The following is a 72,089-nucleotide window of genomic DNA, read 5'->3' on the forward strand; positions in this document are numbered from 1 at the left end:
TTTTAATTGCCAATCTCCACTTCTTTATTGCCAGTTACCTGGAACCCGCATTTATTTCCAGAATGGTCCTTTGAGTCACCTGCTTTCTAAATACGGGGACATCCCTGAGCAAAAGATGCTACCCCAGAAAGAACAAGCAAGTATATTCGGACAAATGACTTGTGCAGCCTGGCATAAAAAATCTGCTGTGCCTAGCTGTGCTTCCTTGAACTAATTATGGCAACTGATAGGAACCTCAGTGCATGACCGAATGTACGTGGCGCTCACTCCGTGTACAGTCATGTACCGGTGTCTGGATATGTATCTATAGGCATTTGCACGCACATGTTTATGTACACGTATCTATATGGTTATGAAACGCTGCTACCCACGTCAAGTTACCCTGCAAAAACCCGTTGGGAAAATGAACTCCCGACAGGATTTATGCTGAGTGGGTCATGTACGTCCAACTCATCACTAATTCACCCTTTCCTGCAAAACACAAATGAGAGGCAACCCTGAAGTGCGATGACTGGAGGAGACAGGGCATATGATAAAAATGCTCAGTGAAAAACTGAAACAAAACGGCAAATCATACTACACCACACCTTAAATAGTCAGTTAATGTACATTAATGTTAGCACAGGAAAGAAACAGGCCTCTGTGGATCGTTGATGGAGAGCCATGCATGGGAAATACTATGCCCTCTCGCCTGGTCCCCTGCTTCCTGTCCAATCTCCTGTCTCATCTCTTCCCCTTTTGCTCTTGGGGGCCCCAGGCACAGGGGGTCCCCTGCAGTTATTCAAATGCTGCGCATTCTTTCGCTCAGGGGTCCTTACAAACACCATTTCACTCCTTCCTGTGGGTGTGGCTTCATTTGAGTGATCTTTTACAGTTTAGACTAAGAGGAGCTTGTACATTGGTTTTAATTGTCACCTTATCATGTATGACAGTTCTTTGAAACGTTTACCAGTTTGTTGGGTCAAACCTACTGTAATAATAGCATTGTCATTTTCATCTGTCTTGTATAAAATACTAGCTGATGATAACATTAGTGGGCTTAAATTTTTGAATTAGGCTTGCTTCTCGGAATAAATTGTACTTAAAATTGTAATGGGGGTTTTAGACTCTTAAGATATGGTTAGAATCATTTACCTAAATTAATTAGGATGTTTTTATCATGTCACATTTCTTATTTTAATTATTTATTCTTGAGAGGAAGAAAGAGAGAGAGAGAGAAAACTGACGTGGGGCTTGAACTCACAACTGTGAGATCGTGACCTGAGCCGAAATCAGGAGTCAGACGCCTAACCGACTGAGCCACCCAGGAGCCCTGTCACTTATTTTTTTTTATTTAGAAAAGCATTATGTAAAATATGTGTCAGGTATTTATTTTATTTTTTAAAATTCCGCACACAGCGTTCTGTTAGTTTCAGGTGTGTAACACAGTGATTCAACAATTGTATATGTGACTCAGTGCTCATCATAAGTGTACTCTTTACCTCCTTAGGAATTTTTTTTGAGTTTATTTATTAATTTTGAGAGAGACAGAGACAGCATGAGAGAGGGAGGGGCAGAGAGCGAAGGAGAGAGAGAGAATCCCAAGCAGGCCCTGCATGGGGCTCCAACTCCCAAAACCATGAGATCACGACCTGAGCGGAAACCAGGAGCCTCGGGCTTAACTGACTGAGGCATCCCGGTGCCCCTCCCCTTAGGAAATTTTACATCAAAATTTGCAAGTAAATTGCGTGTGCGTTTTTTAACATCTTTGTCAAGTTTTCATATCAGTTTACATACGAGTTCCAAAGCTTTCCATCCCTGTCCACTTCCGTTCAAATAGCTTTCATCCTTCCCCTTGCATAGTTTGAAGGATTCACAAATCATTGAGAACTGCTCTTTATGGGAGATAAATCTTTCAGTTCTTCCTACAGTAAATGGCCACTTTTATACTTTGCCACCAATTCTGATCATGTATAGTGTCCTTGAGATGCACACATTTAACCAAAAATTCTGAATTATTTTACATAGCACATTATATAGTTTAAGCATTATTGCGTGTATGTGTATATATATACGTACACAACTTATATTTATATGTAAATATATAAATATTAAAATATATATAAATATATAAAATATAGATATATGTATACATATGTGTGTATATATATAATATACGTGTGTGTATATATATGTGTGTGTGTGTGTGTGTGTATATATATATATATATATATATTTTTTTTTTTTTTTTTCCTGGACAGATTTACCTGATGAAAAACCTGAGGCACAGACAGGTAGGTAAATGTTTGTCCCAGGTCACACACCTGGTAAGCAGCAGATACTGGATTCTGCTGTAGGCCAAGGGGTTGCAGACCACATTTTCACTGTTGTATTATGCTGCCTCTGAATGTGCATTCTCAGTGCCATTATTTTACCGTATGTCTATCTTTATACTTATTTGATATAGCATCAATCTAAGGAGCATGAGCTATCCTGCTGTTTTGGACGGTTTTCTCGGATTTCTAATAATTTTGCTTTATACGTTTCAAAGGCATGGTATTCGGTACATAAAACTTCATGACATTTATGTCTTTCTTAGACATTTGTACCTTTTTCCTTACAAAATAATTCTTTTTCCCCATCTAATAATTGTTGCTTTGAGTTATACTCGATCCCTACAAATGTTGTTACCTGTCGAAACGTATTTATCTTTGTCCGGTATCTATTTCTAACTTCTCTGCTCTTTTAAGTTACAAGTGACGGTTCTTGTTTTCATTATCTGAGATTCTTAGTCTCACAGCATCTTTAGAGTTTTTATTATTTAATTTTATGCCTTTTAGCTCTTTTTCCTCTGCTTTTACTTGTTCAGCGTTTCTAGCTCTATCTCCCCCAATTATCCGGGAATTTTATATGATAATTTTTCTGTTAAAAACATTTAGTATTCAGTCACGTTCCTAACACCAATGATACTAATGAAAAGAACGCGGGCATCCTAGCCCCCGTCTCTGCTCTTCCATGGCCAACCTTGTGAGAAGTTATGTGTGTCCATCCAGTCCCTTTCCTGGCACTTTACTGATGTTTATGAACACATGTCTCTATTCTTTTCCTCGTAAACAGTATTAATTATGGCCATTTTTTTGGGGGGGGCATACTTGGTTTATTTAGCAGTGTGGTTAAACACAGCTCATTCTTTTTAATGGAAATAAATAATTTGTGTGGACATTCATTCCAAAATTAATTTAAACATTTTCTTTTTGATGGGCATTCAAGATGTTTCCATTTTTTTTCTATTACACACAAGCCTACAGTGAACGTCTTAGACTATGCAATTTTGTGCGTGCGGTAACCAGGATGCTTTCATAGACCTGAGATCTATGCCTTCGAAGAGGGCTTTGTGCTCAGAAGAGGTCCCTTTTTAGTTTAATGCTCTGCTGTCGCTAAATTGAAAAATTTTTTAAAGAATATTTATTTATTTTGAGAGAGAGAGAGAGAGAAGGTGCATGTGGGCCAGTAGAGGAGGGGCAGAGAGAGAGAGGGAGAGAGAGAATCCTAAACAGGCTCTGCAGGTCAGTGTGCAGCCCGAGGCGGGGTTCAATCCCATGAACTGCGAGATCATGACCTGAGCCAAAATCAAGAGTCACATGCCTAATCGACTAAGCCATCCAGGCACCCCGCTATGTTGAAGTTCTTAATCATATTTAAACAAGGTTCCTGAGTTTTCCTTTTGCACGGGGCCCTGAATTTAAGTAGCCAGTGACGTGGTAGTCTTTCTGCAAGACTGAAATAGAATTTCCAGGTCAAGGGGTGCGTTCTTCTACGATATTTTGTAGGTCCTGTCCAACGGCCTTCTTCCATGCAATGCCCACCAACACAAGGTGTTTCACGGTCCTCTATTCATATTAAATTTTTTGCCAACCCAATGCACGCAAAACATCTGATAGTTACTACCTCATTCTTCACTACTATTCCATTGTCACTTAGTTTGTTCTCCCTGAAGAGTAGTGCAGGTGACATCTTAATACACTCGGGTGAATTGCCTTGGACCCTCCGTGTCTTTTAAAAGTTTTGATTGAGGTAGAGTTGACATCCAATGCTACCTTAGTCGACGATGTATAACACAGTGATTTGACAAGTCTCTACGTGAATGCTGTGCCCACAAGTGTGGCACCATCCAACGCTATTCCCATACCACTGGCTATATTCCCTGCGCTGTATTTTCATTCTCCTGACTTACTCATTTCCTAACTGGAAGCCTGTACCTCCCACTCCCCATGCACCCATTTTGCTTATCCCCCCACCTCCCTTCCCCTCTGTCAGCCACCAGTTTGTTGTCTGTATTTATGTGATCCTCAGTGTCTTCTTTTTAATTTTGTTTTTTCATTATTTGAAGAGAGGGAGAGCAAGCAAGCAGGGGAGGTTCAGAGAGAGGGAGAGAGAGAGAACCCCAAGCAGACTCCAAGCCGGTAGCACAGAGCCCCACTTGGGGGCTGGAACCCAGGAATTGTGAGATCACGAACTGCGGGGAAGACAGGATTCGGATGCCTAACCGACAGGCGCCCCCTGACGCTCAGGGTCGTAATTGTTTTTCTATGCATGTTGTATCTCTCACCTTTGTGATGCTCGGTGACAGGAAGACGCTTGGTCCTACTAGGTGCCGAGTGCTCGTGCGCGGGTCTTGCAGGTCAGGGAAGAGAAGGATCTGGAACAAGCTGGGTGGCCGGAGACGCGGGAACACAGTGGCTGGATCTTGGGAGTGTCAGGCATCTGCTTCATTCCAAGCCCAAACTTAACAGGAAGGCGCGTATTCACCCCGAAGGCAGGGCCGGAGGCAAGCCTGGCTGACCAGCTGGGCTCTCCTCCCATAAGGGACACCTGGGAGCCTTGCAGGCCGGAGGAGCGGGGGACCCCGCCAGGCGTGTTGCCACCTTCAGGCTGCCAATCTCAGGACGGTTTAGAGCTGTGGGAGCCGCGACGCAGCGGGCTGTGCAGACGTTTGGGGCGTGCCCTGGGCGCCAGAGGCCGGGCCTCTCCCCGCCCCCACCCGCCCCCGAAGGTTCAAGGACGGCCGGGTGGGGGTGTACTGCGCAGGCACGCGCTGCTCAGGTCGCGGAGCCGCGAGCGTGACCGGGGAGGCGCCTGGAGAGGCCGGGTCACGGAAACCGGTCGGTGGGGTACCGGCTTCTACCTGATTCCAAGTCCAAATCGGGTAAGTGTTCACGTGCTACCCGAAAGCTGGAGCCTCGAGGGGGCTGTGGTCGGGGAGGGGGGGCGCCCGGCGGCCCAGTGCGATAAGCGGTTAAGCATCGGACTTCAGCTCTGGGTCCTGATCTCACGGTCCGTGGGTTCGAGCCCCGCGTCGGGCTCTGCGCTGACCGCTTGGAGCCTGGAACCCGCTTCGGTTCTGTCTCTCTCTCAAAAATAACAAACCTTAAAAAAAAAAAAAAAGGAAAGAAAGAAAGAGCTTTGGTTGCATGGGGTGGTGGGATGCCTCCACCCAGAAGGGTAGAGATGTGTTGGGGGACCCACCGCAGCTCCACAAACCCCCACGACCCCAGCGGCCCCGGGAGAGTCGACAGGGTGCATACTGCGCATGTGCGAGCCTGGGCTGCCCGGGGCGCCCAGAAACCGCCAAGCTTGCGGGTGTAGGGAGAGGCCTGGCCCCGGGTCTCTGAGGGGGCTGGGGGCCGTGGGCAGGGGGGTTCCAGGCGTCTACCCAATTCCCAGCCGTCTCTTGCTCTCATGTGCACATTGAACCTAGAGCGGACCTCGCAGCAGGTACACTTGCAGGTGAACTTCCTTGCCAGGGTGGGGCCTGGCTGACGGGCGCGGGGACCAGGAGACCCCTGGGAGCCTTGATGGCCGGGGAGGCTAGTCCAAATGGGGGCCGACTGGCCGACTTTAAAGCAGCCCCCTCAGAGGGACTTACGGGGCGGGCTCCCTCTGCCCTAGAATTCCTGCAGGGGTTTGTTGTAGTCGTTGTAACCTGGACGGGGTGACTTCATCTTTCTTAGCCTCGGTTTACGTATCTGTCCAATGGGAATAATTGCGGTCCGGCACTCAGGGGGCTGTTGTGAGGAGTAAACGAAATCTATATGGTGCTGACTTTTCCCAGCCACAGAATTTAGCGAGTTTTCTCTCCTCCCAGTTCCTAAAATGGCTTTTTTCCAAACCCTTTTTTTCCTGCTGTTGTAAAATAGGGTGGAAAGCAAATATACATCCATCTTAGAAGTAACCAGAATGGGTGGCCCAATTTCGCTTTTACCTGGGAAGGCATGTTTCAATTGTAGAAAGCATATGCCCTCTAGATAAAGGTGATAACCCAGAATTTCTAAGAAAAGCGGAAGGGGGTGGGGGTGCAGGGACCTGCATTTTGAAAACCGCTGGCAGAGATTCCAATATAGGTGGTTCACACACCACCCTTGAGAAGTGCTGTCTCGGGAGCCGAGTTTGACCTAATAGTTTCTGGTGATGTTTAAAGGACAATAACAAAACAGGTAACTGCTTTAGAGCTGCTTGAGTTTGCCTTTCCAGGTAAATTGGCAAATCCTCTTCCCTCTTCTTACCACCTGCCTTTCCACCAGTCTCTATATGATGTGTGTACTTTAGATATTCCAGACCTTACAGATTAGTACCGTTTGCTCATGCTGCTTTCTTTCTTGGAATGTCATATCCTCTGTTTCTCCTTCAGGCAAGCTCCTGCCCATGCATCAAGGCCCTACCCAAAACCTCCATCCCCTCTGGGGGGTGTTTACTGCCATCATCAGGCAGGATCCAGTGTTTTTCTCTTGGTGTTTTTATAGCCCGCAGCACTTGTCCTGTGAATTAAAATCTTTGTTTATATGTATATAAAGCACAGGATTATGCATATATATATCTCAGGATTAAGCTGTGGCCTGCTTGAGGGCAGGGACCACAGCCTGTTCATCTTTTTATTTTTAGCATCTGAGGTAGAAAATTGCCACCGATGCGTAGTCTTTACCTGTGCTGACGGACTGTGGTCATCCGTCTATTTTCCACTTCCACGTTAGGACTCATGCTCGAATTTTCTCCCTGTGCTGTAGTTACTTCTTTTCTACTCAGGGCTCTGATGCTAACAAGCTTGTTTCCAACATAGAGGACTTGCACCTGCTGTTCCCTCTGCCAGGAAAGTTGTGCTCGTGGGGCTTCTTGTGGCTTATTTCCTTCTCATTCAATTCAGTCTCTGCTCAAATAGCCCGTCCACGGACAGGGCTTTCCTGGCCACCCATTCTGAAGCGGTCACTGCCCTACAGATCACCCTCTAACCTTGGCCTGATTAATTTTCCTTATGGTACTCCTCATCTGAAATTCTCCTCTGTGTGTGTGTGTGTGTGTGTGTGTGTGTGTGTGTGTGTGTGTGTGTGCGCATACATATACATATCCTTTCTCCATAGAAAGGACAGCGGCTTGTTCATTTTTGTAGCCTTAGCATAAAACAAGGACCTGGTGCAGATAGGGACTTGTTGCATTTCGTTGAATCCGTAACGTTTGCTCTTTTGTAGACAGGAATCCAACGAACGATCCAGTCTCTGTAACAGTTACAGTAGATGCTTGGTGCCCAGGCAAACTTCCCTTAACCACAACCCACTCCCCCAGTTTCCACTGGCTGGTGAAGGCTCACAGCTGTCTCCCCTGAAGACTGGGAGTGCCCGGAACGGGAGATTATACATTTCTTCTCCTGGGGCCGACCGTAGCCAATAGCTAACTGGTGTGGATGTGCAAAAGGCCAGCACCCCCACCCCGGACTTTAGGCGCGGGTGTTGCCGCAGTTTATTTATGTCTTACAGCCCCCTGTGGAAGAGGTCACAGCTAGGATTTCCAGAGACCCCATCTGGATTCCTCGTTTCTTCCCTGCCCCTCCATTGTCCTCCTCCCTTCTCTTTCTCACAGATTTCTCTTGAGAGCTCTTGCCCAGTGAATCATTTGTATCTGAATCCCTGTCTCTGGTTCTGCTTCTAGAGAGCCTAACCCAAGACAGTGGTGTTCCTTGGCGGCATGTAAGACCAGAGTCGGTGTCTTTGTTCGTAAGGGGGTTGCAAAGTAAAAACACAGCCGCAGAGCTGTCAGGAAATCTACCATGGATGTTTTTCACGTCCTGGTGGCCAAATTCCCTGTCTCATGTGAGGTAAAGCAGTTCCGATTCACACAGTTCTAACTTTGGCCTCCAGTATCAGCGGCCTGACTCGTGGGCTATTTCCTGATTTTCTAAGTGCTAAAGGCCTTGAGGTTATTATTTTCTTCCGTAAACACTACGTGCCTGGCACTGAGTTAGATGGAGGAGTTTCAGTGTGAATAAGATCGGCAGTCTGGAGGCGGAGTCCCGACGATCAAACCATCAGTGGTCGTTTGCTCGATCTCTGCTTGGGACAGTGTGGCTCTGAGTCAAGGCTCTGGGGCCAGAAAGCCTGGTTCTAAATCGAGGTTCAGGCTCTTCCCGGCAGTGCGGCTCTCCACGTGTGTTTCAACTTCACGAACCTCGTTTTTTCTCCCTCCGGAAAACACACCTGCTTTATCGGGCTGATCTGAAGACTCAACCACTCAGCCTGGCAGGTGATAAGAGCTGAGTAGGCGCTGGCAGTGAGTGCTGGCACAAGAGTCTTTGTCCCTGAAGAACTGTGCTTCGTCTGGTAGTGTGGCCACCGTTGCGGATTCCCCACAAATCGAGAAATCGCCATTGGACCAGGGGACGGAACATCTGGGAGCTTTTGGAGGTAAAGCCTGGAATATCAGTGGATTAACATAACCGTATCTATAAATGTATTGAAAAGCAGGCACGTGGGGCGCCTGGGTGGCTCAGGTCGTGATCTCGCGTGATCTCGCGTGATCTCGCGTGATCTCGCGTGATCTCGCGTGATCTCGCGTGATCTCGCGTGATCTCGCGTGATCTCGCGTGATCTCGCGTGATCTCGCGTGATCTCGCGTGAGTTCGGGCCCCGCGGCGGGCTCTGGGCTGACGGCTCGGAGCCTGGAGCCTACTTCCGATTCTGTGTCTCCCTCTCTCTCTCTGCCCCTCCCCCGCTCATGCTCTGTCTCTCTCTGTCTCAAAAATAAATAAAAAAAAAAAGTTAAAAAAAAAAAAAGCAGACACGCTAATTATAGCACTTGTGGTTTAGATGGCATTAAAAGACCATTTGTAACAGGAAAATAATCAAGAGTTAAAAAGGACTCTTCTGCAGATTTGAAAACAATGCTTCATTTTATTTTAGCAGCGGCCTCCAGAAAATAGTTGCAGGGGGAGGGTCATTTGTAAGCCTCTGGTCTAAAGTCTATCTCAGCCGTGAGCCTTGTTTCTGAAGGGGAAACTAAGGATGGGAATGACATCATTGTTCAGATAATCTTACTTTCCATACTAGCGAAAGCCATGCTGCTGTGCATCCGTGCCTTGCTCATCAATTGCTATGTTAATTGGGTGAGAAAGCTAGTACTGAAAGACAAGAAAAATGTTTCGTTGAAGCCTGGATAAATAAATCAGAGTTCATTTTTGTTTCCAGTGAGAACAAACCATTTGCCACGCTTTTCATCTTGACTTACAGCTTTTCACTTGTGCGTTATCTAAACGTGTGCCCGGGAGGTGATCCAGTCTATCCAGATCCACAAATGGGGAAAGCACTTTTCCAGAAGGCAGTTTGACCCCTAACCCTGGGCAGGCAAGATGGAGACCCTTCGGGTCTCGGCGTTTGTGCTGCATAAGACCCATGTGCTGCATCGGATGCCTTTGTTTTTTTTTTTCCCTGCTGCAACACTCCAAAGAAATGTATGGTTTTCCTTAAGAGGAGGGGATTGCATCGGAGAGAATTCTGCTCTCAGAAAACAAAGCGCTCTGTTAAGACTCAACATCTCGTTCCTACTTGTCCTCATTTCTGGAGTCAAGAACTCGGTCCTAATTTGGAAGGCATAAGTTATTATTATCAGAGGCCTGCCCTCCATGCACCCTGCCTCCCTGGGGGCATCCTGTACTACTTAGCTTTGGACACAGTGGCTACTTTGTGGTCGCTAGGGTTATGTCTGCATCTTCAACATCTACGAAGTGGCTGATGGCAGGCTCCCTCCCTTCCCTGGAGAAGGGCAGCATTCTGCCAGTCTCTGCTGTTACCTGATCTGTTTCTCTTTGAGGACTCCTGTCTGAGGGACCAGCTGCTCCTCTCGTCCTCCTGGGCTTTGCACACAAATTAAAAGCTGAGTAGCTATGGAACGAAGACTATGGCAATAGCTAGAGCTGGTGAGTTATTGAGCTCAGGAGGCCAACTGTAGTTCTTTGAGTTGGAATAAATACCTAAAACTTTTAATAGGTTCTGCTGCCTTTGGCCCTGCCTATTACAACATACTTGAAATTAAACACAGATTTGCATTTCATTTGGGGAAAGTTAGAGCCCTGAGGACCCCACTTGATGATTTCCTTTTCTCCCCCCTCCCTCTCTGGGACGAAGCCTTTCCTGAGGTTAGGCTTGCGTTCCCGTGAATTAATTGCGAATCTGTGTTTTCACTGTGTCACTGTGTGCAAAGATCTCTTCCGTATCTGTCTCTCATGCCTGCCCACTGAGGTTGTAACCTGAGGACAAGGGTCGGACCTGCCTTTTTGCTCATCTCCCTCAATCTCTAAACCCTCGCAGGTGGTTTTGGATGAAACCATCATTCTTTATTGCTGCATTAATTTATAAAAGAAGGAAGGTCAGTTTCTTAAAATTGAAATACAGGGGATGGATATCAGTTTTTTATTTTTAATTGAAATATAGGTGACAAACAACGTATTAGTTTAAGGTGTGCAACATAGTGATTGAAGAATTCTGTACATTATGCAGCGTTCACTGTGGGCGTCACCACCACCTGTCACGTACAACGTTGTTACAATATTATTGACTATATTCCCTATGCTGTACTTTTCATCCCTATGATTTATTTCTTTTCTAACTGGAAGTTTGTACTTCTTAATCCCCTCCACCTATTTCACTCGTCCCTCCACCCTCCTCCCTCTGGCAACCACCCATTTGTTCTCTGTATTTATAAGTCTGTTTCTTTTGTTCATTTGTTTTTTCGATTCCACGTACGGAGGAAATCCCACGGCCTTTCTCTGACTTAGCTCAGTTAGCCTAATACTCTCTAGATCCATCCACGTCGCAAGTGGCAAGATTTTGTTCTCTCTTTATGGTTAAGTAATATTTGTGTGTATGTGTGTGTGTGTGTGAGAGAGAGAGAATACCACATCTTCTTACTCCATTATCTATTGATGGATAGATCAATCAATAAACCAAGGTTGCTTCCATATCTTGGTTATTGTGAATAATGCTGCAGTAAACATAGGCATGCATGTGTCTTTTCAAATGGGTGTTTTCATTTTCTTTCGGTAAATACCCAGTAGTGAAATTACTGGGTCACGTGGTATTTCTACATTTATTTATTTATTTTTTGAGGAGCGTCCATAGTGCCTTCCACTCTGGCTGCACCAATTTATAATCCCACCGGCAGTGCACAAGGGCTCCCTTTCTTCTGCATCCTTGCCAATCCTTCCCATCCTTGCCTCGCTATTTCTTGTCTTTTTTATCATAGTCCTTCTGACCGGTGTGAGGTAACATCTCATTGTGGTTTTGATTTGCATTTCCCTGATGATTAGTGATGTTGAACGTCCTTTCATGTGTCTGTTAATCATCTGTATTTCTTCTTTAGAAAAATGTTCGGGTCCTCTGCCCATCTTTAGATTGAACTATTTGTTTTGTTTGGTGTTGAGTTGTATGAGTTATTTATATATTTTGTATGTGAACCCCTTGTCAGATGTATCATTTCCAAATATGTTCTCCCATTTGGTGGGTTCCTCTTCATTTTATTGATGGTTTTCTTCACTGCGTAAAACCTTTCTAATTTCATGGAGTTCCAGTAGTTTATTTTTGTTTTTGTTTCCCTTGCCTCAGGAGACAGATTCAGAAAAATATTGCCAAGACTGATGTCAAAGAGATAATAGGTCTGTGTTTTCTTTTATGAGTCTTCAGGTCTGACATTTAGGTCTTTAATCCAGTTAGTTTAAGAAAGGGTGTAAGAAAGTGGTCCAGTTTCACTGTTTTGCAGGTAGCTGTCCAGATGTCCCCAAACCATTTGTTGGAGAGACTTTTACCTGTTACGTATCCTTGCCTCCTTTGTCATAGGTTAATTAGCCATATAGGTATGGCTTATTTCTGGGGTCTCTATTCTCTTCCATTGCTTTATATGTCTGTTTTCGTGCCGGTGCCGTGCTGTTTTAATTACTATAGTTGTTTAGTACAGTTTGAAATCTGGGATTATGATACCTTCATCTATGTTCTTTTTCAAGATTGCTTGAGGAAAAGGGTCTTTGTGGTTCCGTACAAATTTGGGGGGTCATGTGTTCTAGTTCTGTTGAAAATATTACCGGTATTTTGATAGGGATTTACTGAATCTGTATATTGATCTGTGTTGCATGGACATTTTAATGATATTAATTCTTCGAGTTCATGAGCATGATATAACTTCCCATTTATTTGCATTGTCTTCAGTTTTTTCCATCAGTCTTACAGTTGACAGAGTACAGGTCCTTTACCACCTTGGTTAAATTTATTTCTAAGTATTTCATTCTTTTCAATATTATTTTAAGTGGAATTTTTTTTCTTTTTTGCTAGTTCATTATTTGTGCATAGAAATACGACAGATTTCTGCGTATTGATTTTTGTGTCCTGCGACTTTACTGATGTCCCTAATTTGTTCTAATAGTTCTTTGGTGGAGTCTAGGAGTTTCTCTATTATCTGCAAATAGTTACAGTTTTACTTCTTTCCTTCCATTTTGGATGCCTTTTATTTCTAGTATAACTGCGGTGTCTAGGATTTTCAGTACTATGTTGAATAGAAGTGGTGAGAGTAGACATCCTTGTCTTGTTTCTGATCTTAGAGGAAAAACTTTCATTTTTTTACCATTGGGTATGATAGCTGTGGGTTTGTCTTATACGGCTTTTATTGTGTGGAGGTATGTTCCCTCAGTATCCATTTTGTTAAGAGTTTTTATCATGAATGGATATTGAATTTTGTCAGATGCTTTTTCTGAATGTATTAGATTATCATAGGAAATTTGTTTTTTGTTTTGTTAATGTGGTGTTTGTGGTTGATTGGTTTGTGGATACTGAATGATCCTGGCATCCCTGGAATAAATTCCACCCACCATGGTGATTAATGTGTTTTAAAAGTCAGCTTGCTAATATCTTGTTGAGAGGTTTTGCATCTATGTTCATCAGGGATATTGGTCTGTAATTTTCTTTTTTTATAGTGTCTTTTTTGGTTTTGGTATCAGGAGAATGCTGGCCTCATGGAATTAATTTGGAAGCATTCCTTCCTTGTCTAGTTTTTGGAATAGTTTGAGAAGAATAGGTTTTAATTCTTTAAATGTTTGGTGGAATTCACCTGTGAAGTCCTATGGGCCTAGAATTTTGTTTGTTAGGCGTTTTTGATTTCTGATTCAGTTTTGCTAGTAGTAATCCATCTGTTCATGTTTTCCATTTCCTTCTGATTCTGTGTTGGAAGATTATTTGTTTCTAGGAATTTATCCATTACTTCCTGGTTGTCCAATTTGTTGGCATATAATTTTTGTAGTAGTCTCTTAACTACCTTGTGTTTCTGTGGTGTCAGTCTAACTTTTCTTTCATTTATTTTGAGTTCTCTCTCTTTTTTTCTTGGCTAATCTGGTTAAAGGTTTATAAATTGTGTCTTTTCAGATAGCCAGCTTAGTTTCATTGATACTTTCTACTGTGTTTTAAGTTGCCATTTCATTTGTTTCTGCTCTATTCTTTATTATTTCCTTCCTACTGCTGGTTTTAGGGTTTTTTAATTTTTCTTTTTCTAGTTCTTTTAGGTATACATTTAGATTGTTTGATATTTTTCTTGTTTCTTGAGGCAGCCCTGTATTGCTATCATCTTCCCTCTCAGAACTGCTTTTTCTGTGTCCTAAGAAATTTTGAACCACTGTGTTTCCATTTTCATTTGTTGTCAGGCATTTTATTTCTTCTTTGCTTTCTTCATGGACCCATTGGTTGCCTACTCGTATGTGGCTTTCTTGTTTCTTCTTACGAGATGATTTCTAGGTTCATAGTGTTGTGGTTGGAAAAGTTTCTTGATACGATTTATAATCTTATTACGTTTATTGAGCCTATTTTTGTGGCCTAATGTGATCCATCCTGGAAAATGTCCTATGTGCTCTTGAAAAGAATGTGTATCCTTCTGTTTTTGGATGCCATGTTCTGCGTATATCTCTTAAGTCCATCTGGTCTAATGTATCATTCAAAGCTGCTGTTGGCTTGTTGATTTTCTGTTAAAGTCCCTTACTACTATTGTATTATTGGCAATTTCTCCTTTCATATTTGTTTCATATATTTACATGTTCTATGTTGGGTGCATAGATACTTACAATTGCTATAGCTTCTTCTTGGATTGAGCCCCTTTTCATTATGTAACGTCTCTTGTCTCTTTTTTTTTCTTTTGTCTCTTGTTATAGGATTTGTTTTAAAGTCTATTTTGTCTGATGTAAGTGTTGATACTCCAACTTTTTGTCTGTATCCAATTGCACGGGATATCTTTTTCCATCCCTTTACTTTCGGTGTGTGTGTGTGTCCTTAGGTCTGAGTTGAGTCTTTCATAGGCAACTACAGTCACCTATGTCTTCTCATTTTTTTAACCCATTCAGTCGCCCTATGTCTTTTGATTAGAGTATTTATACCATTTACACTTAAAGTAATTATTGACAGGTATGGGGTTGTTGCCATTTTGTTAACTGTTTTCTGGTCATTTTTGTAGTTCCCTGTTCCCTTTTCCTTCTCTTGTTCTCTTCCTTTGTGGTTGGATGACTTTCTTTAGTATTGTGCTCAGATTTCTTTGGCTTTATTGTTTTGTGTACATATCACAGGTTTTCATGTCTTTTTCCCATTTCTTCACTGGATTACTTGGGTTTTTTTGGTGTTGAGTTTGATAAGTTCTTTATAGCTTTTGGGTACTAACCCTTTATCCGATATGCCATTTGCAAATATCTTCTCTCATTCTGTCAGTTGCCTTTTAGTTTTGCTGATCATTTCCTTTGCTGTGTAGAAGCTTGTTTATCTTGATGAAGTCCCAGTAGCTCATTTTTGTTTGAATGTGGCCTCCTTTTTATGTCTTTAGTTATGGAGTCGGCTTTGTCAGCCTCAGGTTGTATTCAGAGTTAGTTGCATAACGTCTAGTTGATCTCTTCTGTGTCTGTGGGATGAGGTGAGCCCAGGATCCTCCTACTCTGCCATCTTCTCTCTCCAGATGATCAGTTTTTGAGTAATGGCTACATGCATAGCTACGAAAAACACAAAAGAAAGTCAAAATAAAAATAGCTTTATATATCGTTATTGAAGACTCATTACATTTGTGGCCCGTGTTCTAAATTATTTACATCTAATGCATCCATTTACCCATGGAACTCTCTTTTGAAGAAGGTTCTATCATTATCCCCATTTTTCAGATGAGGAAACTGAGGTCTAGAGCTAGGATGTAAAAGAGTTGGGGTGAAAACTCTGGCCATTTGGTTCCAGAGCTCATGCTCTTAAATGTTACATAGTTTAGAATTTTAGTCTACATGCCTTTGCCTGATTTTCAAGAATTTTATTTTTGAGACAAGATTTATAAAAGAAGTTAAAGGATCATTCTGAGGTATCCAGTGAATCTCAATCAGGAAAGTGTAAGTAGATTGTTGGTACTGAAAAAGAAGCCATGGAAGCTGGTAGCTTCACAGAGTAGGGGCAGGGGGATTTTGTGAGTGGGCAAAGCAGAAGAAAAGGGAAAAAATGATGATAAGGGAAAAGAAACCATTCTGTCTACTCCCACAGAATGTGTTATTTCTGGGGAGGACTGGAGGGATGGGCACAAAAGGATGAATGGAACTAAGAAGGCAAGGCCAGGAACCAAAGAGTCACATGGGAAAAGATCACCCCTAAAGGGGCATGGCTGAATCCCCATTGGGCACCTGTTGTTGCCTGATCAAGTGAGACCTTTGCTTGCTGGGGCCTGGCTTCCGGGTACCCAGAGGCATTTTTCTGAGAAGGATGGTGACAAGAAAGTTGGCTTCAGAGAGGCTGTGGGTTCCAGTTAACATGCTATGACTCTGCCATGTGAGGAATTGGGAGGGGATCACCGGGCCACCAACCCAATACAAAACTGAGGCTCTAAAAAACTGAGGTACTGGGATAACCAGAAAATGGGCAGGCTGAGGATTCTGAGCTTGCCCCAGCTAGGGCACAGGCAGGGCACTAAGGCTGTGGCTTGGCTCTAGGACTGAGGAGTAGGAGACCCTGAACCAAGGCTTGACGAGAAAAAACATATTCTGAAACCCTTATTTGGTCAAGCGGGTAATGAGACCTCTCATGTAGGCTAATGTTTAGATAGTCAAATGGATCTGAAAATAGAGAATTTGAAGCCAGCATGAGTTCATAATCCACGAGACAAATGAAATCATGATGTTACAAGTAAAGGTGGGAGAATAGGTGAGAACTGGGACACAGACGTATATTTGGAGACTTGACTAGGATGTGGGACCTATGGCTAGAAATCATTTTACAGGGAATCTGAGGCACTTCCATGAGTGGTAAGGAAGCTGTTAGGGATGATTTGGGGATCATTGGCCAGAGTTTGGCAATGATACTGTTTAAAAGGTCCAGATATACTGTGGGCTTTTTTGTAAATTTGTAAAATTTTATAATAAAATTTTTATTTGTGGAATTTATTATCAGTTTTCACGTGGAAATATTGTTATTTGTAAAATGTATATATCTATACACGTCTTAAGATCGGCTCTCAGAAGGAAGATCTTGATAAAGGTATTCATCTGCAAGTGATTAGTGGTTTCCAGAAGAAACCAGTAAGGGAGAAAGGGGTAGGGTGGAAGAAAGAACTAAGCAAGGTCTTGGTGAAAGACCAGCTCTGGACAGACTCTTAGGGAGCCCAAATTGCAACCCAGATCTGGCTTAACCTGAGATAAAGGAGCCTGACTTTTGTACCCCTGTGCCAGTTCGTCATTGGCCTGTGGCCGCCCAAGGCAGAAGGAAATGGGTAGAAGAACATACAACCCCGGAGAAAGCAATCCTGCCTGAGAAAAGGCACCTGGGAGCCACTCACAGCCCACACTCACATGGCTGGCAGCGTGTGCCTAGGAAGGTGCCTGGATAGGGTGCCACTCACACCCACTGTAGTACATGGGCAAGTGCATGTGTAGGTGCGGGAAGGGCACTGCCTCTATTTTCTGAAAAGCTCTTGGTGGAGATTGTACCGAGGAAAGGGCTGGAAAATAATGATCTGACTCCATGTGTTGGAGCGTGGCTGACCTTGGAGAAGCGACCTTCCCCTTGTTGCATGCTTTCCAGGGCCTGGTCCTGGCGGGCCTTGCAATATCCCTACTGTTCAGAGCATGCAGACGCCTCCCTTAGATTTGCTCACACCTCTATTATCTCCTACTGTAAGCCCATTTCCCCCCACCCATTGGCCTCTAGCCACTGCCAGCAGTATTTGCTCATCCTCTCTCAGCTTGTTTGCTCCCTCGGATGAGCTATTAGATTCACCTTCAGCACTTCTGATTAGCGTTCAGTTGTTTTTCCTCACAGGCGACTTTAACACCCTTGCTGGAATCCCGTTTGCTAGAGTGTAGGGAATAGGCAAGTTGCTTCGATACCTGGCGAATCCAATACAGCTCTAGACACAGAGGGAACCGTTAACCGAAGTCTGTAGATGTATTTGTGATAGCCTTCTAGTCCTCAAAGACTGGATACGGATTTTCTGCATGTGCTCCGTAAGTTGAGAAAGCTATGATGCAGCATTCATTTGGGAATGAAGTAGAGAAGAGAGGCTAAGGTGTGTCCCTATTTCGGACTAGCTCCACCCCGCTTCCCCATACAAAGCGGGTCAAAGATTGCTTGATGTGATAGACTATTCAATCAGACCAACAGAAAACCTTCCTATTTAGCCAAATCGTACTGCTATGTTAATTCTGAAATAGCACCCGAAACCTTAATCAAAAGGAACGATTCCTTAAATTAACTTGAAAACACTCTACTTAAACTTCTGCTTTCCACAAATTAAAAGGCAGGGATTGGATCTACCCCTCTTGCCTGAAACAACTGAAAGCTCAAACAGAATATACGAAGTTGTGTTTGTTGCTGAGTGGACGTCAGGCGGAGCAGGGCAGTGATTCCCGAGAGTCCAGGAGAATGGTGAAAAATTAGGGGAGCTCTTTGGCTGGCTTGGGCTTACCAGCTGGACAGTTTCTAGACCACCAGGAGAGGAAACCCACATGGAGCCTAGGACTCCTTCTGATGGATGAGATGCAAAGATGCCCTCATCTGTCATCTTCATTTGAAGTCCAGTGGGGCCAAAGCGTTTAGTTTGCAGAACAGAAAGACAAACGCAAGGAAACAGTCACAGAGATCTACACAGGAACCCCTTTTAGTCTTCAACTGAGTTCTAATCAGTGCATGGATATGAGGCAGCTGCCCAAAGTCAGGGAAAGAACCATTTGAAAAAAAGAAGAGATTCTCATGAGCTTACGCAGGTCCAGGCTAGAAGAATTCATAGTCCTACCCAGGAACCTCGTAATTCATGGGGTAGAGTACTCAGAAGGCTGTTGCCTCAGTATTGCTGAAAAAATCAGCCCCAGATCAGAGGCCATTCTGATGCTGGCTAAGAAAGCTTACAAATAAGTCTCGAAGGATCAAACTCTTTTCAGATAACTGCGTCCTTGAACAAAGATCAAGAATATCTACAGGATTTCACAAATGTCTAGTCCTCAACTATGTAAAATTTACATTGTCTGACATCAACAAAGAATTACCAAGCAAGACAAGAAGCAGGAAAAAATTTATCATGAGGAGAAATTTAATCTATAGAAATAGATGCAGAAATGATACGGTTGATTGAAATAGTAGCTAAGTATATGAAAGCAGTTATTATATTTAATCTGTTCAGGAAGGTAGAGAATTTATTGAGATTAGGTAGACACAAAGCAAATAGAAAAGAGAACTGTGTCAAATTTCTAGTGATAAGAAATGCAATGCCTGTGAGGAAAAATGTACTAAATGGGGAAAACAGCTGATTAGACATTACAGAAGACAATGTTAATGAATGGAAGACAGCAAGACAAGCTCGCCAAAATGAAACAGCAAAAAGGCTGGAAAATGAACAGAGCCTAACGAGTGAGCCGTGGGACCACTTCAGCCTTACATGCATTAAATTAGAGTCCTGAAGGATGAGGGTAGGAGGAATGGAAAAACATTACTCAAAAATATACAATAGGCTATTAGTCATAAAAAAGGAAGTCTTGCCATTTGCAACATCATGGATTGATCTAGAGGATATCATGCTAAATGAAAAAGTCCATCAGAGAAAGATAAATACCATATGATTTTACTCCTATGTGGGATTTAAGAAACAAAAAATGAATGGAGGAAAACAAAAAGGCAAACAGACTGTATAGAGAACAAACTTGTGGTTGCCAGAGGGAAGGTGGGTGGAGGGATGGATGAAATAGAAGAAGGGGAATAAGAGTAAAGAATCGAATCATAATACTGTACACCTGAAACTGATGTAATACTGTATGTTGATAATACTTGAATTAGAAAGGAGAAATAAATGCCATTTTTTTCCAAAATTTGATAGAAGCCATAAGCCCACAGAACCTCAAATAACCCAATTATCAACATGAAGAGTCACACTAAGGTATCTCTTAATTTAATTTCTTAAAAAGCAGTATTAAAGTGAAAAGCTTAAAAACAGAAGGAAAATGGCGTGTTCATACAGAGAAATACAGAGAAGATTGAAAGTAGACTCCTCATTAAAAACAAAGCAAGAAAATGGTGAAGCATGTTTTTAAGAAGAGAGAGAAAACATGTGAAAGGAAGCTGTTAATCTAAAATTCTATACCAAGTAAAAATATCTTTCAGCAGTAAAGGTGAACCAGACTTTTTCAGACATAGAAATATAAATTTATTCTCTACAGACCTGCACTACACAAAATGTTAAGGGAAGTCCTTGAGACAGAAGGAAAAGGATACAGATAGAAATCCGAATCCACATAAAGGAATGAAGATAACCAGAATGGAAATAATGCATCATAAGTAGAAAGATAAAAAAAGATCTTTCTCATTTTTGAATTACTAGTAAAGATAATTGTTAAAAGTAAAAATAACAGCAATGTAATGTGGGGGATAATACCATAAGTAGTAGTAAAATGTATCACAGAAATATGGTATAGGCCGGGAGGGGAGAAATAGAAGTAAATTTTCTTCAGTTTCACACCGTATGTGAAGTGGTATAATGTTATTTGAAGATAGAAGGTGATAGGTTAAAGGCATATAGTATAAACCGATAGCAATATGGTAAAAAAGAGATATAGAAAATAAGCCAATAAAAGAGATAAAATCAAGTGATACAAACAATGAATACAAAAAAAGAGAAAGAAGAACAAAAAAACAGACGGGGAAACAACGAAGTGGTTGATTGAAATTCAAAGAAATATCAATAATAACACTAATATAAATGCTCTATACACAACAATTAAACGTTAGAAATGATCAGATTGGATAAAATAGTAAGCCCCTACTATAGGGTGCTAATAAGAAATTCACTTTAAATGTAATAAGAAAAAAATATGTTAAAGTTAAAACATTGGGAAAACACAATGCTGATAGTAATCAAAAGAAGCTGGAGTGGCTATATTTAAATGATAAAAAATATATTTTTCAACAAAATATATTAGCACGGATAAAAAGAATCATTTCATAATGATTTCAAGAGAATATACTAATCCCAAACTTTTATGTACCTAATAAAAATTACAAAACGCATTAAGCAAAAACTAATATCAGTGAAAGGAGAAATATACAAATTGATAATTATTTTCAGAGATTTGTAACTCATTTTCTCAGAAATTATTAGTGAACGTAGACTGAAATCAGTAAGGATATGGAAGACTTGAACAACATGGTCAGCCGACGGGACCTAATTCGCACTTGTAAGTACTCCATCCAACAAGAAAAGGACACAGAGTTTTGAAGTACACATGGGATATTTACTAAGACAGCCACATTTTGTGTCGTGAAGCAGATCTCGATGAATTTAAAAGTATTTGAAGCATACAGAGGGTCAAGTTAGAGACCAACAGCAGAAAGTTCCCTAGGAAATCCCTAAAATTTAGAAGCTAAAGAAGATATTTCTAAGTTATCTATGGGACAAACAAGCAAACAAAAACTCAAGGAGGAGACAAAAAACCATACATAAAAATATGTGATATGCAGTTAGAGCAGCATTTGGAGAGAGATTTATAGCATTAAATATTAGGAAAGAGGTTTCAACTCAGCCACCTCAGGATTCAGCTTAAGAAAGAAAGAAAATAAGAGAAATTGGACCCAGAGCAAGCAAAAAGAAAGACAAAAGGAAAATAAGAATGGAAAACAATGAAATATAAAACAGAAAAACAATAGAGAAATATCAGTGAAACAAAAATCTAGAGTTTTGAGATCATTAAAATTGATGTACTTGTACTCAGACTGATCAAGGGAAAAAAAGATACATAAATTAGCAATGTCAGGAATGAAAAAGGTGACATCGCAATAGATTGTATAGATATTGAAAGAATAATGGGCAAATATTATGAACAACTTTATGGCATGAAATGGCAGATTCTTTGGAAGACAGACAGCCAAAACTCTCTCAAAAGGAATAGATAACTCCAGTGCCTCTGTTCTGTTAGAGAAATTGAGTTCCAGACACACATGGCTTCAGTGGTGAATTCTACCAAACATTGAAAGAAGGAAGTAATAATAATTCCAAAAACTTCTTTTATAAAATTTAAGGGGAGAGACTACTTTGCAACTCATCCCATGAATCCGGCATTTTCCTGATAACAAAGCCAAGCAAACACATTATGTGGAGAGGAAGCTAAATACTTTAAACCTCATTAACACAAAGTACAAATTCTCAAAAACATTTCAGTCAATTAAACAATATATAAAAAGGAAATGGCATCCTAAGTGAGGTTTCTCCCAGGAATGCAAGGTTAATTGAACATTTGCAAACCAATCAATACAATTCACTATATCAAGAGACTGAAGAAAACAAATGGGATCATCTCAACAGAGAACAAGTATTTGGCAAAATCCGTAATCCATTCTGGATAAAAACCCTCATCAAGCCAGGAGGAGAAGAAAATGTCCTTAACTTGAAAAAAGGGCATCTACAAAATGCCTGTAGCTACCGTCCTATTAAACGGTGGGAGACTTAATGCTTCCCTTGCAGAATAAAGAACAAAGCAGGAATGTCTCCTTTTACCACTTTATTCAACGCTATACTGGAGATCCTACCTTGTGCAGTGTGCAATAAGAATGAAATGAAATGCATCCAGATTGGAAAGGGAGAAGTAACATTATTTGAAGACGTGATTGTATAGAATGAGTGTACCCTTACTTACAAGTTTTCAGGAGATGAGATGAATATTCAAAATTACCTGTATTTCTTTATCCTAGAAACAAATGATTTAAGAGTGAAACTTAAAGATGCCCTTTACTGTAGCATCAAAAACTTGAAATTATTGGGGAAAGTCTTGCAACAACTACCCTGTTTCTGAGTTAAGTACCCTGGACAGTGACCTGTTTTCGGCAATCTTCCCTCATTCACAGTCCAGAGGGCTCAACGTTTCTTTCCTGACCGCTCCATCAATACTGTGCTCGTCCACATCACCAAAGCCTTCCGTGCTGACAAGGATATTTCCTCATTTAAAAAACATTGCCATTCTTTGTTAATCTCTTTATTACCTTTTGTTCATCTCTTTTGGTTCTTTTAATACCGTCAGACAAAAATTTTCATGAATTTCCTGGATTCCATTTCAGGTTCTCCATTGTTATGTTGTTTCCTGTTTCCTTTAACAAGCATTTGCAGATTTGGCCGTTGAATTATATGTGTTGCATTAAAAGCTGAACTCATCAGGTGCCTGGGTGGCTCAGTCAGTTAAGTGACTGACTCTTGATTTCCGCTCAGGTCATGATCTTGCAGTTGGTGAGTTTGAGCCCCGCACTGGGTTCTGTGCTGACCGTGCGTAGCCTACGTAGGATTTTTTTTCTCTCTCCCTCTCTCTCTGCCCTCCCATGCACTCTCTCTCTATCTCTCAAAATAAATACATAAATAAACTTAAGAAAATGGACGCATATTATAGGGAGGATGCAACAAGAATAATTTATATTCTAAGGAAACATGTGAATTCTCTATGAAAATGTGGTAGGGCAATGTGGAGCCAGGGTGGCATTGCACCCAGTGGGAAGAGCATGAACAAAATATGAATACATAAGGCAGTTATGTGAGTAAACTATTTGGCCTTTGGTTGAGGCCAAATATTGAGGTATTTGGCATCTAATTCATAGACTTTCTGTCTAATGCTCTACCTGCCATGCTGCTAGATGTCAAATGTTTGAATGACTCAAACTCTATCCTGAGTTCATATTTAATGAGCTCCTATAGCCACATTCTGAACCTCACAATCACTGAAATCTGTTCCTTTGCTTCTGAATCATAAATGTAGATGTTCCAGTTTCTGATCACAATTTCCAGTCATTTTAGGCTGCTCACCGAGTTTCCATCTTGCCCTCCACTCTTTGACCTCACCTTACCCCCTGGCTGCTCTAACTTCTCTCTTTTACGTCTCCTGTTTTTATTTGCTTACCTGTCCGTCCTGAAACCCTCAAGCCATGGCCTCGACCTCTCTTTTGCCTTTGACAGTGTTCTCAGTTTTCTCATCCCTCTGGCCTTTTGGTGCATCTCTGCATATGTGCTCTGGCTTCCAGTGTCCCAGAACTGATCTGACTTCTGCAGAAGTAAACACCAAGAAGGATACACCAAGTAAACTCACACACATACACAGGCATGTGTCTATAAACTAGCAGGCCATCTTATTCTGTGTGTGGATGTGTGTGCACGTGTGTGGTGCGTGTGTGTGTGATCCGTGTGCAGTGTTGGGGCTACTCATGTTCTCAATCCAACGTCTCTTTTCTCCTGGTGTGGAGACATCTGCAGTTTTGCGATTGGAGGATTGTGTGGTTAGTATGGTGTGCGAGCAAGAGTTTTGGTCTCTGGGACTGGAATATTTTGTGCCAGGCAGGCATTTTGTGGTCATTTCTCCAGGGCACCCACTTGCCTTAGAGGACTGGATGGACGCGGACAATATTTGTCTCCCTAACTTTCCTGTTTTCCCCACTGTTTCCTGGCCTAGCCAGTTGCTGCTTCTTGGGCCATTCATGTTTAGATGTATTTCTACCTTCACTCGGGATGATGCCACATCTCGCAGGCCTTGGAATCGTTTTCTCTCTTTAAGGCAACTTTCCCTATTTCTGTTTTGAACCATTACATGCCGATTTTTTTCTTTTGGTGCTTCTTTTCTAAATTCTCAGCATCCTTCATATGGCTGCTCTCAGGTACCGACTGTCGCATAACAAATATAAGCCCTTACACACACACATGCACACACAGAGAATATTCACCAATAGTTACGCAAACAAATATGTTCGGTGCAAAAAAGATGAGGGGTATCACCGGCTACATATTTTATGGCAGCACAGACACGGATGTCACCAACTTAAATGACACCGTGAGTCACAAGAAGCTAGTGGTACTAAAGGAAATAGGGGATATTTCACACTGTTTGACAAGCTATGATTGCAGCTCATGCTCAAATGCAGGATAATGACAGTAATGTGCCCCAACTAGAGGGAATGGATGCTCCCCTTTTCCCTCATGGTCTGTCCCCATATGCAGCTGTCACTGTCCCTCATGCAGCAAATTGGAAGCAAAAGTCTGTTGCAAACGAACATCGAAAGAACGTAGATAAAACTGGGGACAGGAAACTCTATCCCTTAAGACATTTAATGTTAAAAAAAAAAGTCAGACACTCCCTGGACTCCTGGCTCATAAAACGTTTGGAGGACCGGTTCAAACCCACATCTGCTGAGAACCAAGTCGGCGAAAAGTGCTGTAGTGAATATTAAAGAGGAGGCTTGGATAAGTATGATTTGGTCTTTGATAGAAAAAATGCTCACAAAGAAGTAGTTGATAAATAGATAATTTTAGAAAAAAATCCATATCAGAAGTATACCGTGCACATACAATTTATCCTAGAGAAGCAGATCCACGTTTTGAGATTGGACTCTACTCATTTTTCTCAGGATTTGGTCCCCAGATCTCCTTCTGTATAACTAACAAGAGAAGAGAAACTTAAGTCATCTCCCTGTGGGCTTCATAGATGTGATCTCACTTTAAGTCTTTTGGTGAATTTATACTACATGAGCTAATCCTCAATTACATAAGCTCGAGAAAAGAGCCTTTAGGTGGCAAGAGAAGTGATGAGCTCTGTCCTTCCCAAAGAAGCAATGAGACCATTTCTAATGTGCGTCCTATAACCACTTACAAAGGAATATAGATTGTTTTCCTTCAACCGCATAGCCCTGATTTAAGAGCCGTTTGAAAGTTCAAGGCGTGAATCATTCTTGTGAGAATAATAACACAGGACTGCCAAAGAGAATATAAGGTTCAAGTGCCCTTAAGCTTAGGACATTTGAATCCCTGTCAGAAATGGTCATATGAATTAAAGCACTGGTCTGTTCCTTATTGTATGAAATAAATCTCTATCTTCCTGTCACGTACCTGCCTACCTACTTACCTACTTACCTACCAACCATGTGTGAGAGGATGTTTCTGCATTGCTATAGAGGATGGAGTTTACTACAAATCATCTCTTCTCTCTGGAAAATTTAATCTTGACTTTTTTTTTCAATTCCTATTGAAGTCATCTGAAGAATATTGCTGAGAAGCATGATCTAAGAGGGAGTTCATTCTTACGCTCTTTTCTTTGGTCCCTCATTCACTCATTCACATGGGACCATTCGGGCTCAGGGGGCAATGATCCAAAGACATAGTCTTTGCTCCTTAGTAGGTCCTAGAGTAGCAAGTTGGATGGATAAATGATACAGGTGCCATTATGCAGGTATTAGGCTGGGATGAGACTGTGGGAGTTTATCCAACGTCATGTGACATAAGTGGATGTCATGTGCAAGGTCCTGTGACATAAATATCATGGATCGTTTAAGAAACAGCTAGTGTTTTAGAACTTTTGAAATATTAGAGGCCTAATGTTTCAGAGGAAAGGTAGGGATCAGATGATGGTTGTGTTTTGTGATCTGATAAAACTGAACAGAATCCGTGCTGAGGGTAACAGGAGCCTTGGTCTGATCAGAACTGCAGTTGGAATGATCCATCTGTCGGCAGGACGTTGAACTGATAGGAGAGTAAGGAGGGGGAGACAGAGACTGGTCAAGAAGCCATTACAATATCCAGGTGGGAAAGATGGAGGCCTGAATGCAGGCAGTGACTGTGGGGATGGGAAGGAAAGAACCTGAAGGACGTTGAAGAGCTGAAGTCAACAGAATGAAATGACAGATGGAAATGGGAGGAAGGGGCATTTGTGGTGCTTTGACTGACAGCTGACCAGCATTCTGGTTTAGTGGCAGAAATGGTCTGGTTTCAGTTTTGATCCAAGGCATGAGTCCTTATTACATTTAATTGGTGCTCAAAAATTTATGAAAAATGGGAGAGTATTTGTGATGTACATGTCACCTGGGTACTCATGTAGTCCTTAAAAATAAATCTTTTTCAGGACTGTTGATGCTGTTATTATCCAGTGTTTCTGATGCGGAAGGTGAAGCTTAAGGTCATAAATAACCTTCTTAAGGTCACATAGAGCGCATAATGCTACACATGTCACAAGCCAGTCCTTCCCTTCCTGCATGAAGAAGCTTCAAATAACAACAGCAATATTAATAATAGAGAAAACATTGAGCAAAAGGCATGAGAAGTTTGTAAAAGAAATATAAATGGCAAATTAACATGAAAATAGCTTGAACTTCACAATTCAAGTAGTACAGATTCAAAATATTTTAGTGATGTAGTTCTCACAAAGTGCAAATTCAAAGAAAAGGATGTATAGCTCCTTTTTTGGTTTATCAGGTAGGCAGGAATTTTTTAGAAAATACATGCAACATTAAGCAAGTCTGGAGATGTTATATATATGGGGAGATAATACTCTTTTAGCATCAATTTTTTGAAGTATGATAAGTACAGTATATGAATCCTAGGTACATGGCTCTGTGTATTTTCATAAAGGGAATCCATTGTTTTAGCTGCCGCTCACATATGCAAGAGCGTGTTGACAGCATTCCAGAAGCTACCCAACCCCCACCATCATCCTACGCAAGGTCACCTCTGTATTTCCTTTAACATTATAAATTCATTTTACTGCTTATGGACTTTGCATAAATGGAGTCACATTGTCTTGAATGCCTGTTTGCATTCAAGATTATGTTGATGAGTTTTCTCCATGTGCATGTGGCACTATTTTGTTTCACTGCCATTGCTATATAGTATGTGTTTGTGGGACTATGTCATTGTTTTATCATTCTGTTGATAACATTGGGATCATTTAACATGTTTGAGCCTATTTTCAATAACATCCTAGCATATGTTTTGGTGAATAAGGGTGATTTTCTATAAAAATAGAAATTGAATTCAGGATCTCGGGATAGCCGTATCTTTAGTAAATAGTGACAGTTTTCCAATGTGATTGTGCCATTTGCAGTCCGACCCGTACTGCAGTAATTAAGATACTGTGATGTCAGTACAAAGACAGACATGCTCTGTATGCTGTAGTATTGTCAACCCTTGGAATTTTTGATATAAATCAAATGGGTATCGAGTGGTATAAAATTGTAGTTTTAACTTTTTTTTCATGTTTATTTTTGAGAGAGAAAGAGAGAGAGCATGAGTGGGGAGGGGCAGAGACAGAGGGAGACACAGAATCTGAAAGCAGGTTCCAGGCTCCGAGCTGTCAGCACAGAGCCCGATGTGGGGCTTGAACTCATGAACTCCGAGATCATGACCTGAGCCAAAGTTGGACACTTAACCAACTGAGCCACCCAGGTGCCCCTAAAATTGTAGTTTTGATTTGCATTTTCTTGTGACTAATTGATCACCATTTCATACGCTTCTTGGTAATTTGGATATCCTCCTGTAAGTGTCTGTTCACGTCTTTTACCTTTTCTGGATTGTGGACCTTTTATCTTCCCGATGGCAGCGTATCTGTGAGTCCTTTTATGAATATGTCTAGTCTAAATATCTTCTTCCATTCTTTGGGTTGCCTTTCCAATCTCTTCATGGAATAGTTTACTGAACAAACCTTCTCAATTTTAATGTGACCTAATTTTCAATTTTTTCCCTTTTTGGTAAGTGCTGCTTGTTTCACGTTCAAGAAGACTTCATCTATCCCAAAGTCATGTATCTATTCTCAAAATTTTCTTCTGAAACCATTATTATTTTACTGTTCGTATACAGATCTCTCTGGCATTGATTTTTATGTCAATCAATGGTGTCAAAATTCACGTTTTTCATACGGATATGTAATTGACTCAGCACCATTTTTGGGGGTTTCTTTTGGGAAAAGACTACGTTTCCTTCACTGTTCTGCAGTAACTTCTTTTACTTACATCAAATGTTCATATATTTGCCGCTAGAATATTCTGTTCCACCAATCTTTTTGTCTGTCTTTGTACTGATATCACAGTACCTTAATTACTGCATCTTTGGAGCAAGTCCTGATGTACGACTGTATAAATCCTCTAACTTACTCTTAGGTCTTCATCTTTAAGATTGTCATAGATACTTTGGGTAGTGTGCATTTTTATATAATTATATTAGAATCAGCTTGTCAACTAAAATTCACCTGCTGAGATTTTGACCAGGACTTCTTAGAGACTCTAGATCAACTTGAGGATGATTGACATCTTTGTAACATGAGTCTTCGTATCCATGAATTTATATAGTCCTCTGTTTATTTAGATGGTCTTTAATCCCTCTAAGAAATGCTTGGTGGTGTTCAGTGTAATGATATTGTACATCTGTTATATTGGCGTCTAGGTATCTGATGTGTTTTTAATTATATTGGATTATATCATTTGTTGAATTTCATTTCCTCATTTCTTGTTTATGTATAAAATTGATTCGGTATGTGGCTCTTGTATCCAATGATTTTGCTAAATTCACCTGCCAATTCAACTAGTTGTAGATTTCTTTGGATTCTCGGAGTCTTTTGCTTTATAGTCGCTTTATCTGTTTCCCTGGGGACGTTCGGAAGTTGTAAAAAATGATTTTGCCATCCCTGCAGCTAATAGCTCCTACCCTTTTAATGGTATTCCTTTGCCTAATCATCTCTATGTTGAATCCTTGCATTTCCTCTTTGAGATCTCATTGCATTGAGGCCATGCTTTTTTTTTTTTTAAATTTAAATAACTTCATGATCTGTTTACCATCAAATTTCATAGTGCGCTGTTCTTGATATAAATACTTCACTTGCCTTGAGCTCAGAGAAAGGCTTCCTGGCTTTTCGTATGGTGAGCCCATAGGCCACAGGTATTTTTGAGTAGTGACACGGTGTTTATATTTCGAAAGCACTTGTAGAACTGTTTGACAGCCACTGTTTCTGCTTCCTCACTTCTCTCCTTCCTTCCTTCACACATCAGTACATGGCACATGTCTCATATACCTACGTCATCTTTCTGCCTTGTCAATATGTAGTAGCAGAGAGGATCCCCCACCCCCACCCCCCGCCTCGGGAGTTTTGGGGAAGCTTTGCTTCCTTTGCCAAATCTAGTCTGCGCTTCCTCCTCTGGGCTTATACTTTCCCAGATCCAATGTTTATGGCATTATAAAGTCGTTCCTCATGGAAGAGTTCAGAGGAAGGGCTGAATTTTAGCTTATCAAAGACCTAATTTTATTTTCTGCCCTCTATTTTCCTGTTTCCTTGGTTTCAGGGAGGACAGGAAGACAGAGGCATCTCTACTGTTTCTAAATATAAGTTGATTATTTAATTTTGTATAAAATATTATACAGAAATTCCATCCTTTATGTGCAGTACAAAAGTCATTAAGACTGGAAATGATTTGGAAGATGGGAAGGGATAAAAATAGCACTTTGTAGGTTGGAGGCTTAAAATGACAAAATCTCCTTGAATTATCTGGAACTCTATTAAATATGTTTTTCACTGTTGCTTTATACTGTTCTGTGAGACACAAATGGAATGTTTCTGAGAGATTCAGAAAGACATTTTAAAGTTCATACTGCCCTGTTTTACTGACTGATCTCTTTTTATTTGTTCCCTGTGTGCAATTTCTGGTCACGTAAACATATCCATTTGATGCTGAAATTTGAGACAATCCCTTTTCCTTTAAATGCTTGTTGATCTATTATACAGGAAGATGGGTTTTATCTTTCCATGAACAGATGGTGAACAATTCGATCTGGTTGAAACTATTATTCAACTCTTGCTTCAGCAAGAGCTACATGCCATTTGGAAAACTTACCATTCTTTTGATTTCTTGAGTCATTAAATCCATGGTGCCGATAGACTCCCAGGTTACTGGCATGGTTACCAGAGATTTTGGCTGCAAAGACTTAGCTTGTGTCTATAGTTTTTACTCACAGCAATGAACGCATTTTGTCCATTCAAAAGAGCGATGCATACCAGTATTTATCCCGAATTTTTGAGTGAGGTTGACTTTTTTTTGTCCCAGCTATCCCTTTTGATTCTAGAAGTATATCGAAAGGAAAAGGCATGGCTACATGAAGGAATGAGTATAGCCTTTACTCTACACGGCCTCAGCATTGGGCTAAATATGGTATAGATTTTTATCACATTTTATCCTTACAACTTTCAAAATAAGATTCTTGGGTCCTTGTTTAAAGGTGAGAAAACTAAGGCGTACAGATACTAAATGCTTATTCAAGGTCAGACAGGCTATGAGTGGAAATTCTGGAATTTGAACTCAGGTTCGCCCGATGTCCAAGTCCATGGCTGGCCTCCATGGAGAGCTCTCTCAAGTCACAGTCAGCTGCTGACTAGGTAATTCCTCACAGTCTGATTCCAGAAGCCACTGTCTTAGCTGTTCTCTCCACTGCCTTTTTGGGGAGAGGAGTCATTTGTCCTCGTCAAGTATTGGCACGGTGCCCGGTGCGTGGTAGAGACTCGATGTATGTTTGTCTCAGAGTGAAAAATGGAAGACGCTGGCATTATTGATTTCTGTTTACCCAGTATGCTTTGCTCCTCAAACCAGAAAATAAGTAGGCAGATAGATATTCTAAGGTTGTTTACTCCTTTTATTTCCTTGTGTTTTTCTATTTTGCTTTCTGTATAGTAAAAATCTAAAAGTCTATGTAAACAACAAAGGCAAAATGTTCAAAACGATGAAAAAAATCACCCACATAAAAGACTGCAAGGTGAAATAATGAGACTTCACTAAAAAAAAAGATTTCTTTTTATAGACTGATATGCCAAATTTAGTAGCGAAATGTAAACACTTCACACGTTTTGGAAGTGCCTGGGTTTAGAAAGGTGAGATGAAATAATCTGCAAATCCATTAAAGTCTAATTACAATGCTTCCTAATCTGAAATAGCTTCATGGGATCTCAGCTTTGAAAGAGAGTCACCTGTTACTCTTCATTGCCAAGTTTATTAATTCACGTAATACGAACTAGACTCTTTTGGAAAGTGTTATAACCATGTCCTAGTGAACAGTATCTTCCTACATCTTAGACTGTGCTTGGCACATAGTAGTTCCTCAATAAATGCTTGATGATTGAATATTAAGATAAAATTTTAAAGAAGAATGCTATATTCAACTTGGATTGCATGGGATCAGAATTATAGGGAACAGTCAGTAACACGTAACTAATATTTATTACAAATACCAGTATCAGGTTAAAAGTGCTTTACAAGCACTTTTTAATTTATTCTTCATGACGTTTCTATGAAGTTGTACTGATTTTACAGTCATCTTACAGAGGTGGAAATTATGACTTAGAGAAGGTAATTGTTCATGATCATACACTGTTGGTATGTAGATGAGCCCAAGATTCAAAGTCCATGGTAACCACTCAGTGTAAATCAAGCTTCTGTTTTTTATCTTGGAGATCTTTCTTCCCAGAAATTGACAATCATTACTTAGACCGAAAAGGTTAATGTGCCAGCAAATAAGGGCCAGAGGTTACGATGGAGTTTGCAACGTAGCCAAAAGGGAAATATTAAAATAAAGCCCGCCAGGACTTTATTATAGGGGGAGGGACACTGGGGTTTAAATATCAGTGTCTCTGTACAGCTCATCCTGAGGGGTTTTCATTGAGTATCACGTCAATCTGACCCTGCCAATGAAGTTCGTCAAATCGGTTACCAATGTTCACTCCCATGGATGTGTTCGTCCTGCAGACAAAATACCCCTGGTGTTTGTTTCAGGGGAAGGCTGCTTAGAAAATGCGTGCATTTTCTTTCTCCCTGTGTTTAATTACCAAATCAAAATGTTTGTCGTGCTTTAGATAGTCATTTATTTACTTACGTGATATTTATCCGGTGTTTTATGTATTCTAGATGCTGGATATACATTGCTGAGTGACATGGCCGTGGTTCCTATCATTACAACCTAGCGAGGAAAACAGATAATAAACTAGCAAACAAATATATAATTATGAATGCAGTGACTGTTGAGAAAGAAAGGATCCGAGTTCAGTGGTTTAAAGGAGGGCTTTAAAAGGAGGATTTTGGGGTGCCTGGGGGGCTCAGTCGGTTGAGCGTCTGACTCCAGCTCAGGTCATGATCTCAAGGTCCATGAGTTCGGGCCCCACATCGGGCTCTGTGCTGACAACTCAGAGCCTGGAGCCTGCTTCGGATTCTGTGTCTCCCCCTCTCTCTGCCCCTCCCCTGCTCATGCTCCGTCTCTCTCTGTCTCAAAACTAAATAAAACATTAAAAAAAAAATTAGAAACTTAAGCACATAACGTGATTTCATTTTACATTACGTTAGGGCCTCAACCCTTAGCAAGGTGTCACTAAGAATATACTCTCATGTTTCTGGTCCAGGCCTCTCTGTTCTTTTGTTTCATCCTGGTCCCCCTTGTTGGGTCCTCCTGCCCCAAACAGTCCGCGTCCGGGGGTTCATGCTGGCCCAACGCTTGCTTCAGATAGTCTCATTGAATATTTCTTTGAAAGTAGGTGCTTGCGGTTGCATAAAACCAAATCTTTGAACTACACAGCCTACCTGTAGCCATACTTAGGTAGTATTTGTTGATGGCTCTGAGCCATTTTGCACTCTCTTTCAACAGTTGTATCAGGTAGGTCCTCACAGCCCGCAGTTATAATGGGGACAGTATCTTGCCCAAGGGGCCAAGATGAAGACATCGAACATAGGTTATTCTGATTCCGTTAGCTGATGTCTCTATGGCAGGGATGCTGCCTCCAATGTACATATATGGCCTCGTAAAGCAATTGCATTACCGCCACGTGGAGGGATGTCTAGGATAAACAGAGGTGTTTCTTTGTATCAATAATAAACAGAAGCTCTCACAAATTATTGCCAACATATCATATCCTATAAATCTTCGGATATGAGATAACCAGTGCCTTGTCTGCACTCTAATTTACAGACTTTTTTCTTTTGCAAGGATGGGTAGCATTTGATGGTCCAAATATATCTGTGAAGAAAACATCAGACGTACAGTTCCCATGCATTTGTGCTCATCAGCTATTTTGGTTTGTGAAAGCACTTCAGAATCTTACGGCACTGTGGGTGATATCCGTCCTGGAAAAAAAGTAGTTTGGGCCTTCCGAAGTTATTTATTTTGCAAGTTATGTCCGTACGAAGAGGAAGTCCGTTCTGGCTGTTCAACCGTGCTGCTCCCCCGGTTTCTCATCATTTCCCTAGAGGCGAGGCTGAGAGGCCGGAGCCCCCCGGAGGGTTTGCCCAAGAGAGGGGCGTGGCCAAGGAGGAGCATCGAAGGAAGAACCCAGAGAGCAGTGCATGGGGTCAGGTGTGATGAAGGCTGAGGCAAGCCCACTGAGAGAGCGGGAAGGTCCAAAGACAGGAACGTGTGAGGGGCAGGTCAGGGTAGGCAGTTCGGGGCTGATGTCACGAGCAAGGAAACATTGGCACTGACTTGGACAGGGCGCACGCGGCAAAACCCAGTGCCGGGCCTGCTGGCTTGGATTTGTGTAGGCCCGGGAGTCCCTCCTCTCTGTACGATACTTCCCACTTCCCCTTCTGGAATATGTTCCCCAGAGATTGTGAGCTGAAAAAGAGATACCACATTCTCCCCGCAGGTTCCCGTAGATCGTGGGCGCGGTCTGCCGGAAGTCGATCATTGCCATTTTTGCAAAGGACCGAACAGAGGGACAAACCAAAAAGGAAACAGTTCCTTCCCATTAACATCGACTGCCTGTTTCGTGGGGACACCTATCCCACTCACGCATCTCCCGGGGAACAGCCATAGTAGGTAGCGCTCAGCCCTTGGGGATTGCTGGAAAGACTAAAGAAGCACATCTAGCGTTTGGCAGAAATTGGGACTCTGGCTGCAGCCCAACTGGTTCGGTTGCCAGGAGCGTCCTATCTGTGGAGGCACTCCCGAGGGACCTGTCCTAATCCCTTGTTCACTTGCCCCCTCCCTCAGCAGGTTCTGGGAGTAGGCCCTATTCACACGGCCTTGGGGGGCTGTGGACGTGCCCAGTAGCACTTGATGGATAAGTGAATGAATGACTTTGTAGGTTCAGCCAGAGAAGAATCACTGAGGACACCTGTAAGAGAAGTACAGAACAGGAAGTGAAGGTGACGAGGGAGGGCCTTCCTGCCTTTCGTGCGACGTGTGGATGAATTTGGCTTTCTCTAAAAGATGGCTGACGTTACGTGATTTCGATCCCAAAATGAACTGGCAAATCCTTCACCTTAGGAAGAGCTTTGCTGATGTTAGCTGTGCTTTTGTTCTGTACACATGTTTGTTCTGTGTTTCCCTAAAGCCCCAATCAAGTTGTTTTTCTGAACAGGTCGATACTGCTTGCTCTGATCCCCTGATTCCTTTTAAAGAGGGCCTATTTGCCGGTTTTGTGATCACGGACCGTCACTTAGAGAACTGTTCTTTTTATTTTCTTTTAGGGACAAATGGACTTTTACTGTCTGAACTGTGGCATTGTTTTTATAACGAGAAGGTAGATCTTTTTCTTCTGTGAGGCTAGAAATACGTTTTGGTTACAATAAAAGCAATACTTGATGGGGTCTAGAATGTTGCTGTATTTCTGGTTTAATACTAGGGTAGAAAAATGGCAGCGGCGGGGGTGGGGGGCATTTCGTCTGGTCTGATTGCTTTCGTCTGGTTCGGGGAGGCATTTGCGGATAGGAGTGTACCCGAGGGCACAGTATCGACACCTCCCATGACTGTGCCACTTTGCCACTTACCTTATGTGTTTTGGATTTTGCGCTCATCTTCCCGATCTTGTCCTCTCAGGCCCGTTCGGAGTTCCCGAAGCCACGTGGGGGAGCTGCCCCAATCTTTCATGTGAGGTCCCCAAGTTACTTTTGCTGTGGTCCTTCCATCAGCAGCTTTTTGAGGCCCCGTCTTCTTAGGATCTCAGATCCTGATTCTCTCTGATGGAGGCCCTTCAATCCACTCTGCTTATTTGTCTCTTTCTTCCATGCCATTCCAGTCGGCTCTGGTCACTGTTTGAAACCTCTTCACAGCTAGAACAGCTCCCTTTTCTCCTGATTCACTCTTCCAGAGTTGTTAACCTGGGCACATCTTTTCTGTATTGTTTCCATCTATCATGGCCTTTAATGTCTTAATTTTCCCCTTCAGATCTGTCTAGATTATAAAATTTTAAACTTTCTTTTATTTACCCTTTTAAAACCTGTCTCTTTTTTTTTCCTTCTAGGTTAATCGATCTTTCTTTCGTCATAAGACTAATTTTTGAAGGATTTGTTACTGCTTAATTTTTTGATGTTAGGGTTTCAAGCATGGCCTTTTACAATCATTCAGGATCTTTTTTGCCTGCAAGAATTTCCTTAAAATGTTTCTTGCTCTTATCCCCAGAAGGTGCCACATTGTCTTTATCATCACCCTCATTTATTTTTATTTGTTCTTTAAAATAAAACTGACCTTTCAATGGGTGAAATCTCAGCGTGGGTGGCTGAAGTCCAAAGGCATTCTTAGAACTAAGTAAAATGCAAGTTCAGAGTCACCTCGAATACACACGGTGGGCAGTTTCTTTGAACCCATGGGCAAGTCCCTTAAACTCCAGCCCTCGCCGTCTGTCGTCCTAAGTACAGGGTGCCTGGCAGCTTGAGAGCAGCTAATATTGTCAGGCTCGTAAATGTCTAAAATAATCTAATACCGCCTCCAACTCCTCTGTGACTCTGGTTCGAGTAGCAGCAGCTGCGTCCCGAGACCCTTCCCAGGCAGCCCTCTGGGAACTTGCTTATCACCTGAGTGGGTTGTGTTATACCCGAGTTCTGCTTTAACCGTTCTTCGCAGTACAAAGCAGTCATAAGCCGCAGTGACTGACCAAGGCCAGCACTTACTGAAAGCAACTTCCAGCTTCTAACTAGACTGTATGAGATAAACACCAGCCAGGTACAGTGTGAGCCCCTGCAAGCCATCAGGCTCGGAAACCCACAAGGCCGACTCTTAAGACCCACAAGGTCTTAATGTCGACTGTTCCTTCTCGAATGACACTCACAGAATCTTTCTTAAGATTCATGGTTCAATATTTAGATTTTGAGGCTTGAGGGAAGCCACATAAATAACACCCAGTAGTAAACAGAAAGGAGTCAAGTATGCAGAGATGAAAATAACGTCACTTTTTTTGTGATTGGCCAATGCAGAATGTGGCTTCTGTGTGCAAGCGTTTGAGCTTCCAAATATAAACCTAAGAATTAGAGGTTGTGCCCGGTTATAGCCATTAGTGGGCAACCCAAGAATTTCCCCCTATGAAAGTTTGCTCTTGCCTCTGTGAAACTCTCCATGGGGACATGAGCCAGAACTTTTACCTGTCTCTGTGTAGCCTGGCTCCCGTGAGAGAAGCAGAAATGGACTAAGCTCAAAGAGATTGCAATCCATTGAACAATACGGGAATATTGCTTTACTTGGCATTTATCTGTACCTGATGAGGTTGAGTATCCCTTTCCACACAGCCAAGAACAAGTGAGAGAGTGCTTTGACCTGGGAGAATGCCCCTGGTTTTTTACCTGCCTGTTCTTCTACTGGGGGCCACGAACATAATTCACAGAAGCAGCACGCTCCAAATTCCTTGAACGTGTCGACAGCTTTAATTAATGGCAATTTTAGCATGGTAGCATCTGCATAATTGTGTATTATTCACAATCCTTTTGGAATCGGAGGGCTAACGAATAGTGGCAAGATCTTACCTTTATAAACAGCTGCATGATTTACAAATAACTGTTACACGTATTGCCTCATCCTTTGCGATGATCCCTAAGGTAGAAAATATTGCCCCCTGTTTGTTTGTTTTTTTTTTTTAATGTTTATTTTTGAGAGGGAGTGACAGAGCATGAGCAAGGGAGGGTCAAGGAGGGAGAGGGAGACCCAGAATCTGAAGCAGGCTCCAGGCTCTGAACTGTCAGCACAGAGCCCGACGTGGGGCTTGAACTCACGAACCGTGAGATCGTGACCCGAGCCGAAGTAGGACGCTTAACCGACTGAGCCACCCAGGCGCCCCGCCCCCCTTTTTTTTTAAGTTGTTATTTTTTGTTTGGAGAGAGAAGTGGGGGAGGATAAGAGAGAGTGGGAGACAGAGAATCTCAAGCAGGCTCCATGCTGTCAGCACAGAACCCGACGAGGGGCTCGAACTCACGTACCATGACATCGTGACCTGAGCTGAAGTCAGACACTTCATTGATTGAGCCACCCAGGCGCCCCTGCCCCCTGTTTTATAGAGAGGAGAAACATTTCGGAACAAACTGCCCTTCTGCCTAATGCCATAGCAGCTAGTGAAGTACAGGTGCGAGGAATGGAATCAAGGTCTTTGGGCTGTAAGATCATTTCTATTTCCACCACGCCAGCCTCTTTTCTAAGAAACAAGCAGATGTAAAAGGCACGTGTTTGTTAGCAGGACGCGGTCACCACAAGGAGAAGGAAATTCAGAGGAGGGCCTCGGGTCCCGCCTCGTTCTGAAAGCGCGCTGACCTTAATTTATATATGGAAACCATTGCCTAGCCTAGGTTGCTGGAAGGTCAGGTCATGGTGATTTATGGGGATGGTGGTCAGGACTCTTGTCCTCTTCTTAAATTCAGGTGATATTGGCACGGTTATTCAAGGCTGGTGAATATCCCACCCCATTGTTTACTGGACCGCAGAGCTACTCAGTAAACAAGTGACCTTTAATGAGGTCCAGCATGCTGGATTACTTCCACTTGACATAATAAGAATACTATTACCTCAGCCCTTCAGAGACTGATTTAGTGATGCTTGGCCAAGGGTGAAGAATTCCTCCGAGTGTAGCCAAAATAATGGTTTGTTAGGACAGGAGACATCAAATTTTAAAGGCAGAGATCGATCTATTTACAGAGCTGCTGTCCGAGTGATTCAGGATGCCCAAAAGAGCCACATTAAGACTGCTCATAAATCAATAACCATCCTAATGAAAAGCAGAGAGAACAAAGATAACACCAAGTTTGTAAATTACTGAGGCGGAGGCGGGCGATCGGAGACGCTAAAAAGCGAAGCGTTGTTACATATTTGCTCCTTTTCCAGAAGAATTGGAGAACATGCACCAAAAGTTGTGGGCACACATTTTGAAACGAAAAAGAAGAAAAAGTAAAGGCTGAGGTTTAAACTCTTTCCCACGGCGTTTTGGTCCAGAGCCACCTTATGTATTGTAATGCTTCCAGACGCGTATAACTTCTTACCATGCTCTAAATTTAATATTTAGTAAGGCTTCTAGATGGTTTCACACTCCTGTGGCTTTCCTCAGAATATCCTGTCTTCCAGGAGTGAAAGCCTTTCTCTTTCTTCACAGTCCGGGTCAAGTATCACCTCCTCATGAAGACTTCTCTGATTCCCTTCTTTCAGATAGAGTCAATGTTTCAGACTTTGTCCTCCGGCATTCTAGAGGCATCTCTCCTGGGGCACTCATCGCCAGACTGGGTCACGGAGCATCCTTCCCTAGCTTCCTGTGAACTTCATGGACCACCCAGAGGGACTCGTATATAGATAGTTACGGTAAGTAACAATGGACTTTGATCCAGTAAACATTTATTGTTTCGATCCAATAAACATCTATTATAAAATAGACTATATATTAATAAATATGTTATCTCTGAAATCATCTTTAAATGTGTCAGATCCCTATAAACTTTCCTGTGATAAAAACAATTCTGCTTGACCCTCTCTTATTTAGAAAGAAGTCTAAGTTTTGAAGAATTTCCCCCATCTGCAAATTTCAGTTCGAACTGCCACAAAATACTGGCTCAGAAGTTATGGCAGTTTTTAAGAGCATGAATTGGAATTTTAAACCAATTATTTTTTTTTATTTGTACGCATTTCTACTGGAATATGAACTAAGGTAGATTTAAAAAAAACGTACTTGGGGGCACGTTAGCATTCCACTGGATAAAACAATGTGACGAAACTGAGGCTATTTTAACAAGAGTCAGGGGCACCTGGCTGCTTGGGCCGTGGAGCATGCGACCCTTGATCTCAAGGTCATGAGTGTGAGCTCTATGACGCATATAGAGAGTACTAAAAAAAGATATTTTAAGAAGACTCAACTTTAACAATTTTACATTAAATATCTACACACTATCAAAAATATAACAGACCATGCCCAAATTCCATTTCTTGGGGCAGATTTTTAGGTAGTAAGGAATATGCCTTAATGACCTTAGTATTAGAAATTTCAGGGGCGCCTGGGTGGCTCAGTCGGTTAAGTGTCTGACTTCGGCTCAGGTCATGATCTTGCGGTTTGTGGGTTCGAGCCCCGCGTCGGGCTCTGTGCTGACAGCTCAGAGCCTGGAACCTGCTTTGGATTCTGTGTCTCCCTCTCCTTCTGCCCCTCTCCTGCTTGTGCACGTGTGCTCTCTCTCTCTCAAAAATAAATAAACATTAAAAAAATTAAAAAAAAATTAAAAAGCATTTTGTTCTGACTCCATCACAGATAGAAAACCGGGAAGACGATCACTTCAACGATCTTTTCCCCTAAAAATTCTCACATGTTTTCGGTGAGAAGGTAATATCCCTTCCAGTTCACCGAGTGGAAAATAAACAGGCTGTCATGATTGTGTTGAAAACCTGTTCCAGTAATTTGCATCTTTTTTTCACCTTAACATGAGCAGAGGAGTTCTGTCTCCTGTACTTAAACCAGTTTTGCAAGTAGTTTGAACATTCTTGGCTGATGCCAAAGCGTGAATGCTATTCAGGAAAGGAAAACAAAATGTTTTCTCGGTCAGCTCTCAAAATCTGATTTTTTTTTTTTTTTTTTTGCAGAGGTCAATTGTGTGTGCCAAGTTAGTGGTCTGTGGACCAGGGGGATTTTATGATTTTAGATTCTCGTTACTACTCCAGTGGTCATAAGACCTTTTACGCTAATAATAACCGTACAGCTAAGCAATTCACTGATGCTTTTCCCTACCCCCTGATGCCCCTGTGGCCGGGAATACCCTCAGAGATTTCAACACCCCTTTCTTGCACCCCACCCAAGATATCCCCATAGTTCACCCCCTGTCCCAGTCTTCAAGAGACATTTCTTTAGCTGCATTTTTCCTGATGAGCCTCTGTGATGTGATTCCCTCCCAGTCGTCTATACTGTTATTTCCATCGTCCTATTTAAAACAAATGCTGCCATAGTATCCCTGTCTGTTGCAACCACTGGGCTGTGAACATCATGAAGGCCAAGACCCAGTTACCCCCGGCCACTGAAGTATCCCCAGCACCCAACACAGTATCAGACACATTCTGGCCAAGCTCTGCTGCATAGAAATTCAATATGAACCACGCCTGCAATTTAAAATTTTCCAGAAGCCACATTAAAAAAGTAAAGGCAAACAGGTGAACCTAATTTTGAGAATTTATTTTATTTATAATAATGTATTTAACATGTAACCAGGATAAAAAGATTATTAGATGTGGGGCCCTCTGTTTTTTTGTTTTTCCTGAGTCTTCAGAATCCTTCCTTAGTTTACACTTACCAGCATATCTCTTTCTGGGGTAGCCACTTTTCAAATGATCAGTGGCCTCATGTGGCTAGTGGTTACATGTTGGGCAGTCCAGTTCTAGACTATCAATAAATACCTGTTGAAAGCATGGAAGCTACAATCTGTTGAAGGTAGAGGTGTGGTTGGTGTCTCATCTACCCATCCAGCTCCTCTCAGATCTTTTTCATATTCTCCGGGTACGTGGTCCCAGCTTTTGTGTGCTTTGCAGCCGTCCAGCCTGTGGATGATTGCCCTGGGTCGTGGGAGTCCTTTTACTACACAGAGAACTGGAGGCGTCTAGGAGTTTATATCCCCTGAACCCCCCCCCCACCCCCCAGACCACAGGCACCCCATATAGCCTGCCAGTGACTGGAATGGAAGGGCGAAACCCAAGCTCTTTTGCCTCCACGGAAGGCACTCTGAGGTGTGGTTCACACTCCAGAGCTCACTGTTGATCAGGCTGAGTCTCAGAGTTTGTCTGCAGTCACCTCCTGGCTTGACTTATTCCTCTTCCCTACCTGACTCCCCTACTGTCTTGCTGAGTTCTCCGGGAGGCACTTTCTTAATAAAGCACTTGCTCCCAAATCCTTGGCTCAGAGTCTGCTTCTGGGAAAACTCAAAGTCCTCAAAGTATACGACATTCGTAAATGCACAGTTGTTGGTGTTGCAGTGGCTTAGGCACATTTGGATTCCACGTGTATCTGGGGTAACGATAATGGCCGCTGTGTCTCTCCTTGTCTCAGATACAGCACCCTCTTGAAAAAAATTCAAACCATATGAAAAAGGTGAAAAATCTAAGTGTTCTATCCCCTCCTCCTCTTCTGTAGTAACTGCTGCAGATTTTTTTTGGTGTATCCTTGGATAAATTTCTTCTGCAAATCCAACAGATAGGCATAAATATGACATATTCACAAAACATATTTTTCCTTTTATAGATAGGGTCAGAAATATTCTTCCGCACATCGCTGAGTCCCTCTGTATTTTCATAAACGACTTTTCACATTTTTTATGACTGCCTGTTCAACTTTATGAATGTGTTCAATTTACCCCTTTTCTTCTTTGTCTATTTTAACTCTTAATTTGCTTCTAGTCCCTGTTACAGAGTCAGTATTTTTAGGTCTCTGGTGTGATCGTCTATTTATACACTCCATTCTTGCCAGCTAATTTCTACCAGGAATATTCAAGTGAAAAGGGATTTCAGCTTCTGAGTCCAAACGTGCCTCTCTTCCTACGGGGCAAAGGTTCTAGATCTGGGCTTCCGTTAGGCTCTGATCTCAAATGCGTGCTGTTATTGTGCACCTGCGTGTATTTCTGGAAAGAGGGATCAGAGATTGCATTAGAATCTCAAAGACATCTGTGGCATTCAGGTGTTGGAATTAGATGTGCAAATCCACACCGTGTGATATACTGTGTATAAATCTCTTGCAGGCCTGTCTTATCCACCCCCCCTCGTCAGATTAACATTTAATGAAGTAACAGCTTTTCAGTTAGTCCGTATAGCTCAGAGGCTGGCATCTAGCCTCACCACGTTCCCATCCCCCTGCTGCCTCGTTCGGTAGCACAGAGAATGCAGTCATTAATAGTTTCTGGGAAATTGACCATGTTTTCTCTCTCGTATTTATGCATTCTCGGTGGAACACGTTCAGTTTTCTTCTGCTTGCGCCTCTTACCCTCTTTGCTTTAATCCAGTGAAGTGAAGGACAGAAGATCCTTTTCTGTAGGGATGGCACATAAATCATTTTGGACCAATTGTACAAACTCAAAGGTGTTGAACAGGAGCCAGAGTGGACGTGAGCATCCCCTAATCCCATGTCCTTATTAGAGCATGGTTTCAGCCGCCTGGAGTTCTAGGCATCATCACCCCCACTCAGAGCCAAGGATACTAGGCATGTGTCTGGTTTTTCCTGTCTCTTTGGTCATTGATATTCCCTTGTTCAGAATTCCAGATTAATTTGGAAGTTTTTTTTTTTTTTTTTTTTTTCTTAAACAGCGGGTAGCCAGACCGTTTGCTATAGTCTGAATATTTGTGTTCCTTAAAAACCCATATGTTGAAATCCTAATCCCTGGTGTGATGGTATTTCTACACTACCCAGATAAGGGTCTTCTGTCATAGCAGCCCAAACTGGCAAAGACACCATTTGGCTTTAGTCCGTGAACGCTTGTGTCTCCTTCAGTGTTGAACTGCTTGGGGACGTGAGAGTTCCCTACCTTCTGCACCGTCTGGGAGACTCTGGGGCGCATCTTGTGATGGGTGAGATGCTAACGGCAGGGTCCGCCGACGATGCTAGATGATCACGTCAGTGAAGAGTGCGCTCTGTCAAGTTCGGTCACCGAAGCGCCACCGCAAGGTGTTGAAAGTGGCGGGGGAGGCCTCGCCGAGCAAGAACGCAGACAGAGAGCAGAAGGAAGGACCATGCCACGCGTTGGAACACTCCCCAGCCTATTCTCCTAGTTCACACATTTTCCCATTTCAACATAGATATTGTGGAAGACACAAGGTGATAGCACACGTTAACATTGAGCTGGAGCTTGTTTGGCCAAATGCATCACACCTTATTCTCTCTTCACGTGAATTCTGTAAGCTTAATGAAAGTCGTAGCCGTACGGCCTTGCGCAAACTCTCTCCCTTCCTCCGGATCTGAGCTACTTAATCTTTAAAATAGAAGTCGGTCTGGCTCGTTGTTTCTTAAATATTGAGACATGAATCCAGGATGTTTTGTCATATGTAAGGTGTGCTTTGCACGTAATACGTATTTGGAGGTTAATTGTAAAACCGGTAATGGTAATAACACTAAAACACTAATAATAGTGATAAGCCTATAAAAGAGCCTTTGTACTACCTATCAACTCGTTTCATATAAAACTCCCATTTTACAGATAAGGAAACTGAAATACACACAATTAGTAAGTGAAGTAATGCATTAAATTGAGACAAGTGATGAGACCCCTGGATGGCTTAGTCGGTTAAGTGTCTGACTTTGGCTCAGGTCATGATCTAGGGGTTGGTGAGTTCGAGCCCCGCCACGGGCCCTGGGCTGACAGCCAGAGCCTGGAGCCTGCTTTGGATTCTGTGTCTCCCTCTCTCTCTACCTCTCCCTCACTTGCACTCTGTCTCTCAAAAATAAATAAACATTAAAAAAAACTTTTAAAAATAGGGACAAGTGATGGTTGAAGCACTTGGGGTACATGCCCTTAATGGCATTGTATTGGGGGGAGCAGATTATATTATATTATATTATACCACAAAGGAGACCCTTTGGTCTTTCTGATTACAGCAAGGCGAATATCTGGTAGTCTCGAGCATCCAGCTAACAATGGCTCGTCTCTTTTTCTTTAAAGAAAGAGAAATTGGTCCTCAGGTTCAAAACCTTTTGTAGGTGGCTGGACTCAGACTTTAATAACATTGTTTTACTTTTTCTTGTGATTGGTTTTCCCATTGTATATAGGGGATGGGATGCTGGTTTTTCGTTTAGGTTAATAATACAGTTATTTTCTTTTTAAATCAATTGATTCAAGAATTAATCAATTTAAAGACAATTATGGCATACATAATAGTGACATGGCTAAGGCAAAAATAATGAAGGAGGCCTACAAGGCCCTGAAGTTTGGACATTTCCTCTCACCTGAATCTTTCGGGGTTCTAGAATATTCTGTGATGGGAGTGTAACAACAGAAGACCATGAAGTTGCTAGAGAGCCTGATCCTCGCTGTTGGAAATAAATTGTTTGCCAGAAAAAAAGAAATAATTGTCGTCACTAGGATATGTTGCTCAGAGAAAATCAAGGTGGTTCTGCCGCATCTTGGATGATGATCTCGCCTACTGCGTGCAAAGCTGAACCATGATGGCACCGTGATCTTGGACTTCCAGCCTCCAGAAGTGTGAGGAAACACGTTTCAGTTATTGAAGCCACCCAATGTGTGGCATTCTATTATGGCAGACTGAGCCGGTGAGCACCGTGGAGGACTGAGAAAGTAATTCAGAGCTTCTCCAGCAGCTTGTGGGAGCGTCTCAAGATGGAGGTACTGAGGATCCAAGAAGAGGGTTGTGTCGGATCTGGAGGGCGGTGACCAAGGGGGAAGAACAGGAAAGTTAATGAGCCCAGGTTGTCAGGGAACAGAGTAAGATGTAGATAGAAAAGCTTTGCATCAGGAAAGTGAATGGAGTCAGGAACATAGAAGGAATAATATGAATCAAAGCGTAAAAACGAGTGACGTATTAGAAGGAAGAACTCAGGCTAAGAAACATTTGATGAAATATGTTAGAACAGTGCCTGACTCTTACCACTGTAGTATGAGGAAGAGGAGTTCAAGAAAAACCCATCAATAAGAAGTGATCATCAGAAATTTCCAGCATAGCACAGTGATTCTCCAGTGGCCTTACCCTCCAGGGCATTAGGTTCTGCCCCATTGTTATCTCAATTTGGAACATTTAGTAGAGAAGAGTGCTGTTGACTGCTGGCTAAGAGAAGTTCCTTTCCTTTTCTTGGGACAGCTATCTTCTCAAACTCCAGAATAATGTAAAGCATCATCATCCCAATGGAAGCCTTTCAGAGTTCAAGGTTGAGGCTAAGATTGAAGCTCCTGGGGTTGCCTGCCAGAGAAAAGGCCCAGAAACACCCCTTTTTCCCTTCTGTCTCTACTTTTGCTCACCGTTGTGTCGGTGGAGCTCATCCATTTGTATGGACATATTTTTAACGCTACTTTCTGCCTGCCTCGCCTGCCTTCCTTTTCCCATGAGCCCAGGGCCATCCTTAGCAATGCATAAGCGTGTTAATGGGCATGCGTTCTTGCCCTCCCTGATTGTCCCCTTCCAGGTATAATTATCCCATTATGCCCACAGGCATCCTGAGATGGGGAGCCATGAGTTGTCCATGAGAGCAATCTCCCTGTGAAAAAGTAAGCAGTTTTTTTTTTCATGCAGTGAAATATACACTGAGAAAGTGATTTAACTCGTGGTAAGTTATCATATTACAGTGATGCTCAAGGAAACCCCTAACCTTTTAGGCACCATATCCCTTTTCTAATGTGGATGTGTCTAATCACTTGAAGAGAAAGGAGAGAACGCATAAAGGGAGAACATCCTTTTCTTCCTATGTCCTTTAGACTCAGTTATTTAATGTCTTTCATTTTGCCCCTTCCTTCCTTCCTTGGTCTGCGATATTTTGATGACAAGGGTAGCACCTTATTAGGTTTTAGTTAATGTAAAAGGTTTTAGGCCATCGCTGTAGGAATGGCTCACTGTTTCGACACTAGAATTCAGGAGATTAGGCAGTGGCAGCCCTTAAGGAGCTCAGGTGAACATCGGAAACTGTATGTCTTGTAATCGGTTGCTCCCAACAGCTCAAGCGGTGGGTTGTGGGGCCACAGGAGAGGAAAAGATTAATCCGGTTTCCATCTGTGGAACGTTTAGAGAAAGGCGATGCCTGCACAAGTAGTCATTACATCCACAAGGAAGTTCTGCTTAGCTGAATGTCACATAGCTTTGAGATGCCCTTCCTCTTTGCCTCGTCACTGCTTCTCTGGGTGGCCTTGGTCAAGTATTGCTTTTTGAATCTCCTTTTTCTCACGTCTGATGGGAACGATTGCTCCTCCAAGCCCTCCATTTCATAACTTCACTGTCGCAGGGCACAAGTGTTTGTGAAAATTAAAGTGTTACAATTCTTTGGGAATCCAGCCCCTTGGCAGGACAATGAAATCTTTTCCTTTCTTTTCCTGAATGTCTTGGGAACGTTAAAGGGAAGTAATAAGAAAATTCAAGTATCTTATTATCAATATAGAGCAGTAGATTGACGGGTGGTAAATCAGTGTCCCAAGAACAAATTTCAAATAGCAGAGTCAATAACACACCTCCAATACTAATAACATTTGGTGAAAAGCTCAGCATCCCTAATGAGGAAGAGCCCGCTGCTTGCATGGAGATTAGCGTGACCGTGTAAGGCCCATTACTTCTCCTATTAAAAGAGAAGAGCCCAAGCTGTGGATTAGGAACCTCTCTTGTGTCTTCTGGCTTACCAGATCCCTGCAGCAGCTTGGAAATAACCTTGATTTGCAACTTAACCTGTCTAGTTGGGAAGGTCAATGCCAGGGGACACTGGACTTATCCTATTCCATGTCAAGAAGGTAATAGGTGACAATCCAAGTATGGAGGAGGTGGGGTGCCTTTGGTTAGATTCCCTAGAAGCGGAACCCAAGAAAGGATGCATATACAAGTGATTCATGAAGGAAGTGCTTCTAGAGAAAACCAGTAAGGTAGTCGGGGCGAGGAGTGAAGGAAAGCAAGTAAAGTCTTACTTACAGAGGGTGGTTCTTACCCTGATCCCATGGAGTAATTCTGGAGTGTAAGCTAGACCACAAAGAAGTCATACCACAAGGAAACCATACCCCAAGGAATGGCAGATCAGGTTGACTGGAAGGCTGCCCAGGATAGGGGGAATAGAAATTCCTAGGCACTCTGGCTCTTCTCGGTGTGGGCATGTGGGGCTACAAAATCTTGAGGACAGGCCTTCATGAGATGGGTATCAGCTGTTGGAAGCAAAAGGACGCTAAAGGGAGTATGGGTGCAAAAATGGTAAAAGGGACCCAAACAGATCTAGATGGAGCAAACTTACTGTGTACTAAAAGACTAGCACCCAAAGCGTGTGGCAAAGCATCTTGGCTAATAACCCAAATCGGGGCATGGGGATTACAGAAGAAGGCAACATGACGTCCAGGTTGGCAACTGAAAAATGGACATGTGGAGCAGGGAGATAGGCACTACCCGTCGGCTTCCAGACAGGACTCGGTCCTTAGTGGGACTGCTGAGCATAAGTCCACGTGTCTCACTTAGGGTCCCATGAGTGTCTGCCATGGTCAAGGCCGGGATACAATGTCCACTGTAGATACAACGTACATCCCGGGCGGAGGGGAGGCTGGCTGAGTCACCCGAAGATAGGATCGGGCTTCTGAAGTTTGTTCCCAGGTTAGGCTTGTCCCTGAGCCTGGCCAGAGGCCGGGAAAGGAGGGGACACTAGAATACGTGCTATTCAAGCTAGTAGTAGCCTCCCTAGATTTGGAAACAGGCAAGATGCTCAGAAGTTGTGGTAGAACTAGGTGTTTCCTTGTTGCTGTGTGCAGCAAATGTCTTCACGGTTCAGGTTTTTGTATTCATGTTCCAAACTCATTTTCACTGTCTTCCTTTTATTTGATTTTTTATTTCTATCTTGTACCTACTTTTTTTAATGTTTATTTTTGAGAGAGAGAGGGAGGGAGAGAGAGAGAGGGAGAGACAGAGGATCCGAAGCAGTCTCTGCACTGAGCACAGAGCCCGACGCGGGGCTCAAACTCGCAAACCGTGAGATCGTGACCTGAGCTGAAGGTGCACACTTAAACTCCTGAGCCGCCCAGGCGCCCCAATTTTGTATCTACTTCCAATATGCTATTTTGCTAAACGTCCTTCTAAGTGACTTTGCCAGCGCAGAGACATTCCTGTACCGAAGCGAGCTTAGGCAAGGGAGCGACACAGGTCCCTGAGCTACATAATAGGCTCTCCGAGCCGTTTTTCATCTGTATAATGGGGACAAAACCACCTACTTCACAAAGTGACTGTTAGAGAGCAGATGTTCGGGGGAAAAGTAATCTCAGACGGCTAAAAAATAAAAGAGGCAATAAGCGCGTATTTTTCATTGAAGTGTCATTTCCTCAAATGAGAAGAGAAGGAAGTGATGCGCCAGGTAGGGTTTTTAAGCTTTCCTGGGTTGCAGTTCAGTAGAAAACACCATTGTGCCGAGGGTGGCTGAGTCTGCTCTGCATCTCACAGGTGACAAACTGCAGAGCTCTGGCAGAGTAAGTGAGGGTTGCACATGTGGACAAATAATATGATTCATGATGACTGAGTCACAGGTCGGATGGCGAGGTAGTAAACAGCCAGATCCCCTCGTAACTAGAATAATTTGTTCCCGTAGTTCTTATTTATCTCAGACTCTGTCTTGCTGCCCCAGGGTGCTTGTTTCTTACTCTGTAATATACAGATAGGGTTGTCATTTAATGTGAATTTTAATTTCCTGTCGATGAATTATTATGATTTCATTTAATCTGAAAATGATGAAATAAAACGTTATTTCTGTGACCGAAAATGCAACGAAATGTACCGATGTGTTGTAGCAGAATATGTGACTCTCGTCTTCGCGGGGTTCTGGCTTTCCTAATTCAGTCCACAATGCACCGTCCTGACAGCTGCTGGGGAAACACACCTCCCTAGCCCTCAGATGGCCCTGGGTGTACATTCAGGGAAATTGTTCAGTCAGGTCGTTTTCCACTGAGGAATGGAATCAGTGATAACAGGGAGTGCTCGATAAATTCCACCTCCTCTGAGACCATAGAGGGAAAATACTTCTGTTCCAATGAGGAGCGAAGCAGAACATAGAGTGGCTGTGACTGTATGTATTGATTTATTGTGAGCATTTAGTACCTATCAGGTAATATTGCAAGAGAGTAAAGGGAGGTGGGCGGTCAGAGCCCTCTGCTCTCAGAAAGCTTCTGTTCTGAAGTAGGTAGGGCAGGGTTAAAAGAAAAAGGTCTTAAGAAGGGGACACTTGGAGCATCACATTTAAGGGTGCAAGTGATTATTTGCAGCCAGAGGGGATCAGTGGAAGTCTCTGTGGGGGTGGCATTTAGGTACGGCATGTAGAATTCGTCTATGCAACTATGAGAAGAGAGGAAGAGAATATTTAATAGAAGTGGACACACTTCTGTTAGTAGAGGCATCGATTTATGCAAATGAATTGCATGTATAAGAGAGTAATTCTATGTGAAGGGGGGCTAGTGGATCAAAAAACGGTTGAGTTTCCATTGTATGAGTCTTAAATTCCGCGGTAAGGAGTTTCATCTTTTTCTCTAGGTGGTTGGCAATCACTGAGGCTTCGAGAGGGAATACAAAATCTGTTCGTCGTGTGCCACGAAGATGAATCTCGTGGAATCGGGTGGGATAATGTGGAAAGTTGGAAGAAAAGGTTAGTAGCTGGCCTGATCACTGAGGACTGGTCTTCACTCAAATACATGTTCCAGACTGACTAGACTGGAAAACCCCTCCGTATAATTGGAGAAGCAGAACCTAGAGCTGGCAGGATGCGATCCTGAGGGTGTCAGCATCGAATCCTGGCACAGGTGTCCTGCATTCTGGGAACACCAGGTCACTGCACAGAATGTCACCTTTTGCCAACAGCTGGATTAGGAGTTGACAAAGATGGATTGTTTCACTTGGAAGAATCACTTTGGAATTTTCAGATCAGTCTTACCTTCCCTCATGGGAAGAAAAGATTAAAAACTTAGAACTATGATGTTCCTCGCCTGTGTCAAATAAATACTTACTTGGCTAAGTTATATGTAGGGAACATCAGGGATGTCAAAGAGCACTTTTCCCCTTCATCTGTTTCACTCGTCCTCCCGACCAACCCTCCCTCCCCCCACCCCTGGCAACCACAAGTTTAGATTGTTCTCTGTCTTTAAGAGTCTGTTGGGTTTTTTTTGTCTCCCTTTTCCTGTGTTGTTTCTTAAATTTCACATAGAAGTGAAATCATATGGTATTTGTCTTCCTCTGACTTATTTCACTTAGCGTGATACCTTCTAGGCCCATCCATGTTGTTGCAAATGGCAAGATTCCATTCTTTTTATGGCTAAGAGTCAACACACACACACACTGTGTGTGTGTGAATATATATATGTATATCTATGTGTGTGTATATTAACACACACACACACACACCACATCTTTATCCAGTCACCTGTCGATGGGCATTTGGTTGCTATCATATCTTGACTATTACAAATAATTCTGCAAAAACAGAGAGAGTGTATATCTTTTTGAATTAGTGTTTTTCTTTGGGTAAATACCCAAGAGTGAAATTACTGGATCATATGATCTTTCTGCTTTCAACTGTTTGAGGAACCTCCATACCGTTTTCCACGGTGGCCATACCACCAATAGTGTGCACAAGTGTTCTTTTTTCTTTAAATCCTCACCAATACCTTTTGTTACTTGTGCTTTTTTATTTTAGCCATTATGGCAGGTGTAAGATGGTATCTCATTGTAGTTTAAAAGTTTAAAAGTTTTTTTTAACGTTTATTTATTTTTGAGAGAGAGCGAGACACGGAGTGTGAGCAGGGGAGGGGCAGAGAGAGGGGGAGACACAGAATCTGAAGCGGGCTCCAGGCTCTGAGCTGTCAGCACACAGTCCAACATGGGGCTTGAACTCACAAACAGTGAGATCGTGACCTGAGCCAAAGTCAGACACTTAATTGAGCCACCCAGCCATCCCTCATTGTAGTTTTCATATGTATTTCCCTGATGATGATTGATGTCGAACATCTTTCCATGTGTCTCTTGGTCATCTGTATGTCTTCTTTGGAAAAATGTCTATTCAGATCCTCTGCTCTTTAAAAAGATTTTTTTTTTTAAGAGCGAACATGAGTGGAGGAGAGGGCGAGAGGGAGAGAATCCCAAGCAGGCTCCGCACTCAGCGTGGGCTCTGATGTGGAGCTTGATCCCACAATCTTGGGATCATGACCTGAGCCAAAATCAAGAGTAAGAAGCTCAACCAACTTAGCTAACCAGGTGCCCCCTGCTCATTTTTTAATCAGATTTACAACCGTCTTCTCCTATTCAGTAGCTTGCCTCATCTTTTTGTCGATAGTTTCCTTCACTGTGCAAAGGTTTTTATTTCGGTGTAGTCCCAGTAGTTTAATTTTGCTTTTGTTTCTCTTGCCTGAGGAGACACGTCTAGAAAAATATTTCTAAGGCCGATGCCAAAGAGATTACTGCCTGTCATTTCTTTCAGCAGTTTTATGGTTTCAGCTCTCACATTTAGGTTTATTTTTGAGTTTGTTTTTGTGTATGGTGTAAGGAAGTGTTTCCGTTTCATTCTTTTGGATGTAGCTTACCAGTTTTTCTAGCACTATTTGTTAAAGAGACTGTGTTTTTTTCTCCATTGTATATTCTTGCTCCTTGGTAAAAGATTAACTGGCTATATAAGTGTGGGTTAATTTCTGGGCTCTCTCTCCCGTTCTGTGATCTGTCTGGTACCATGTTGCTGATTACTTCAGCTTGGTAGTGTATCTTGAAATCTGGGGTTGTGATACCATCATCTTTGTTTTTCTTTCTCAAGATTGCGTTGGCTGTGTGGGGTCTTTTGTAGTTCCATTCAGATTTTAGGGTTATTTGTTCTAATCCTGTGAAAAATGGTATTTTGATAGGGATTGGTTTAAATCTGTAGATTGCTTTGGGTAATATGGACATTTTAACAAAACAAATTCTTCCAATCCATGAGCATGCAATGTCTTTCCATTTCTTTGTGTCATCTTGAATTTCTTTTATAAATGTTTTATAGTTTTTGGAGTACAGGTTTTTCACTTCCTTGGTTAAGTTTATTCCTAGGTTTTTCTTTCTTTTTTTTTTTTTTTGGTGCAGCTATAAAAGGGATTGTTACTCTTAATTTCTCTTTCTGCTACTTTATTATTAGTGTTCAGAAATGCAACAGATTTCTGTATTATAATTTTGAATCCTACGACTTTATTGAATTCATTATCAGTTTAAGTAGTTTTTGATGGAGTCTTTAGGATTTTCTGTTTCTACAGTATCATGTCTTCAAATAGTGACAGTGTTACTGATTCTTTACCAGTTTGTATGTCTTTTATTTCTTTTTCTTGTCTAATCGCTGTGGCTGGGACTTCTAGTACTATGCGGGATCAAAGTGGTGAGAGGGTGCATCCTTGTCTTGTTCCTGATTTTAGAGGAAAGCTCTCAGTTTTTCACTATTGAGTATGATGTTAGCTGAGGGCTTGTCATATATGGCCTTTATTATGTTGAGGTATATTCCCTTTAAACCTACTTTGTTGAGGTTTTGTCATGAATGAGTGTTGTACTTTGTCAGATGCTTTTTTTGCATCTATTGAGATGATCATATAGTTTTTATCCTTTCTCTTGTTAATGTGTTACATCATGTTGATTGATTTGCAAATATGGAACCACCCTTATATCCCTGCAATACATCACACTTGTCATGGTGAATGATTTTTTTAAATATATTGTTGGATTCAGTTTGCTAATATTTTGTTGAGGATGTTTGCATGCATGTATGTTCATCAGAGATATTGGCTGTAGTTCGTTCGTTCTCTCTCTCTCTCTCTCTCTCTCTTTCTCTCTCTCTCTCTCTCTCTCTCTCTCTCTCTCTCTGTAGTGTCTTTCTCTGGTTTTGGCATCAGGGTAAAGCTGGCTTCATAGAATGACATTGGAAATTTTTTTTCCTTTTCTATGTTTTGGAATAGTTTGAGAAGAATAGGTATTAGCTCTTCTTTAAATGTTTGGTAGAATTCACCTGTGAAGACTTTTGGTCCTGGAATTTTGTTTGTTGGGAGTTTTGTTTTGTTTTACTGATTCAATTTCATTGCTAGTAATCAGTTTGTTTCAATTTTTTATTTCTTCCTGATTGAGTTTTGGGAAATTATATATTTCTAGGAATTTATTCATTTCTTCTAGGTTGTCCAATTTGTTGGCATATAATTTTTCATAACATCCTCATATAATCCTTTGTATTTCTGTGATATCAGTAAAGAGAATTTTAGCTTGATTGTTTTGTTGAGGTTCTTTTGACCTGGGAGACATTCTTGACTTGGCCATCTAAGAATGTGTCAAGATGGTGATATCAAAATGAAGTCATTACATGTAAAAATTTTAATTTCCAAGTATCATTTGCATTGGCCGAGTTGTGGCTGTACTACGTCTAGGGCCCTGGGTGATTTTCAGAGCCTCAGCCTTTGTCAGACGTGATGTTGATACCCACCCTGGCTTTCCCACCAATTTGTTGCGAGGATCAAAAAGGCAGTTAGGAGAATTTGCTCCGTACCCTATAAAGAGCCATATAGTGAGGGATTACTGTTACACAGCTTTTTCTCTATTGTCAACTATTTACTGAGTAGCGCCATTACAGCAGTAAATGAGAACCTCTAAAGAAGAGAGATGGTGAATGGGACACATTAAATGGAGGAGCTGCTCAAGAGGCAGCCTGTCCCTTCTCCTGAGCTTCCTGGGCATTCATGTATTGGTTGGTCAAGAATGGGGAAAGGATGTTGTTCATGTCTCTATCACAGTGCCTCATTCAATGATGATACACGAGAACAATAAATATTGATGAGTGAGTGAGGTAATGAGTGAAATAGTTGCCTGACTTTCTAGGTATGGATCTTTCTGAGAATTAGAAAACAGCTTCCCTTACTCTGGTCCAATTCAGCCCTGAGTTTGGGTGTCTTGATTAGTAGGCAAGTACAGGATGGATATTAATCCCATTTGTCCCCTTGGTTAGAGAATCATGTGCGAGGTGCAACTTGTGTAATAGGATGTAAAATTATGATAATCAGAAGAGGGAGGACGTCCTTCCGTTGTTTTCACTGAGTGTAGACACGTGGGGCATATGTGGTACTACCCTGTATCATTGGCTAAGAGTGTCTACTCTCTGCAACTTTGGCTTAGGGCCCTGAACTTACTGGAGGCTCCGTATCTTTTTGTTGTCAATTCTCCGCAACTACTCAATGTAGGTGCCTTTGGGCCTGCATTTTTATGTGATCTTGCCAAAATAGATACTGTCAAGGTTCTTTTGAGCTATGCCCTCTTTATCTCTTTTTGCTTCTCGTCAACATTAAAGGCAATTCATGCCAAGATTCAGTATTAATTTGGATGGCTAGACTTAGGCATGCTCTGCTAGTTTTGATAAAGACGCCCTAGGAAGTTATTCAGGTGAAGCCGCCATTTGCAGATCGGGATTGTTGTCTGGCTTGACCATGGTGAGGCTGGTAGGCAGAACTTTGGGTCCCAATACAAATACCTGTTAGCACATCTGGAAATCACCTTAAGGAGGAAATCTCTCTGTTTCCAGCTAATGACTGAGCTGGAGCACAGAGCGGGTACAGCATTCCATGCTGAACAAGAGGATTTAATTCACAAATAGACAAGAGACGGAGCAGTGGACAGGCCAGAGAACATCTATTTTTGGCCAGAAGAAAGGCCGGTAGGTGGAGATTTGTTTCTCCTTCTCTATGTGACACCTGCCGAACAGATTGCCGTGGAAGCTGTTCTTTGTAGGCCCCAGCAGAATAATACGTAACCTCAACACAGTGGCTGAGAACCTAGAGGATGACTTTCATTCATGTTTATCTCTCCATGAAACAATAATGATGTAGTAATTTCCATTTAGGGGTTTCCAATTATGATGCGGGCTTTCAAAACTATTTGTCTTTAACAGAGCATGAACCTAAAAGAGTATATTCTATGATCTCCACTTAAAGAATGAGTCAACTGAGTCTCAAAAACTTCTCTGGATTCAAACCTGGGTCTGTAAGGCCCCCAAATATTATGTTCCCTTCACCACGCCATGCTGCCTCTTACTATGCTAGAGGCCATTCTGGATTCCATAAAGGCACTTTCCTGTCTGTACTGGATCATTGTTTTAATCACCTTTTTAGTAACTTAGCAGTTCTCAGACAAAGGTACAGGAGTAACTCCCACCTTCTTTAAGTGTAAGTTATACACAATGACCTTCTTCTAAAGAGTACAGTGTGGAAAGTGGGTAAAAAGAGCAAATTTATAGTGGAGAAGCCTGACAAACACTACCACAGCCAGCTCATCAAGGTGAACATCAACAGAGATTGCTCTGTGCCCTTGGTAACATGGGATGAGAAAGACACTTCACCTCCATGGTCTTCCTGCAAGACCTCGTAGCCCCAGTCCAGTCACGAGGAAAACATCAGATTCCAGATGAAGACCATGCTACAAAATAGCTGTCTCATGTTCCTCAAAACTGTCCAGCTCATCAAAAACAAGAAAAGTCAGAAACTGTCATAACCAAGGGAAGTCTGAGACGTGACAAAGCAATGTGATCGGATATGCTTTCTGGATGGGATCCCAGAACAGAAAAAGGACATTAGGTGGAACATAAATAAATACGAATGCAGTTTGGACGTGAATTAATAATACTATATCAATATTGGTTCAGTGATTGTGAAAAAATGTTCCCTGTGAATGTAAGATGCTAACGATAGAAGAAACTGCTTATTAGTTTGATGGACACTCACCATATTATCTTCACATGTTTTCTGTAAATAATTTTAAAATAAAAAGGGTATAGTTTTATTTAAACATTTTTTAATGTTTATTTATTTTTGAGAGACAGAGAGAGTCAGAGCGCAAGTGGGATAGGGGCAGAGAGAGAGCGAGACACAGAATCTGAAGCAGGCTCCAGGCTCTGAGCTGTCAGCACAGAGCCCGACGCGGGGCTCGAACTCACGGACTGCGAGATCGTGACCTGAGCCTAAGTTGGAGGGTTAACCGACTGAGCCACCCAGGTGCCCCATAAACATTTATTTTAACTATAAAAGCTCATAATTTAAAATCTACCATAATATAAGCAAAAGGAATTGGCAACTCAGGAATGGTGCCTTGTAGCTGACTATCTATACGGAGGAAAAGAGGATAAAACTTGAAATCTACCTAACACTGTACCAAAAAAAAAAAAAGAAAAGAAAAAAAAATCTAGATGAATTAAAGACCTACATGTGGGAAAGGAAAGCAATGAAAAAGTTTTGAAAATAAAAAAATCTTTTTGGAATGATCTCATGGAAGTGTGGTCCCCCCAGACCAGCAATATCAGTTAGCATGCTTGGGGAATCTATTAGAAATGCAAATTCTTGGGCTCCATCCAGAGTAACTCTGAGGTAGCATCTACCTGTCTTTGTTGTAAAATGAGGACCACTGCAATAGAGCTAACTTCATAAACAAGATAGGAAAGTCAAGCTAAAAAGTGAAAGTTTGATAAAAATGGCTATCGTAATATTTAAAATGTGACATATTTATTACACCATTGTCTTAGAAAAAAATAGCTGACCACAGATTAACATACGAAATATTCAGCACAGATAAATCTAGGGCAATACTTTTCAACGAGGGGTGATTTTGTCCCCTGGGGAATTTACAGTGTCTGGAGACATTTAGGTCATCAAAACTTCAGGAAGGCGGTCATTTAGTTGACCAAGGACAGTGGGGTTGCTGCTAAACATTCTATAATGCACAAATAGTCCCACCCAACAACGAATTACCTGGCTCAACATGCATATAGTGCCGAGTTTGAGAAACTGTGGTGTAGAGAATTTCTTCAAACCGTTAAGAAAATGATAATCAGCAAAATAGTTTGGGCAATTCACAGAGGGGAAAAAACCCAGATGACCAATATGCATATGAAAAGTGGCTCCAACTGACTAGTAGGTGGGTAAATGCAAACCATCACACCCCTTAGTTTGGCAAAAAACAAAACACTGAGTCTTGTAACTTCCTGTGTATTAGTTGCTTATTGTTGCTATAACAGATTACCAAAAACTCAAACTCAGTGGCTTAAAACAACAAATGTATTACCTTACGGTTCAGGAGGTCAGAAGCTCAAAGTCAGTCTCACTGGGTGGAAGGGAAGGTATCGGCAGGACTGGTTGCTTCTGGAAGCTCTAGCGGAGAATCTACTTCCTTGCCTTTTCCAGCTTCTAGAGGACACCTCCTTGCATCGTGGCCCCTTCCTCTGGGTCAGCAGCATCTTCAAGTCTCTGACTCTCTGACCTCTGCCTCCGTCCTCACGTCTCCTTCTCTGTCCCTCCCAACTATTTATGAAGGGCTCTTGTGATGACGTTGCGCCCACGTGGAGAGCTCAGGGTTATCTCCTGGTCTCAAATCTCCATTTGCAAAGCACCTTTGGCAATGATCAGGCAACCTGTTCCCAGGTTCGAGGGACCTGAACGTGGACATCTTTGGACGGCCGTTATTCAGCCTACTTACTATGCCGTGAGGAGACCATGGGGAAATGGGACACTTTTACTTTGGAACTGTCAAACTGTTCTGGAGGGCAACCGGGCTTATTTAGTAATGTTGACGAACATCTTTCAACTCGACAACAGCATTTCTTAGTGGCTGTGTCTGAAGAACTCGTACACACAAGCCCAAGAAGAAATGTGCCCCAGAAGACAAGTACAAGGACTTTAATTGCAGCAGGGGCAGTACAAAACTGGGAAATAACCCCAGTTACCTCTTAGTTGTCAGGTCAACTCAAATCGAGATATCAACGAACTAGGTGTTTTTGTATCAACATGTATGAATCTATAAACTTAAAGTCGAGGGGGGAAAAGGAAAGGATACCCGTATTAGAATACCACTTATGTAAACTGTCATTCCTGTGGATTTATACATACACAGGAGAGATACGAAACATGCCTAAGCATGACTTACTTATACTAACTTGACAATGGAATGTCAGCCCATTCCATTCCATTCCACAATGGAAGCCCGAGGAGTGAAGGCTGAAGAAGAGATAGGAATGTGGCTTTATGTATTTGTTTAACTGTTCATTTTTAGAATTAAACACACACACACACACACACAGAAACCCAAAGCCAATATGACAAAATGGTAACATTTTAAAAATTTCAGTAGTGAGTATATAGATGTGTGATAGTATTTCAAAATGAATGTTTCTAACTCTCAGAACACCCTGGGCCCAGAGGAATTCATTTTCCTATGGTGATACCTTCTGGAGAGTTCTGGTTATTATGGCACAGCCCGCAATTTTTTTCTTCTTTTACTTTTTGGTCCTGAAAAGCCATTTACTACGATTTTGATTCGTGAGAATCCTTCCCTTAGAGCTCCATCACCCTGAAAGGAGAAGCTAATCTAATTTCTGCTATAAGGTGGCTAACTTCTATACTTCGTTTATTTGCTTTGCCTTCTTTGCCATCAACCCCTCAAACATCCATCAGGAGACCTCTGCTCCAGCTCCTACTCCCTGTGATTTTATGTAAGCCACTGAACTGTTCTGAGATTCACCTAGGACACGATGGCACTAGACCAAGAGCATCTTGAAGGGCCTTCAAGTTTTAAAATTCTGGTCCTCTGTAGTTACTTTGACTTTTTATCTACGAGCCTTCTCGCTAACTATGTTGTTGTCATTCTCTAGTATTATCTACTAGACCTGAAGGAATTGCTTTGGAGAACACAGACCTCTTAATTTGTTCTTAGAGGAACAGTCAAAAAAATTAAGATCTTTGAAGACCTGTAACAGCCCAAATAGTACTCAACCACCACCGGAGTTGTATTGATAGGGTGCTTCCAAGATCTAATTTTTAAAAAAAATTTTTTTTTAACGTTTATTTATTTTTGAGACAGAGAGAGACAGAGCATGAACAGGGGAGGGGCAGAGAGAGAGGGAGACACAGAATTGGAAGCAGTCTCCAGGCTCTGAGCCATCAGCCCAGAGTCCGACGCGGTGCTCAAACTCATGGACCGTGAGATCGTGACCTGAGCTGAAGTCAGACACTTAACCGACTGAGCCACCCAGGCGCCCCATCAAGATCTAATTTTAAGAAACGAGGTGAAAGGGCCCCACTCTCTTTTCTAATAGTTCAGCATTTTAATGTTAAAAGGTACGTTTATCACTTGCTGTCTTGGTCTGTTAATTTGAATATTGGAATGGTTGGTATCATAGCAACGTGACACATTTGACGACTTCTCATCTTTTCCCGTGCGATCCTGTAAATTTGTGGTCGTCCTCTGTTGTACACGAACTCATTTCTCTTCTGCCTGGGGCATCAAATATTGGGGGTTCTATAGCACATCGTAGTTTATCAACATTCCCGTCTTTCTTAGGAACATGCATACATCGTATGCAAAGAGTGTGGCTGGTTTAATAGATGGGAACATCCCACCAAAGACAGACGACAAGATAAGTCTCAACCATATTCTCAAAGAATTTACATTGCTTATTTCAATTTACCCTCAAAACAATTCAGTTCTAAATTATTATGCTCATTTTGCTGCTGAGAAAACTGGGGCTATCATGAGAAGCTGGTTCTATTACCAGGGTTTTGTAATCGGAAGAGCCAAGATTTAAATTCCAAATTCACATATTTCTCTACTCAGTTGAAATGCCTCTCTTGTCAGTGAATACGAAAAGTAATGGCAAGGTAAATCTTGATGAGTTAAAGGAATTACAAATTGGAGCAAACCTGAAATTTGTTATTGAAGCAAATTTCCTGTTTGGAGCTTTTTTAGGGATGTTGGGAGAAAAACACCATGCTAAGTAACTAACTAAAATGTGTTTATTGGAAGTCGGCAGCTTTACTTAATTTATTAAAAATGGACAGACAGTATGATTCTGTGTGTTTGGTGCGGTGTAAAAATTCTTCAGATACATTTAAAAAGTTATTTTACGTGCTGTTTGGTTATTTGCGTGGAGGCTATTTACTTATAGTTGAGGAAGTCAGTTAAATAAGAAACAAAGTGAAAAAACCAGGGTTGATAAGACAGAAAGGAGAGAGAGGGGGCGAAAAGGCAGTCAGTGTACGATGAATTTTATTTGTACTTTTTTTTTTGGCTGTGGTGAAACTGATTAATGGGCAGGCGCGGAGAGGGCACACTGGGTATTCTGCCTTTGAGCCGATTCGTGGATCAAAAAAGCAATCGGGGTTGTTTTATGGCCTCATGTTATGGCCTCCCACTTTGAAATTTCAGCTGAGACAGATACTACAAGCAGGCAGCCTCCCCCAAGTGGCCTCACCCAGAGCCTGGGGGGCACCCACGCCTTGGTGAGGACACCCCCCTGCGTGGTTCCCCCTCTTGTGTAATTCTCAGTACTGCCCTGTACTCTGCACACTCAGGTGAGGGGAGGGGTGGGGGGGGGTTCCTGGATGACTTTCCACTTAGGTCAATTTGAAGTGATCTTAAAAGACCAACAGAAAAGGGAAGAATGGTGCAGTAGACTGGGTCACCGTTTGAGGGATGCGAGGAACCTGACTGGCCAGGAGATTGCCTCTGGGACAGGTGAGGGGACACACAGATAGTTTGGTGCTTTGGAGTCCTGGGGACTGCAGACGCCCCAGGGATCCAACTGGGGATAGCCCTGCAGACCTCACCCCGGGGCAGAGTGTGGCCATCCATGATTTCTTTTCTTTTTTTTTTTTTTTAATTTAAATTCAAGTTAGTTGACCTACAGTGTAGGATTGGCTTCAGGAGGAGAACCCAGGGATTCATCTCTTACGTAGGACGCCCGGTGCTCATCCCAGCCAGTGCCTTCCTTAACGCCCATCTCCCATTTAACTCATCCGCCACCCACCTCCCCTCCAGCAGCCCTCCATGTGTTCTCCATATTTAACAGGACATCAGTGATTTTTTAAGCCGGGTTTGGCACGCAGTTCAGGAAGTCTCTGCCTGCAGGGAGGGCAGGGAGCCTGCAGCCTGCAACTGAGCTGCTGCCGGAACTCAGGAGCAGGACGTTTTTTTTGTCCGCCTCAGGGACCGTCTGGTGGCATCTCCTGTCACCTTCAACTTTAAACAAGTATCATAAGTCATTTTAAAAGTCGTAGCCTCCATCGGTAGCAAGCAAAGTCTTGCGAGGACAGAGTATTCTCAACCGCCTAATATCTTGTAAAAATGAATCCAGATATTTCCACGGTGCTAGAATTTTGAGTTCAGTCTTTGAAGATTCAGTTCGGTGTTTTGGAGACAGTTATTCCTGAATGCCTCAGAATTACCTTAGAACACTTTGCCACTTTGCACGTCCAGGGGCTGCCTTCTGTCTACAAGTGACAGGTGCCTTCCTGTCTTTTCAGGGCAGATTCTCTCTCCAGTGTATCACTTACAACATCTTTGCATCGGTCTTCCTGTCTAAAGTCCTGGCCCACCTTCAAATATCTGAACTCCCCAATATTGCCTACACGGTTTTTAAAGATAAGAGTCCGGGGTGGTTCTCCTTCCGCATCCTTTGTTGTAAAAACCGCTTACGTTTGGTCTCCCCATCCTTACCTCCCAACCTCTGACCAGACAGCATGTGACATTTTGTCTCTAGGCATTTCCAAATGCTCTTCCCTCAGCCCTGAACTATCTTTCCTTAAAACTATTTTCTCCCTGCTCTTTATTAACAGGCTAAGGCTTCTCTGTTAATTGAGTTGTAGGCCCACTTACAACGGGACGCAGGAAACTCTTCCATTAGGTAGCCTATCTCATTAGCATTGAGCAGAACCCCAAAGAAGGAGGTTGTGACCTTGAATGATGACACAGTAGGTCACAGTAGAGCCTTCGATATGTTTGGGCTGGGGAAAAGCCTCCTGGCAGGGCAAATATCTGACTTTCGCAACGTGTCCTGAAGGAAGCCAAGGAAAAACAAAATCTGCAACGCCCATTCATGTGAAACATTTGAAGCGTCCTTGCCCAAACACTGTGTCACTGTGCACATCCTGATAAGAAATGATGAGATCCCATATCAGCCAAGCTGGCTGGTGCGACAGGCAGGGGAACCCTTTAGTTTCCCATGATTAAGTCCCAGAGTTCATTTTGGGGGATTCAAAATGAGGCGGTGGCATTGACACTGAGAAGAGAATAAATACAGGAAAATGAGAACTTGAGATGTCATGGCGTTCTCAATGCAATTTCATTCCCAGCAACCTGTGCCCCTCATCATGATTCTTGTACCACTAGGTAGTACCTGCTACGTTGGCCTCTGTTTCTTTATTAATTAATGAGATTAATGACATTTATACCATCAGGATACTGTGAGGAATAATTTAGGTAATGCTAGTACAACAGTGGCACAGTCCTGGACCTAATAAATTATCACAAAATTTTATTTCTTTCTCTTACTACCATATCTTTACAGGACTTTGTATTGTCCCAGTATCTAAGGCAGGTGGATAGTACCTGATTGTTAGAAGCAAAAAGATTCTTTTTTCTCATTCTTTTCTTACTGTCCTTTGACATATACATCAAAAGGCAAGTGCTGCCTCATCTATGAAGCTTCTTCTGATCCTATTAGCACAACTTACCATTTTCTCTTTCGTGGGCTCGTGTAAACCCATATATAATTAAGTCAGTCTCCACCTAGTACGATGTAAGGCACTTTAAGGCAGGGCTTATGTCTTATTTTGTTGCTTTATTTCCATCTTAACACATTATATCTTGGCATATCGTGTTTAGTATATGTGTCCAGAATAAGTGAAGAATGAATGAGTGAGTTTGCAAGTTCACAGCTAACAATGCATTTAGAGAAAGGACATATGCACTCCTAGACAGAAGAGCATTTATCTGCTACGCTCAGGGTGACAGGTGCCCACAGCAGGGTCCAAGGGCTCTCTCTCTGTGCCCGCAGTGCTGTAACCCCCACAGCCAGGACCACAGACCGTGTCTCATCATTCACAGGCTTTGCCCATCCTAAGCTCCTACAGGTCATGGCTTCCAGAAAACTGAAGGAGAAGGTTAAACATCATAGATTCATAGGACATCAAGCTGGCACTTTCCTTGGTGTGCCTCGATTTGGAGCTTCATAAGCTAAAGCGTTTGGTTCCTCCACTTGTGTGACCAAGCTCTCTCCATATCCCTCTGTGGAGTGGATGCTGTGATAGACCTTCTAGATCTCCCTGCAGGATGAAAAGACTTATTTCCCCAGCTCCTAGGAGTCCCGCCAGCAGATCATACCTTAGTGAAAGAGAACAGTCTTTCCCAAAGTCACACCCTCTTCCCAGGGCAGTTGATGTGCAATTACCAGTGGAGGCAGGGATGTAGTGGCCTGGACGTCTCACCCCAACGTGGGTCTCGAGATAGAAGGACTTCTGTCTCAACGTCTCTTGAGATAGAAGGACTATCTCAATTTCAGATCTCCCTTGACATCCGCTGAAGCCTTTGTTAACATCGTGTCACAGCCAAGCTCTTCCTCTGCTCAGTCCTGCCTCTCGCCCTTCCCCTCTCTTCCCTTGTAAACTCTCTGTGCGATCTTCTTGATCTCAGTCTGCTTTTCTGGGAACATACCCTGTGATGGTGGGTGCCAGGGATGGTGTAAGAAAGAAGATGCCGAGGCGAGATCTGGGATTCGGGTCCCTCTCCACCCGGCTGGCAGTGAAGCCCCCATCTAGATCACAGACAGTCGCTGGCATAGAGCTGGGTGTTTGTTAAAACTTCACCCCTGGTGAACTGGATAGTATCGCAGTGGCAGGAAATGCAGGAGTGGGGGCTCTCCGTTCGCAAAATGTGATGGGAAAGAGCATAGGGTATGTGCCATGTACTGTATCCTATATACTATGAGGACAGTGAAATTGGATAGCTGTTGCTAAATATTGAGACTTAGAAAAAGTGTGAGAAGTCTGAAAAGCTGGTTAATCAGCAATTGTAAGCTTAACGTGGGATGTAGAAGGTTGGGGGGGAGGGGAGCACTCCAGGAGTCTCTCCCTTCCTGTCACTAGGGGGCAAATAAAGCTGTGGACCAAACCCAGGTCTGACGCAGAAGAGTAACAGAGCTCCCAGAAGCTCTGTTGGAAATTTCAACCCAGGCAAGTGTGCTATGACAAAACTGTTGCCTCTTTGGGGAAAGAATGGGACGCTGACATGTGGGATGGGACGTCCGAGTTGACGAATCTAAAGATCTTGGATATTTAGGTTCCTGTGACCCCTTTGTGCCTGCCGAAGCGGTTCATACTTCCTTGTTAAGGGGCAGTACTCCTTGCTTGAAGATGGTACAGGGTTCTCTGCACTTGGGCCAACCTGTGATGACTCCTCAGGATCTGCCTCTAATTCCCCTTCGGGTCAGAAGGTCAATGACCAGGATTCGGTCACAACAGAATGTGGCTGGAGTCCTGCTAAGCCTGCGAAGGGAGGAGAGACAACATATTCCAAAGGAGTTAAGAACCTAGCCAGTGGCCACTGGTAGCAGCCAGACTGGATTTTGAGTGTGCTCGATACGAGGGCAAGACTGGCAGAAACTTTCATACGGTGCCATGTCTCCGAAAGGTAGAACACATTGGTCTGAGAACCAAGAGGCAGAAGCCCAAGCGTACCACTCGTTGTGAAACCAAGTGATTCCCTTGGGAGAATATGTACTTCCCATGTGCAAAATGATGGATTCTGAGGGTTTAGACACATTAGTTGTCAAAAGTGAAACACTTTCTTGGGGCGCATGGGTGGCCCAGTCGGTCAGGTGACCAACTTCAGCTCAGGTCATGATCTCACGGTTCGTGGGTTTGAGCCCCACATCGGGCTCTGTGCTGAACACTTGCTCAGAGCCTGGAGCCTGCTTCAGATTCTGTGTCTCCTTCTCTATGCCCCTCCCCTGCTTGTGCTCTGTCTCACTCGGTCTTTAAAAAATAAATAAATGTAAAAAAAAGTTTTTTAAAGTAACACTTCCAACCAGAGAGGTCTAGCAAGATTCTCACGAAACTATAGGCTGTGGCTACTACCTGGGCACTGTAAATTCCTCTTGCCCAGGGAAGAACAGGAAACAGGAAGTCACCTTCTTGGAAGGGATGATCAGTGATCATCAGGCAGAGAAGGGGATACTGTTATATGGGGGCAGGGAAGAATATGTTTGGCGAGCGAGTACGCTCTTGGGCGCCTTTGGTATACCTTTGCCCAATGTTCATGGCAAAGAGACAAAGCAGCAGCCTTGGCCCAAAAATTGTGGTTGTGATCAGGGACTCGGGTTCTTCAGGAATGCAAGTGTCAATAATGTGACAAGATAAATCACTGAGAAAAGCAGAGGTGTTGGCTGAGGATGAAGGAAATCCAGAATCGACAGTAAAGGGGGCAGATAATCGGTATCTGTTGTGACCTCAAGACCAGGTGTCCCGGGAGGGGCCATATTTTTCCTTTTCCAAGCTTCCTTTAGGAAGAGAGGCCGCCTGGGATCCTTCAGTATCTTCTCCCAGAATTAATTAATTAAGAACTACTTTTAAATTCAAGTACAGTTAACAATGTTATGTTAGTTTCAGGTGTGCGATATAATGATTCAACAATTCTATGCGTTACTCAGTGCTCGTGATGAATGTACTCTTAATCCCCTTCTCGTTTCACCCATCCCCCCACCTGCCTCCCCTTTGGTAACCATCAGTTTGTTCTCTATGCCCGTGGTCTGTTTTTGTTTGTTTGTATCTTTTTGTCTTTGTTCACTTGTTTTGTTTTCTTAAATTCCACATATGAGTGAAATCACATGGTATTTCTCTTTCTCTCACTGATTGATTTCACTTCGCGTTATACCCCCGGATCCATCCATGTTGTTGCAAATGGCAAGATTTCATTCTTTTTTATGGCTGAGTAATATTCTATATTGTATGTATATACCACGTCTTCTTTGTCCATTCATATTTTAGTGGACATTTGGGTTGCTTCCATAATTTGGCTATTGTAAATAATGCTGCAATAAACATAGGGGTACATATATCTTTCGTGAGTTAGTATTTTTGGTTTCTTTGGGTAGTTACTCGGTAGTGGAATTATTGGCAATTCTGTTTTTAATTTTTGGAGGAACCTCCTGTTTCCACAGTGGCTATGCCAGTTTGCATTCTCCCCGATAGTGCGTGAGGGTTCCTTTTTCTCTGCATCCTCACCAGCACCTGTCGTTGCTCGTGTTTTTGTTCTTAGCCATTCTGACAGGTGTGAGGTGATGTCTCCTAGTGGCTTTTATTTGCATGTCCCTGATGATGAGTGATGCTTTCATGTGTCTGTTGGCCATAGGTACATCTTCTTTGGAAAAATTTCGATTCATATTGTCTGCCCATTTTTGAATGAATTATTTGTTTTCTTAGTGTTGAGTTGTATAACTTCTTTATATATTTTGGATATTAACCCCTTATTGGATGAGTTATTTGCAAATATCTTCTCCTATTCAGTAAGTTGTCTTTTTTTGTTGATGGTTTCCTTTGTTGTGCAAAAGCTCTTTATTTTGGTGTGGTCCTAATAGGATAATTTTGCTTTTGTTTCCCTTGCCAAAGGAGACCTATCTACGAAAATGTTTCTATGGCTGATGTCAGAGATCACTGCCTATGTTTTCTTCTAGGAATTTTATGGTTTCAGATTTCACATTTTGATCTTTAATCCATTTCGAGTTTATTTTTGTGTGTGGTTGTTCAGTTTCGTTCTTTTTCATGTAGCTTTCCGGTTTTCCCAACACCATTTATTGAAGAGACCGTCTTTTCTCCATTGTATGTTCTTGCCTCCTGTGTCACAGATTAATTGACCATGTAAGCAAGGGTGAATTTCTGGGCTCTCTATCCTGTTCTGTTGACCTGTGTGTCTGTTTTTGTCCCAGTACCATACTGTTTTGATTACTACAGTTTCGTAGCGTATCTTAAATTCTGGGATTGCGATACCTCCCAGGCTTTATTTAAAGAGTTGGACTTCAGTGCTGCAAGGGGGTGGGGGGGGGCGGAGGGACTCCCGTGGACACGAGACTGTCAGGACCGAAGGTCTTGTTTTCCCAGATGCTGGGAGTGCTCCCAGCAGACAGCTCTCAGCTGTTACAGCCTTCTTTGGGAAGTGCCTAAACGGAAAGAGTTGCTTGGTCCAAGGCTATTCCTATTATGGGCCAGCCCGTGTCTAATGACGGGTTGAAGCAAGGCTCTAAAGGCTCCCACTTGGAACACTGCCGAAGAGCGAACCTATCTTTAGGATTCCTTGTAATCTCAGCTGAGGACTTTTTTGACACTGCATCCCAGTCCAGCCTCTCCCTCTGCTTAATTCTTCCTCTTTCCTTTCTTTCCCTTCCACAGACCTTGTTCCCAGGAATATTCCTGATACGTTTTTTCTTAGTATAGTCAACACACCGTGTTACATTAGTTTCAGGTATACAGCTTAGTGATTTGACAAGTTTATGTATCATGCTGTGCTCACCACCAGTATAGCTACCATCTGTTACATCGCTGTTATAATATCACTGATTATATTCCTTATGCTCTGCTCTTCATTGCTGTGACTTACTCATTCCATCGCTGGAGGCCTGCATCTCCCTCTCCCCGTCACCCATGTTGCCCAGGCCCCCACTCTTCTCCCCTCTGGCAGCCATCAGTTTGTTGTCGGTGTTTATAATTCTGATTCTGCTTTTTGTTTGTTCGTTTTTGTAGATTCCATTTGTTAGTGGAATCACTTGGTATTTATTTCCTCATTCTGCCTTGTTCCACTTAGCATAATACCCTCTAGGTCCGTCCATGGTCTCAGCACAATCTCATCCTTTTTGATGGCCGTGTACTATTCTGTCGTGTATATACAACACTTTTTCCTTATCCGTTTGTCTATCAATGGACGCCTGATAAAATTTTTATATGCTGATCTTCATGACTACCTCCGAATGAAACCGTCCTACAATACCAAATCAATGTAATGACCGGACCATTATATTATTTCTTTGGATCTTTGTCCTTAGCCGGTAACGTGGCTAGCCTTTCAGCTTCCTGAAAAGTTGGGAATCCATATTTCTCTGGTCAGCTCCAATGGCGAAGACCTTGTTTCGTGTTTGACCACAGCTCCCTGAACTTCGACTTTTACCTTAGTCAACAGCACATGCGCTCCCACCATGCTCCATCATCCTTGAGGAGTGTTGCCCAACCTCTTTAGCTGACCTCTGATCCTCCCAAAGTAGGACTCCACCTACTCATTCGCTTCTGGGATCTTCTTTTGTGATTCAACCTGCTTCATCTATCTTCTGTTTCTAGAGTCTCAGGCTTGGGTGTAAGTAGAGTGAAGACTGAATTCTGTTCTCTCAAGGGCCATATGGATTCTGGTGTCTAGGATGAGGCTGGGGAAGCATTACCACATGGAAGTAAAGACATGTCTCCTGAAGAAGGTAGGCATCTGCAGGAACCTCCACAGAAATAGCCTTTACTACGTGGTGATTTGCAGACTGACAGTGTTAAGGAACTAGGAAACAACCATTTAAGCTGTAATCATCACAAAACAAGCTATGATTTTGGAAACTGACACATGGAAAAGTGTTACATGCTAACGATTACAATCAGGAAACCAGTGGTCAGAATGGAATGAAAGCAAAGTGGAATGCCTTTAAAGAAAAGTCTCTTTAGACATGATTTGGTCCCTGCAGAAAATTGCATGGCTGACACATCTCAGTGTTTAACTTGTTATTATTATTTTTAGTGCCAGCATCTGTCCCCTGGTCTCCTTTGTGATCATACCCTGAAGAGAAAGTGTCCTGTTCACGGCACCAGTCTTAGACGTATATGAGATACTATGAATATATTACAACTTTATGAAGCTGAAGTTGACTTCAGAGTACAAATTTTATATACTAAACTAGCAAGTAAACTTTCTTTGGACTTCCTAAAAAATGTGTAATCTCCATGCTCTGTCTGCAGAACCTAGAAAGTGCCTGTTGCATAGTAAGAACTTAACAATTTTACTGGTATTAGAATCCCTTCTGAAATCCACGATTTCTATGAGAAACTCACTTTAAACACTTTAAAAAGTTACGAATAGGTTAAAAATAAAAAGATAGAAAAGATAGGCCATGTGTATACTAGTAGTAAAAACAGAATGGCTGGGGTAGCTATGTTAATGTCAGACAATGTCAACTTTAGAGCTTAGGAAATTAACAAACATAAAGCAATACATTACATAGTGACAAAAGGGTCAATTCACCAAAAAGACATACCGTTTCTAAATGTGTATACCCCTTATAAGAGTGTTTCAAAACACGTAAAGTGAAAGCGGATGGAGTTGAAAGGTGAAATGGACACGTCGGATTCACAGAGTTGAAGACTTTCATCCCGTTTTCGAAGTAAATAGAATGAGTAGAGACAAAATCAGTAAAGAGGTAAGAAAGTTGGATCTAATTGAGATTTATAGACCACTCCACCTAACAAAAGCAGAATCCACATTCATTTCAAGTTCAAATGAAGACTTACCAAGAGTTACCATGTCCTGCATCATAGAACAAACTGTAAACATTTTTGAACAATTGAAATCTTAGACATTTGTTGTCTAATCTCTTTGGCTTGTAGGGGGTCATGTTTGTGTCCATGTGGCATTTTCCCCGTATGCATGTGTATCCAAATTTCTCCTTCTTATAAGGGCACCGTCATATTGGATTAGGGACCCACACTAACTACAGAATGATCTCATTCTAATTTAACTAGTTACATTCTTAGAGACTTTATTTCCAAATGAAGTCATATTCTCAGGTAGTGGTGGTTAGAACTTCAGTATATGAAATTGGGGGAGGGGACCCAATTCAATCCATGACAACTTACATTATAAAAAGATGACTTCACTTCTTCTATAAAAAAGAAATCAACAACCTAATTTTCTACCTTAAGAAAATCGAAAAAGAAAAAAGGGAAAGGAAGGCAATAAGGTAATATAGGTAAAAGTAGAAGTCAGTTAGAATAAAAACAGAGTAATAATACAGAAAATCAATGAAACTCAAAGCTTATTTTTAAAATGGTCAATGAAATCGTTATACCTCTGGTCAGACTCACAAAGCAAAAGAGAATATGCAAATTACCATGATCAAGAATGAGAAGGGATATCTATACAGACCTCACAGGCATTAAAAGGATAATAAGAAAATGTTAAAATATTCATAAGAACATAGTAATAAGAAAAGATCACAAATGTTACAACGTATTAGAGTTCCAAACACACGCAGTTGATGATTTCAATGAAATCCAGTCATTCCTTGAAAGCCACACACTGTCCATAGTCACCAAGAATAGGTAACCTGAAAAGAACTGTATCTATTGAAGAAACTGTACAGTAAAATAGTCAAAGAAGTCCTCCGAAAGGAAACTTCAGACTCAGATGGTGTCACAGGCAGAGAAGAAAAGGCGAAGTCTGCAAGATTGGTAAGGAGGTCCCCTAGGTAGGAGACTTTCTTTATCAATTGGTCTGCCCCCGTGGTTTACCAAGGTAGGCTCTATGACACCGGAGTCACTGGAGAAGTCCCGAAGTTGTGACCCCTGGTGGGGAAGAATCTAAAGAGGATCTATTTATCCAGAGAACTAACTCCCCTTTGTAGACCATTCTAGATAGGAGGGACCTCAGAATTCTTTTCTCGGGTGATCCTGAACTTCCTTCTAAGGGTCTACATGGGCCTTTTTCTGAGTGCACCTGTATGCTCCAGAGTTGTTTTCAGAAAGCATAGACTTAATTGGACAGTCTTAGAAGATTCCTAGAGGAGTGCACACTGTGCAGGAAGACCTTTGCAGGGCAGAAAGGAGGAGGGGTGAGAAGAGACGAAGGGCTAGCTTTTGGTGGGAGCCAGAGGCTGGGGGCCTGGCTCTCCTCTTTGCACTGCCATTTTCTAACAGGGATTTCCAAAGGGTTCGAGCATCCTAAATTTGAACATGAATACCATAAAGTCATGTGTTTTTTAGGGGTGGGCACGATATTCAGGCATTTGTTAGCTTGACGTAGAAGCTTGACATTAAATACCTAGACACATGGTAAATGGGATCTGTTTGTGCTGTTATTCTGAGCCCCTCAGAATAAGCGCTGGGGTGGGGGTGGGGACCTTATCTGCTGCCATATCCTGAACACCCAGAACAATGCTTGGCACAAAGCACGCAGTCAATAATAATTTCAAATTAATGACTGTGTAGATGAATGAATGAGTTTAGTCCTCACAACATACCTGGAAAGATCCTAGCTGAGAAGAAAGTGGCAATGGTAAAGCATTGACACAATGGTGGATAGTTAGATCATGATCTGAGAAGAAAAAATTCTTTAGGAGATTAGACATAAGCAGTGTGTTATTACCTGCTCTGCTGGCCTGTGTAGAAGTCAAGTCTATGAACACATCTCAGATGAGCATCCTGATCCCCCGTGGGCTGCCACATGCTGTTTCAAAACTAGTAGCTTAGGGGCACCTGGGTGGCTCCGTGGGGTTAAGCGTCTGACTTCCACTCAGGTCACGATCTCATGGTTCATGAGTTTAAGCCCTGCACTGGGTTCTCTGCTGTCAGCACGGAGCCCGCTTCGGATCCTATGTCTCCTTCTCTCTCTGCCCCTCCCCTGCTTGTGCTCTCTCTGTCTCTCTCAGAAGAAGTAAATAAACTTTAAAAAAGAAAAAAAAAAGAATACTAGCTTAGCCCTTTCTTTGGAACTCATGACATTTCCACCGTGGGTCCCAACTATGAGATGATGTAGCAGTGACTCAGATGGCTTCCCCGCCCTCCAGGACC

The 72,089-nt window shown here is 42.3% G+C and overlaps 1 protein-coding gene across 1 annotated transcript; it reads left to right on the forward strand.

The window, feature by feature from the left end:
- The first annotated feature begins 4,087 nt into the window (after positions 1-4,087).
- Positions 4,088-50,402, forward strand: LOC125921673 (uncharacterized). The gene is made up of 4 exons (XM_049629232.1): positions 4,088-4,099; positions 4,631-5,185; positions 38,971-39,120; positions 49,966-50,402. Exons 1-3 carry the CDS (start codon positions 4,088-4,090, stop codon positions 39,109-39,111), a joined length of 708 nt encoding a protein of 235 aa, XP_049485189.1. The 3' UTR covers positions 39,112-39,120; positions 49,966-50,402.
- The last annotated feature ends 21,687 nt before the right edge of the window (positions 50,403-72,089 follow it).

Source organism: Panthera uncia, chromosome C2, assembly GCF_023721935.1.
Source record: "Panthera uncia isolate 11264 chromosome C2, Puncia_PCG_1.0, whole genome shotgun sequence".
Lineage (NCBI taxonomy): Eukaryota > Metazoa > Chordata > Mammalia > Carnivora > Felidae > Panthera > Panthera uncia.

Excerpts from the sequence above, each read along its gene's own strand:
- LOC125921673 (XM_049629232.1), top strand. Across the intron at positions 5,186-38,970 it reads TGATTCCAAGTCCAAATCGG|ATAGAGTCAATGTTTCAGAC; the intron begins GTAAGTGTTCAC and ends CCCTTCTTTCAG.